Genomic DNA, 71,845 nt, shown 5'->3' on the forward strand with positions numbered 1-71,845 from the left:
GGATGAATTACAGGAAAACTTAACGGGTCCTCAGAGTTATTTTCCTACTTCATACAGTTGTGTCGAAGTATTTATCTTTTGTTTTTTTCTTTTCACATGCTTATCTAAACGCAACCTGTCAGCGTGAGATGCAGTCAACAAAGTACCAAGAGGGTAAACTTGAGCGAATCCGACCATTCAAAATAAAACCACGTTAATGGAACTAATGGTGCACAGAAGAAGCTGGATGTACCAAAATAACCCTATTAGTTGGGTACAGTTGGCTACACCAAGGAATGCGGCAATCCTCCGTTTAATTTGCAAAGCCCTTGGCCGGAGGAGGAGGGGATGGAAAAGTTTGGGTGAAGGATTTAAATGACTAGTCCAACAGTGAGTCATTGAAACTTTCCAGTTAATAATATCCTCTGCCGGGGCAGAGCCTGGGCCCGAGCGCTTTACGAGCCACATCACAGTTTAAGTTGTAATGTCTCACGGTTTTACAGCCTCTTCCACCAAATGAATACATAAAATGAAACGCGCTCTGCGTCAGCTTTGAAATGCAGGAAAAAATCTGGCTGGGGGAGGGGAGAAGGAAGGGGGAAAGAAAGAGAACAGGTAGGGATTCAGAGAGGCACAGAAGGCGGTGAAAAAGAAGGAATTTCCAGGAGCTGAGAGCTTTCCCCCGCGTCCTGTGCCTCACAGGACGCGTGGACCGCCGTGCAGGCTGAGACACTCGCCAAGCCGCGCCAGGACTCGCCTCGGTGACCCCTGCCCCCACGCCGTGACAGGTGGGGTTGCTGAGCCGCCACCAGATCGCAGCTTCCTCGCGCTGCCTGCCGGGAGCCCGAGCCGCTTCCGGTTGCTCCGGACCCCAGAACTTCGACTCCCGTCAGCCTCCGGGAAAACCGCAGAGGGGTCGCGCGGACGCTGCCGGAACTCGTAGTCCCGTCTTCGCTGCGCTTCATAGCCGGAAGCGGGAACGCACAGGGCCGGGAACTACCAAGGCGAAGGTACGGGTGGCGGCGAGGGGTCAACCCGTGCCGGGCGTGGGGTTGGCGCTGAGGCTGTCGGAGGTGGTTGGGGTTGGGTGGGAGGAGATCCGCTCGCTTACACGAGGAGGATTGAGCCGCCGCCGCCGCCGTCGTCGCGAGTGCGGAGACGGGACTGGAGCCGCTGCCGCGACGCCGCCGGAGTTTGTGTTGCTAGCCCTCGGCCCTTCTGCCTCGCCGATTCCCGGGGTCAGCGCGGCCTGCTCGTTCCCGGCCGGTCGCCCCCGCCTCCATTTCCCGCCCTCTCTTCACCACACACACGGCCCCCCCGATCATGGATCCGGGCAGTGGTGGCGGCGGCGTCGGCGGCGGCGGGAGCAGCAGCGGCAGCAGCAGCTGCGACTCGGCGCCCGACTGCTGGGACCAGGCGGACATGGAAGCCCCCGGGCCGGGCTCATGCAGTGGCCCTGGCGGCCCTTTGGCGGCGGCGGCGGGCGAGGCCCAGCGTGAACCCCTCAGTGCGGCCTTCAGCCGGCAACTCAACGTCAACGCCAAACCCTTCGTGCCCAATGTCCACGCCGCCGAGTTCGTGCCGTCCTTCCTGCGGGGCCTGGCCCAGCCGCCGCCACCCTCAGCCGGCGCCTCGGCCAACAACCACGGAACCGGCAGCGGCGCGGGAGGCTCTTCGGGTAAAGGGTCGGGACTCGGGGCAGCCCCGAGACGCGGGAGGAAGCCGGGCTGCGAGGGCGGGAGCAGCGGCCTGGGGGCCTGGGCCCACATGGACTGGGGTGGGCTGGGGTGAGGCGGTGCGCCTCGCAGTGCCGGGGGACTTGGGGCCCGGCAGCACGTGGGGCGCTGACAGCGGTGTCGGGCGCCGGCAGTCTTGGGTGGGGCGGCCCGGGGCCGGGGAGTCGGCCTCATGGGTGGCCGCGGCGGAGGGCCGGGCGGGGCGGGAGAAGCGCGCTGGGGACACGGTCGGGCTTGGGGCCGGGCCCCGGGCCCCAGTTCCCCACTTAAGCCGGGAACCGTATGGAACGGAGAGGGGGCGGCGGCAGGGCAGTAACACGAGGCCTAGAAGTGCGGACAGATGGAATCCCGAGTCTGTAGGTGGGCGTTGAAAGGTCCGAGGAGTTGGGGAGGACGAATCGAGTTTTCTCTTCACCCTGAGGCCTAGGAGAGAGCGTCTCTTGCTGCAACTTCTATTATTGAAACTGTAATTACGTGTTAAATATCTGTGGCACCGACCGGTCTAAAGGAATCCCAAGATGCATTGCAGTCTTGTGATCCGACAGAAACTGTTGGCTATCAATACAAAGATCTTTTTCACCCTTCGCATTTTGTAAGCTTGTAAAGTTCACAAAATGTCACAAAGGTAGAGCACCTCATGTGACATGGGTAGGAAATCACATTAATTTGTGTGCTCCCTTTCTTAAGTGGGACTTGGACTTTCCTCCGTCAGTGACAGGCTTGGAATTTTCAGTGTGTCAAAATCGTTTACCTCACTCAGGTTGTTGGGTATAAGTCACTTTTTTTATGTTATGTGTCAGTTAACTAGTCTATTCAGACACGAGCATTTGTTATAACTTAATAGTAGCCATGTGCGGTTCTGACCTTAGGTAGTAGACAAACTTTCAGTGGTTTCAAGTTAAGTTCGGTCTTTAAAAATCTGCCTGTATTTAGGGGCTGCTTCAGTAATAGCATGCTTTCAGGTACTGATTTTGTAGGAATATCAAATGAGTGCACTTAAGTATTCTCCTTACGTAAAAGTTGCTTATTGTCCTGGCCGGTGTTGCTATCTGGTTAGAACATCTGTCCGCCCAGGATCGTGGGTTTGGTTCCCGGCCAAGGTTTCTCTCGCACCATCCCTCCCTCCCTTCCACTCTCTGAAAAGCAAAGGAAAAAATGTCCTCAGGTGAGGATTAAATAAATAAATAAATACATACATAAATAAAAGTTGCTTATTTTAGGAACTGTCAGTATTAGCTTAAAGAGAAAAAGGGAAGGGCTGAATGTCCTTGCATTCTAGTGAGGGTATGGAACTGGATCGTAGTTATTCCCAGCAATTTGTGAGAGCAGATGGTTGATTTCTCTTTAAAGTTCTATATTATAGTACTTCTTAGATAAGTGGACACCATAAAAGTTTAGTTTCTTCAGAAATTTTTGCTACAATTTTCTCTCTAGAGGCAAAGAGAGACTTTGGAGAAATACTTTTGCAAGTATGTACATATATGTGAGCACAGTTTGGATTTGGTTGTTTTATTGATGGGTATTTCTTTTGCTTGTGTGGTTGTTTGATGTTTTCCCTTTGAACAATGAAGCTTACTTAGCTTTTATTTCTTTGCTTATATCAAGCCATTTTGGCTACTTAAACTAATCTACTTAACAGCTCCTAAAAGTGCTTATTTCCAGTGCTTTATCATACAGATCCCTTTTATCCAGACATTTTCTTTTTTGGTCCTCCCTCCTTACTCTGGAGCCATCAGCACCACTATAGCTAGACCTATTTCCAGCCTAGCTATACCTATTAGCCATTCAGGGACAGCCATCAGTCATCAGGGACAGCTATCCTTAGAGCAGTGGTCTGGAATAGTGGTCAGTTGTTGAATGACTAGGCGGACTAGGCATTAACTTTTTTTTTTTTAAGCTAATAAATTTTTATTTAAGGAATTTTACATGTTCTGTCTGAGTCCTTCCATTGCCTTAGTTTATCCTGAGTTTGAGTCTTAATCGTCTTCATCCCTTTTTTGCTCAATCCAGTTGTCATTTCAGTCAGTCCACAATCCTTGTATTTGAGCTTCTTTGATCTACACTTGAATATGGACATCAAAAACTCTCCACCTATAATCGTTGGGAACTGATTTCTTCAAGCAATTTACTTTTGGGCAATGGTTAGGGTCTGAGTAGATGGATCTGCTTGGTTTAATTTCAGATACCCTCTAAACACGAATAAGTTCAAAACATCTTCACTCCTAAGCTATCACTCCCTAGAATAGTACAGATCTTCGTGATATACAAAATACCTAAAGAATAAGACATAAATCCAGATATTGTGTCCTCAAGATAAAATACTAATAAGAAAAAGAAGTCATCTTTGTTATAGTGTTATCAACATCAAAATTAAAATACTAAAGCAGTATGGTTGATATTTCCCTTATATTCTATGCTTTTTAAATGATTAATCCTACAGTCCTGGAACCAGCATTTTAGGTATCATGTTCCTTCTTTTTATTTTTTTTAAATATATTTCTTTATTGATTTCAGAGAGGAAGGGAGAATGAGAGAGAGAAACATCAGTGATGAGAGAGAATCACTGATCAGCTGCCTCCTGCACGCCCCATGACTGGGGATCGAGCCCGCAACCCAGGCATGTGCCCTTGACCGGAATCGAACCTGGGATTCTTCAGTCTGCAGACTAATGCTCTATTCACTGATCCAAGGCGGCTAGGGCTCATGTCCCTTCTTATATGTATCAAAACTCATACTGAACAATGAGTTCTGGGTTAGGCATTAACTCTTACCCAGGAGAACTTTCCTCTTCCTGATAGTTGCTAATTTGTAGTTTTACTCTTAATTCTTTTTCTCTGTGACCTACTGGGAGTTAGAGATGTAAAAATGTGTAGGGAAGTGGTTGTAAGGAAAGTCCCTACATTATGGTCAACTTTTTCTTTTTTATCAGAGACTTATTTTGATGTTACAGACTTTACCAGCTGCTTCTACAAAATGTGAGTTATGTTTTTAAAAATTATCCTTTGTAGGATATCTATTTGAAAAAGAATGGATTTTCTAAATTGAGGTCCTGAGTTCTGTGGGACTGTTGGATTGCATGTTCCAAGCCCACTTAAGTCCATAAAATACCATCAGAGCAGAAAACTATGCTTGGAAGCAATAGGGGGAAAAATGGAAACAGCACTTAGATTGAGTTTACAAAGGAGGAATCATAAAGTTTGCAATTTTTTTTTATAGTGAGGACATAGACAGTAGGGCTAACATGTTTCTTTTGTTGTTAAGCCATAGCTGAAATTTGCTGTGTGTGTGTGTATTTAAACTAGATACCAGAGAGCACTTGAAGGAATCTAGAGATAGAGCACTAGGATGAATGACTTTTAAAATTTTTGTCTAGGATGAATATGTCATTTATCCTGAAAACAGGCTAATTTCTTTTTTAAAAAATTTTATAGGGGCACCTTGAGCAATCAGTAGAGGAAGATGCTTTTGTACAGTGTCATCCACCTTCCCCTAGAAGGCTGCTGGTTATACCTGTTTCCAGCCATCCCAGCTTAGGTTTCAGTGTTGACCTAGGATCTCTTTGAAAATTTAATATAGGGTTCCAAAGACATGACTAAGTAGAACCCATTTAGGTGTAATTCATTTTAGTTCAATACTCTGTACAGAGCCAAGTAAATTGGCTAAGTAATTGCTCTTCAAAGTAGAGGTGCTAAAATGAATGAAAATATGAAGACAAGGGTTATATATACCAGAACAAACATTTTCTATGGTAGAATGTACTTTAAGTTCCAGTTTGCACCTAGTTCAGTTTTTTTTTTTCTTCAGTAAATGAAAAATAGGTTTAGCAGTGCTAATCAGGGTTAGTTACTTGGTGTCTTAGTCCATTTGGGCTGCTATAACAAAATACTACAGCTGATAAAAAACAGACATTTATTTCTCACAGTCCTGGAGGCTGGAAGTCAGTGATCAGGGTGCCAGCCTGGTTGGGCAAGGGCCCTCTTCTAGACTGTTGACTTCTTATGTCCTCTTATGGCAGCAGGGGCAAGAGAGCTCTTTGTAAAGACACTAATCCCATTCATGAGGGCTCCACTCTCATGATGTAGGGCCCTCCAAAGGCCCCACCCAATACTATCACTTCAGGTGTTAGGATTTCAACTTAAGAATTTGGGGGGTAGAGGTGGGGCACAAATATTCAGACTATAGCACTTGGATTTAAGAGCAGCCCTGGCTTCTAAAGTAATGTGTAATGAATGCTCTTTCCACTGTTCCACCCTCAACATTTCTCAAAACTCTGCCATTAAAAAAATAAGTATAGAATAAAACCAGCAGTCCTCAGAGGAAGATCTGTCTCCAAAATGTAGCACATTATATTGTGGAACTTGAATTTTAAAAAGAAATATTTGTTTTGTAGTGCTTGGTTTTTACTGAATGCCTGTATGGGGGGGAAGGGATTTTTTTTTTTTAATGATTGAGATATTAATATAACATGAAATTCACCTTTTAAAAATGTACTGTTCAGTTGTTTTTAGTATATTCACCAAGTTATGCAACGAAGTGTCATCCACCTTCACTAGAAGGCTTGTTACTTGGTGGATGCTTGTTAATCATTCAATAGTCTCAAAGAATGTCTTTGGAGCCCCAGAGTAGAGAAGATACAGAATCAAACTGCTAATGCTTGTTTCCTCCAGAAGAACTCTTAAACTTTATTATTATTAAACACTAGAGGCCTGGTGCATGAAATTCGTGCATGGGGTGGGGGTCCCCTCAGACCTGCCTGCATCCTCCAATCCAGGACCCCTCAGAAGATGTCCGACTGCTTCTCACAACCCGAGACCGCTGGCTCCTAACCACTCACCTGCCTGCCTGCCTGCCTGATTGCCCCACACCCAGGACCCGGGCTTCCCTCCCTCTGGCTGGCGGCAGGCACCCGGGACCCGGGCTGGCTGCAGCTGCAGGGGACCGTGGATAGGTGGCTTTGCCGGGGCTGTAGCCGCAGGTGCCTGGGACCGTGGGGCAGGCGGCTTGTCCCTCTTGCAGGCCGCAGGTGCAGCCACTGGCGCCCGGGACCGTGAGACAGGCGGCTTGTCCCTCTCCCAGGCCTCAGCCTGGCTAGTCCCCATTCCTCTCTTGCGAGCTCATTTGTGCCTGGCTGGTCCCCAGTTCTCTCTCCCCAGTGTTGAGTGTCTTTACATCATGAGGGCGTGATGACCATTTGCATATTAGCTCTTTATTATATAGGATTACCTGTTGACTGATAGATAAGTTTAGATAAATAAGGTTCTTGGCTTTAGATTTGTTTTCTTTTTCCCCTAAGACTGAAATGCCTACAATAACAATTCTAATATACTGGATTTTTCAGGCTTCTTTGGGACAGTAAATGGAATAGAGTGGACAGAGGAGATCAGGGGAAACTATTGCTCCTAGAGTGTCGTGTGTGTGTGTGTGTGTGTGTATTTATTAATCTTGACCTGAGGATATTTTTTCTTTTGATTTTTTTTTTTTAAGAGAGAGTGGAAAGGAGAGAGAGAGACAGACAGACATTAATTGGTTGCCTCCTGCATGGGCAGGGATCTAACCTGTAGCTCAGGTACCTGCACTTGACCGGGAATTGAATCCTCAAACCATTAGTGGCTAGGGCCGAGGCTGTAACCACTGCATAGCACAGGCAGCGCTATCTCTCCTCCCCCGCTCCCCCCAATCTTGACTTACTGATTATTAGATTATTGAATTTGGGCCCTTGTTTCATGATTTTACATGCTTGAATGACTTGAGCAGGAGGATTTAGGGAACAAGTGCTGTGCCATATTGAGCAGTTGTTTAAACTGTTAGAAATTTTGATTGAGAATAAACTGTCTTTGGAACAAGTTTTATTTAGTGCAGTGAGTACACAGCTTTTTGCATTCTTTTGTCCTTTATTTTTCACCTTTTCTGAATTGTATTGCATGAAAGGGCAGCAATTAAAGTTTATCAGGGCAAGTTAGGGAGATATTATAGAGGACAGATTTTAAGCGTGGTTTTGCTTGCTTTTGTTTGCTCGGGAGGAAATGTCTTAGTGTTGAAATAGTATTGTTTTTCTGGTTGAAGAGAAAGAAAAAATGAGACTGGATAACCTTATGGGCGCGGGGTGAGTTAGCAGTATTAGAATGGAAATTTTTGAGATGTGAATCTGGTTTTGCTCAGATGTATGTATAACAATTAATGAACTGCCTGCAGAATGCAGGATGCTGTTCTAGGCACTTGAAATGACAGCACCAAGATGAATAAATTGTTCTCAAGGAGTCTAGAAAGAGATCAGATTTACTCTAATGGAAGACACAACATGGTAAGAGGGCCATACAGAGGGTTCAGAGGGCTTTCAAAGCTGCAAATAATAATTGTTCACAGATTGCCTTATGTTGTAAATAATTTCAGTCTTGTCACCCTAATGATAAAACTAAGGATCTATTTTCTAAGTGTCGTGAATATCTTAAGTTTTTTAAGTTTGCTAGGAATTTGCTACAGTTGAGTATCAGATATCTTTTACACTCCTTGTCTCATTAAATAGCAGTGGGTTTGGTTACTGCAATTCTGACTAGTGTATCTGTGAGGCATGCTAATTTAGAATTTCTACTCATAATTCTTAGAAATCTTTGGGAAGCAAGAATTTGTTCACCAGCTGAAGGTTCTTGATTGTTCTAAGGTCTCAGATTTCTTTTTTAGCTGTCAATTGGTGATTCATACCAAAGCTTCTTAAAAGTTTTATACTTGTTTTCAATAGATTTTAAAGAAGCATGGCTGGGCTATCAATGTATTTGGGTTTTTTAATTTGTTTTTTTTTAATAAATGGTTTTGCTCTAAGGAAATTTACAGTGGAACCTGGGTTCTTGAACTTAATTTGTTCCAGAAAGCTGTTTAAAAACTGAAGCATTGCTTCCCAGTAGAAATAATGTAAATTGAATTACTCCATTTCAGACCCCAATTCCCTGTGTTTTTGTGGTGGTTGTTTTTTTATATATATGTTATTGATTTCAGAGAGGAAAGGAGAGAGAAGGAGAGAGAATAAAACATCAGTCATGAGAATCACTGATTGGTTGCCTCCTGCATGCCTCCCACTGGGGATCAAGCCTGCAACTGGGCCTGTGCCCTGGCCAGGAATCAAACCTTGACCTCCTGGTTCATAGGACTGAGCCACACCAGCCAGGCAATATTAACCATTTTAAAGTGAACAATTTAGTCATAGTGTTGTATAATTACCACTCTACCTAGCTCCAAAGTATTTTTATCACCCTAAAAGGAAACTCCTACCCATTAAATAGTTAATCTCCACTTTCCCTTTTCTCCCAGCTTCCGGCAACCACCAATCTCCTTTCTGTCTTTATGGATTTACATATTCTGAATATTTATATAAATGTAATCGTACAACATGTGACCTTTTTTGTCTGGCTGGTTTATTTCTCTATGACCAGATTTTAACTAACTATTTAGAAATCCAGATTATCATCTGTATTAAACTACTGACTGTCTTCTGTTAAAATTTTTGCACTTCTTGTTTTAAAATTTGTGATAATATACCTAGTTCATTAGTAATAGCCAGTTCATTAGTCTTCCTTTATCATAAACAGTAGTATTAGTTTCTCTTTTCAATTTGGGGTATGATAGTTTTATTCAAAACTGATACACTCAGCCCAGCCGGCATAGCTCAGTGGTTGAGCGTTCACCTATGAACCACAAGGTCACAGTTGGGTCCCAGTCAGATTCCCAGGTTGCAGGCTCTATCCATAGAGTGGTATGTGCAGGAGGCAGCTGATCAATTTTTCTCATCATTGATGTTTCTATCTCTCGCTCCCTCTCCATTCCTCTCTGAAATCAATAAAAATATATTAAACAACAAAAAAACCTGCCACACTCAGATAACTTTTCCACTTAATTAGAATGGTTCCTGTTTTGAATATTTGATAAGGGTGTGTTTCTGAACATAGAGATACCACTGGAAATATGAAACCATAATTTCATTCCTCAGGAGATTTACTAACTTCTCTTTCACTAGCAGATACGAACCATGCAGGATCTGATAGGTTAATCTCTAATTAGAGTGGTCATCTGTTTGCTAACCATGAACAATGACTTTGGGCTTAGTAGAATTCTACACCCCTGCTCATTTAGTAGTCAGTAAAATCTGGATGTCATATGCATTATGAATAAGACCAGAGTAGAATTAACAAGAGAAGGTTGCTCGTGCATTTGTGAATACTGGGTACAACTATATTGAGAAGTTTACATTTAAAAAACATTTTGCTATATCTGTTATTTTTCTGGCTCATTGTTCCAAAACATCAGTTGGCAAATGTTGCTAAGGTTTATAAATGTGATCCATCATCTGAATACATGGAAAGCTTTTTTCCAACAGAACGAAACTGGTCAACTTCTTACTTTTGAGCCCTTTAATACCGTCATTACCTGTAATTAAACATTTCTTTTCTTTTTTCAATCCTCACCCGAGGATATTTTTCCATTGAGTTTTAGAAAGAAGGAAAGACAGAGAGGAATATTGATGTGGAAGAAACACATCGACTAGTTGCCTCCTGCATGCACCCCAACCAGGGGCCCTAGGCTGGGAGGAGCCTCCAACTGAGGCACATGCCCTTGACCAGAATCCCTTAGGTCTGCAGGCCGAAAGCTCTATCCACTGAGCCAGACTGGCTAGGGCAGTGGTCGGCAAACTCATTAGTCAACAGAGCCAAATATCAACAGTACAACGATTGAAATTTCTTTTGAGAGCCAAATTTTTTAAACTTAAACTATATAGGAAGGTACATTGTTATTAACTTAATTAGGGTACTCCTAAGGCTTAGGAAGAGCCACACTCAAGGGGCCAAAGAGCCGCATGTGGTTCGAGAGCTGCAGTTTGCTGACCACGGGGCTAGGGTTTATTTTCTTTTCCATTACAGTTCACATTCAGTATTATTTTGTATTAGTTTCAGTATATTAAGCATTTTCATTGCTTGTGATACTTGACTCTCTGCCTCTGTGAGCTTTACAAACTTAAACATTATAAATGTAGGATGTTTTGGAAAATAAAACGGAACAGATTTTTGTATTATGCTACATTATGCAGCCATGTGGAGGTGGTCTCATGACTGATGTCACTGTTCTAAGAAGTACTTTACAGCTTTATGTATGTAAAGTATAAATACTGTATTTTTGTAAATCTAAGAGTTGGTTCTAGAACTAGGTGGTCAGTGTATGTACTTTTCATTTTGAAAAGCTCACTTACAGTTTGGGGGCTATCTTATTAGGTGAGGAGGGGGAGCCCACTATAACAGTTGTCTCAATCTTTTTCCTGTTTTAAAATACTTGTACATCATAACTTAGTTTACTTTAAAAAAAATATATTTTATTGATTTTTTTACAGAGAGGAAGGGAGAGGGCTAGAGAGTTAGAAACATTGATGAGAGAGAAACATCCATCAGCTGAAACACTCCCCACTGGGGATGTGCCCGCAACCAAGGTACATGCCCTTGACTGGAATCGAACCTGGGACCCTTGAGTCCGCAGGCTGACGCTCCATCCACTGAGCTAAACCGGTTAGGGCTTAGTTTACTTTTATTGACTGGTTTTCAACAGAGGTTGTTTGAGGAAAGGCACTTGTATAACTTGTAAAAGCCCAGTTGAGTCTGTTATGTCTGTATGTTAGATGGTGGTGATTATAGTATTTCATAGGGTTTTTGAGGGAATTTAAATGAGAGAGCAAACAGCACAAAAAAGTTCAATAAAACCCTGGCTGGTTTTGCTCAGTGGTTAGAGCAGGGGTGGGCAAACTTTTTGACTCGAGGGCCACAGTGGGTTATTCAACTGGACCGGAGGGCCGGAACAAAAGCATGGATGGAGTGTTTGTGTGAACTAATATAAATTCAAAGTAAACATCATTACAGAAAAGGGTACGGTCTTTTTTTTTTTAGTTTTATTCATTTCAAACGGGCCGCATCCGGCCCGCGTGCCGTAGTTTGCCCATGGCTGGGTTAGAGTGTCAGCCTGTGAATCAAAGGGTCGAAGGTTCGATTCCTGGTCAAAGGCACATACCTGGGTTGCAGGTTCGATCCCTACCCTGGTTGGTGTGCATGAGGAAGAAAACCAATCGATGTTTCTATCTGACATCAATGTTTGTCTCTATCACTATCTCTTTCTCCCGTCTACTCTCTCTAAAAATCAATGGAAAAAAATATCCTTGGGTGAGGATTAACAAAACAAAACAAAAAACCCAAAATATTAGTTAATATAAATTAATATTTGACAAAGGAGGCAAGAGCATACAATGGAGTAAAGATAGTCTCTTCAATAAATGGTGTTGGGAAAATTGGACAGGTACATGCAAAAAAATGAAACTAGACTACCAACTTACACCATACCCAAGAATAAACTCAAAAATACTTAAATGTAAGTTGTGAAACCATAAAAATCCTAGAGGAAACCATAGACAGCAAAATTTCAGACTTCTCTTGGAACAGTATTTTTGCTGATATATCTCCTAGGGTAAAGGAAACAAAGGAGAAAATAAATAAATAGGACTATATCAAAATAAGCTGCTGCACAGCAAAAGAAACCATCAACAAAATGAAAATGAGCCCACTCCATGGGAAAACATATTTGCCAATGATACATCTGATAAGAGGTTAATATCCAAAGTATATAAGGAACTCATTCCACTTAAAAAAAGGAAGACAATCCAATTAAAAAATGGGCAAAGGATCTAAATACACACTTCTCCAAAGTGCACAAAGAGAAGACCAATAGACATGAAAAAATGCTCAAAGTCACTAATCATCCAAGAGATGCAAATTAAAATAACAATGAGGTATCACCTCATACCTGCCAGAATGGCTGTCATCAAAAAATCAATAAATGACAAGTGTTGGCAAGGATGTGGAGAAAAGGGAACCCTAGTATACTGGTGGGAATGCAGACTGGTTTAGCCATTATGGAAAACAGTATGAAGTATCCTTAAAAAAATTAAATATGGAACTGCCATTTGACCCAGTGATCCCATATCTAGGAATATACCCTAAGAAACCCAAAACACCAATCAGAAAGAATGTATGTACCCCTATGTTCATACCAGCACAATTTACAATAGCCAGGATCTGGACATAGCCCAAGTGCCTATCAGTAGATGAATGGATAAAAAAAGCTATGGTACATTTATACCATCGAATACTATGCAGCAGTAAAAAAGAAGTATCTCACCCTTTGAGACAGCATGGAAGGACCTAGAGAGTATCATGCTAAGTGAGAGCAGTCAGAGAAAGACAAGTATCACATGATCTCACTCATATGTGGAATCTAATGAACAAAGTAAACTGGATCCAGAGACATGGAGACATGGAACAGACTGGAATCTCATAGAGAAGGCAGGGAAGGGTGGGTGGGTGGGGAGATATTAATTAACCCATGGACACAGACAAATAGTGTGGTGAAAGCCTGGGGTCGGGGACAGAAGCGGACTGGAAGGGGTTAATGGGGAGAAAAGTGGACAACAAATGTAATACTTGCAACAATAAAGATAAATAAGTAAATTTAAAAAAAAACCACATTAGTTGGAGTTAGTGGTACCCCCACATCCAGCATTGTATCGATTTCTGAGAGCTTGGTATCCCTGTGTGGCCATAATAGATACTCAGTATATGCTGACAAAATTTAGTTGATACTCAGTACACGTTAGGGTATGAAGACTGTCATTTGTTGAATATCTGATAGGTGCCAGAAGTTATTTCTCACTAAACAAAGGTTTGGTTTTGTTTTTTCATTTAATCCGTTCAATAATCCTGTCAGGTGGATGGCATGTAATTTCCATAATTACAATGAAATAATTGCATCTTACAACTTGTTAGTGACAAGCCATGATTTAAAGTCAGGAGTCAGCTCAGTTCTAGCCTCTTTTACTACTACATGCTACCTCTTCCATCTCTAGGGTGGCATATGAACTTTATTCACTTAGCATTGCCTGGCTTCATCTCAAAATTGAATATTTTTTCCTTACCCACAAACTTTGCTTTGAAATAGGAAAATGAAAAAAAGTTAATCTCTATTAAGTCTGAAGTATAATTCCTGTTCCCTTCTAAATCTAGTTGAAATGATTTCTGCTCCCACCCCCCCATTTCTGTAACATAGGTTGGGGGGGTCATCTTAAACCTTTCACTCTTTCTTCCTAATCCTGTTAGATGTTCCATCCATTATCTGTGCACTTAACCCCACCTCTAGTTTTATTGCTCAGTTAACATAATGGCATGCTTTCTTGTAGTAGTGATGCTGGTCTTTCTGCCTGTAGTGTCTTTCCCTCTCTATTTCTTCTATATACTACCACAGAATGATCTTCCTAAGTGATACTCGATATGTCATTTCTATCAGAAAGCCTTGATTGCCCTTTACCTTTCAGGGGCAAGAAATTGCTTTCTTCAACACTTGTTATTAAAGGTTCGGTCCAATACCTTTTCTTGACTCTTATAGGTGTTAATACTTTCAGGCAGTTGTTTTATTTTATTATTTTTTTATTATAATTTATTGTGATATTGGCTAATAAAATTATATAGGTTTCAGGTGTACAAGTCTATAATACATCATCTGTATATTGTATTGTGTTCACCACCCCAAGTCAAGATTCTTTCCATCACCATTTAACCTCCCTTTTACCTTCTACCTAGCCCCTCTCCCCCGGCAGTGACTTTAAAATGAGTTTTTGCTGGTTATGAATTATTTTTTTTAAGTAAATATATTTTTATTGATTTCAGAGAGGGAGGGAGAAAGATAGAAACATCAGTGATGAGAGAGAATCATCGATCAGCTGCCTCCTGTACCTCCCCACACTGGGGATTGAGCCTGCAACCCGGGCAAGTGCCCTGACTGGAAATTGAACCGTGACCTCCTGGTTCATAAGTCTATGCTCAACCACTGAGCCACACCTGCCAGACTAATTATTCTTTACTGGAGGCCCGATGCACGAAATTTGGGCAAGAATAGGCCTTCCCTCCCCGGCTGCTGGCACCGGCTTCCCTCTGGCACTGGGAACCCAGGCTTCCCTCGCAGCCCTGGCTTTGTCTGGAAGGACGTCCGCATATTACGCTTTTATTATTATACTAGAGGCCCAGTGCAGAAAAATTTGTGCACTCGGGGGAAGGGGGTTCCCTTAGCCCGGCCTGTGCCCTCTCGCAGTCTGGGACCCCTCGGGAGATAACGACCTGCTGGCTTAGGCCTGCTCCCGGGTGGCAGAGGACAGGCCTAATCCCTAGGTGCAGCCCCTGGTCGGGCTCAGAGCAGGGCCGATTGGGGAGTTGGGGCGCCGCCCCCTGTCATGCACAGAGCAGGGCCGATCAGGGGGTTGGGGTGCCACACCCTGTCACACACAGAGCCGCAGGGCGATCAGGGGTTGGGGAGCTCCCCCCTATCAGGCACAGAGCAGGGCTGATCAGGGGGTTGGGGAGCCTTCCCCTGTCACGAACAGAGCAGGGTGGATAGAGAGGTTGTGGCCCCGCCCCCTGTCACACACAGAACTGCAGGGCGATCAGGGGGTTTGGGCGCTGCCCCCTGTCACGCTGATCCTGGAGCCGGGAGGCATATTACCCTTTTACTATATAGGGTAGAGGCCTGGTGCACAGGTGGGTGCCGGCTGGTTTGCCCTGAAGGGTGTCCTGGATCAGGGTGGGGGTCCCCACTGGGGTGCCTGGCTAGTCTGGGTGAGGGGCTGAGGGCTATTTTCAGGCTGGGGGTGATTGAAGCTCCCAACTGCTCCTTTTTTTCTTTTATTCTGGACTAGCTTTAGCTTTGAGGCTTGGCTCCAGCTCTTAGGCCTCCGTTGCTGAAAGCAGGTTTCTGGCCTTTGCTTACAATGTTGCGATCCTGCTGGCTGAAGCCCGGGACTAAAGCAGATTTCTGGGGTTTCTATATTTGTTACATAGTTGCTTAGGGTTGCAGCTCAGAGGCCTGCAGCGGCAGGCGGGGAACATTGGAGTCCTCCGTCACTGAAGCAAGCAAGCCTCATGTTCGCTTCCAGCTGCCTGGCTGCCGCCCGCCATCTTGGCTGGCAGTTAATTTGCATATCGCCCTGATTGGCCAATGGGAAGGGTAGCGGTTGTACGCCAATTACCATGTTTCTCTTTTATTAGATAGGATATTACTTTGTGTGTAGGATTTATGTGACTTCAAATTCTTTGATGTCTTTTTGTATTTTGCAGATTCTTTAAAGCAGGGGTACTTTCATATTAGAGTATCATTTAGATTTATCAGATATAAAAAATAAATTTAAGCATAGTTGGGGAACAGTATATATCTCTTCTAGTGATGTCATAGGTAGATTTGTGGTGTGGAAATGGGATTGTGCTTTACCTTAGAATTTTAACATAGGGCAAAACTGGCATCATTGTAATTGCCTTTCTGAGATGTTGTAAAGGCTTATATATTGTTGGAGGATTTTATCTGAAGTACTTTATTTTATTATTATCAAATTTATTTGAGGATCTTGATGATAATGTGATTATAGAATCTTAAAAAGGGCTAATCATAGCCTTCTTAGTCTAGAGCTACTAAGGGTATTTAGAGAAGTAATGTGTATTTGTTGAGAAAAATTTTATAAATTTGATCTGTGCTGGGCAACAGATTGCTTTTATAATATCTGTGAAGGAAAAGTTTATGAAGCAAAATAAGAGAATAAGCATGCTTTTATGAATATATTTTAGTTACTTATTTTTTTAAAGTAGGTTAAACAGAGACTTCTAATTGGAATACCTGAGTTAGTCATTGATCTGAATTATTGAGATTTTGTTGTGTTTTGAACTTTTGTTTTTAAAAATGTAAGTAAAATGGATATATAGGTCTTAATTTTAAATAGAACTTATTTCTATTGAACAGCACCTGTGGAACCTTCTCAAGAGGAACAGTCGTTGTGTGAAGGTAATTTTCTATGATGTGACACTTACACTATTTGATTTGAGAAAACAAATTGTGTAATGGTGTGTAAAGCTAGATATTGCTTTGTAAATATATATTATATCTCAATTTCTTGTCTAGGTTCAAATTCAGCTGTTAGCATGGAACTTTCAGAACCTGTTGGTAAGAAAATTTCTGACCATATTAATACAGTAATAAGAAACTCTTTCACTCTCAAGATTTAAGGTGCAAATGTAAGTGTTATGATTATTATAATGCCTTCATTTAAAACTGACATTGAGTCTTTGCTATGAAGATTTAGAAAGCAGAACTAATTAGACATTAATACTGCTGTGACAAATTTAGTGTTGCAAATACAAAAGAATTGAATGGAGGAATGTTAAAGTCAGTTTAAATAGTTGTATCTGTTCCATTTAGTTGGTGAAAATTTTTCTTCCCTTTTGTAACTTATTACTCTTAAGGGTTTCATATTCCCAAGGTGATTAATAAACTTGAAGCCAAAGTTATTACTTGCAGAGGAAAAAGAAAAGATCTTCTAAATTCTTTCACACTTTCCTATGTTCTGATTTTAAAATTTCTCTTTTTCTACTGTCAGGACATCTTAACACTGGAATAACAGGGCTGTTAAGAATGTTAAGATCTCCTGCTTACATGTTGTTTGTCCTAATGAAAAGGAAGCTTTGGTAAAATAGCAACTCTCATAGTATCTGAGTCAAGCTGTGATGCCAGCAGTGTGGCCAGCTTGAAAGCTATTATCCACTTCTGTTGTGAAAGATTTTCTTGCTTATATATCACTAGACATTAGGAAATGGAGCTAAATATGCCAAGTTCCATTTATTGAAAGCACCTATGTTTTAAAGTACCTGTATATGTTACAGATCTTTTTTAGAATACTAAATTAAAATGCCTTCTTTCAGTAGAAAATGGAGAGACAGAAATGTCCCCAGAAGAATCATGGGAGCACAAAGAAGAAATAAGTGAAGCAGAGCCAGGGGGTGGTTCCTTAGGAGATGGAAAACCCCCAGAAGAAAATGCCCAAGAAATGATGGAGGAAGAAGAGGAAATACCAAAACCTAAATCTGTGGTTGCACCACCAGGTGCTCCTAAAAAAGAACATGTAAATGTAGTATTCATTGGGCATGTAGGTAAGTTACTCATAGCTATGATTGGGTACATAAAACAGAACATCTTTTTAATAACTTGGAGATGTTTCATGAAAATGAACTGATTTGCTAGATTATTTAGCTGGCAGAAAGTTGTCAACAAATACTTTGTTCTCAAAGGGTGGGCAGATGAACAATTCTGTAATGGCATGGAAGCTGGGAGAAAAGCTTCAGTATATTTTTATATAATGTGTAAATTAGCCTTTGATGATAGCTGAGCATATTATGATATCTTAATATCCTAGGGAACTTAATTTATTAATTTTATTGTATTAACTTTACTGTGTAGTTTAATGTTGTGGTATATGAGAATTAGTAATAGGTTGCTGATTTAGCAACCCCTTACCCCCCACCCATTTGATTTACTTAGATATTTAATCATCTAACCTATCCCCAAAATTCTGAGGAGAAAAATAATACAATTATGTGTCCTTTTTTCCCCCCCCTTTTATCTCTGCTTTCCCCTGAATATGATAATACACCCTTCTACTTTTTTAGTAGCAAGAACTCCTTTGAAATTTGTATAGGAACACTAATCTCTACCAAAAGTGAAAGGCAGACTACTTAAATGTAGTTTCAGCTCTTGGCTCTTTTTGCTGTTCTCTAAGGCTCCCTTAGGGTTTTTTGTTTTTTCCTAAAGTAGGTTGTTGTTGTTTTTTAAAAAAACACCATATTTTTATTGATTTCAAAGGTGAAGGGAGAAAGAGAGGCAGAAACATCAATGATGAGAATCATTGATCGGCTGCCTCCTGTACACCCCATACTGGGGATTGAGCCCACAACCTGGGCATATGTTCTGACGAGGAATCAAACTGTGACCTCCTGGTTCATAGGTACCAGTAGATGCTCAACCACTAAGCCATGCTGGCAGGGCTACCCTTACGTAATTTCTATTCATTTGCTGCCTGGCTCTTAGCTGAAGGTCAGGGAATACTCTGTTTAAAAATTCTTTCTTTTGTTCTTTATCAGTAAAGTAGTTCTAAATCATTATCAAGCTGTTAGGGGGACTTAGTAGCTCCTTTTTCCAAGGGAGAAGGTAACTAACCAATAGATTCCTACAGTTTCTGTTGCTTTTGCACGATTTAATTATATAGTATATGCTAAACCATATCTTCATAGTTCTGTTATATGTATATACTGGTTGGCTTTTTAAAATTTTTTTTATACCTATGCTTAGCATATTGTTGATGTTATTACTTTTAGATGCTGGCAAGTCAACCATTGGAGGACAAATAATGTAAGTATATTTTTTCTTATATAATAGAATTAACTCAATTGAATGAATTTTGGGAATTGTCAACTTTCATAAAATCATACAAAGGAGATTACCCCAAGTTAAGGAAAATCTATATATATAAAGAGCCAGGGACCGTCACATCTGAAATAACCGAATGGACGACCAAACGACTGAGCAGCAAGCTGTGTGGGGTGACCAGCCTGGCCTAGGGGGGCAATGAGGGGTGACCAGGCTGGCAGGGGTCGCAGTTGGTGGCAACCAGGTTGGCAGGGGGGTGCCGTGAAGGGTGACCAAGCCGGCTGGGGGAAAGTTGGGCGACCAGGCTGCTGGTGGGGGGCAGGGGGGACAGTTAGGGGCAACCATGCCAGCAGAGGGGGGCAGATGGGGGTGACCAGCCTGGCAGAGGTGGGCAGTGAGGGGAGACCAGCCTGGCAGAGGGGGCATTTGGGGGCGACCAGGCCGGTTGGGGGTCAGTTGTGGGTGACCAGGCCAGCAGGGGAGCAGTTGGGGGCAACCAGGCTGGCAGGGGGGCAATCAGGCAGTCAGGCAGATGAGCAGTTAGGAGCCAGAGGTTCTGGATTATGAAAGGGATATCCAACTGCCGGTTTAGGCCCTATCCCCAGGATTGGGCCTAAACCGGCAGTCAGACATCCCCCGAGGGGTCCCAGATTGGAGAGGGTGCAGGCTGGCCTGAGGGGGGGGACCCCCCACACACACACAAATTTTGTGCACTGGGCCTCTAGTTAATAATAAAATGACATTACCTGTAGAGAAGACTGATAGTAAGGAGTAATTTTTGCAATGTGATCATTAGTATTTTCTGATGGATTATAGGCCATCACTAAAATTCTTTCATGATCACTGTCAGACTCTGATGTTACATGAATTAAATATACTTCTGAAAATTACCTTTTACATTTTTTATAAAAACTAATAAAGAACCAACCCTCACTTATAGGAAATTTTACTCTTTGAATATAATTTTCTTGGAAATAATAGAAACCAGCTCTTGAACCTGGTGCATAAAGAGAACTGGCGTTTCCTCATCATCAACTCCTTAAATTTATGTGGATTTAATCAAATATAAGGTAGTCTGGCTAACATGCTAAGATAATTTTTTATTATATTATGTAAGTTATTAAGGTATGAAGACACCACGGTTGGCCTTCAGGAACATATTCTAGTATTGAAAAATCTTTTAAATTCACAGGTCCTAAATATTTAATCCCTCTTAGATTAGATCCATTTTTTAAAACTGTCATCAGAGGATCTGATGTCATCATCTATGTCATCATCTTGTCTTATTAAGTAATCTTAATTGATAATCTTTCCAATTCTCACTTTTGAAGATTCCCCAACAGACTCTAAAACAAGGATCCTCTTCTAAGGCTCTACGGATAATAGTGTTGGGCCCATTTGATGATTTTTTAGAAGAATGTATATTTTTTGGTTATGGGGTGTAATTTTCATTGGTATTTCACTGGGATTCCATACTTAAATGGTTAGAAACATGCACTACAGATGACTGCACAGAGAACCCCATAGAGATGAAAGCTAGAACTGGAATTCCTAAGGAAGTATTTTAAAACTAGAGGCCCGGTGCACGAAATTCATGCACAGGTGAGGGGGGGCCCTAGGTCTGACCGGCGATCAGGGCCTATCGGGGCTGGGCTGGCTGGGGCCTGTTGGCTGGGAAAAGGGACCGGGGGAGGGACCGGGGGAGGTTGGCTGGCCATGGGAGGTTGGCTGTGGGAGTGCACTGACCACCAGGGGGCAGCTCCTGCATTGAGTGTCTGCCCCTGGTGGTCAGTGCGCATCATAGTGACTGATCAACAGGTCGTTCTGGTCATCCGGTTGTAATAGTGGCTTAGTCTTTTATATACATAGATAATCTCACTTTGATAAATAATATATTTAAAGTATTAAAGTATATTAGTAAGACTTAATTGCCTGGGCAACACTGTTGGAATCATTTTATATAGCATTTACATTTGCTTTTTAAAAGAAACTTTTATTGCTTTGGCCAGTGTGGCTCGGTTGGGTGTCATCCCGTGCAGCAAAAGAGATTGCTGGTTTGATTTCTGGTCAGGTCACATGCCTGGGTTGTGGGCTGGATTCCTGGTAGTGTGCATGCAAGAGGCAACCGATGTTGAGCTCTCACCTAGATGTTTCTTTCTCTTCTCCCTTCCTCTCTCTCTCAAAGTCAATAAACTATTCTAAAATAAATAATAAATAAATATAATAAACTTTTATTCTGAATTAATTTTAGACTTTACAGAAAGGTTGTAAAAAAAAAGTACATACTTTCCATATATTTTTCACTTAGCCTACCCTAATGGAAACATCTTACATAACTGTAGTATAATCATTAAAACTAAAAAGCTAACATTGCTCTAATACTATTAATTAGATTACAGATGTGTTTGAATTTCACCAGTTTTTGCAGTAATATTTTTCTGTTTTAGAATTCCATTTTGTGTTTGTTTTGTCTCCTTTAACTTGTAATATTTCCTCAGTCTTGTCTTTCACCACCTTCATCATTTGAAGATTGCTATTCAGTTATTTTATAGGATACTAGAGGCCCGGTGCAGGAAATTCATGCACTCGCGGGAGGGGGGCATCCCTCAGCCTGGCCTGCGCCCTCTCGCAGTCTGGGAGCCCTCAGGGGATGTCCAACGTGGGTCTAAGCCATCAGTTGGACATCCTTAGTGCTGCCGCGGAGGCTGGAGAGGCTCCTGCCACAGCCACTGCGCTCGCCAACTGTGAGCCTGGCTCAGGGCTTCTGGCTGAGCAGCGCTCCCCCTGTGGGAGCGCACTGACCACCAGGGGGCAGCTCCTGCGTTGAGCGTCTGCCCCCTGGTGGTCAGTGCATGCCATAGCAACCGATCATTCTGCCGTTCAGTTGATTTGCATGTTAGCCATTTATTATATAGGACTAGGGGCCTGATGCTTGAAATTCTTGCAAGAGAAGGCCTTCCTTCCCCCAGCTGCTGGCACCAGCTTCCCTCCCGCACCTGGGACCCAAACCTCCCTTGCAGTCACGGCTTCGTCAGGAAGGTCGTCTGGTCTAATTAGCATATTATTCTTTTACTATTATAGATTCTTCAATTGGGGTTAACTGATGTTTTTTACAATCACACTGAGGTTAGGCATTTTGGGCAAGAATATCATCAAAGACATGTTGTACTCTTAGGGCATCCAATTGGGGTAAAAGATATCAATATTCAGTATGTTTTATTTATTACTGGTGATATTTGCTAAAAATTACTTGGTTAAGGTGTTACCAGGATTCTCCACCATAAAGTTATGATTTTTCCCCTTTATTTTGTGGGAGATCATTTGAGACTATGCAAATAACTTTTCTACTGAAAGTTTCCTGATTCAAGCATCCACCAGAGGTACCTTTACTTCATTATATTTAGAATTGAAATTCTTTTTGAAGTGATTTAAAGTTTTCCTAATTTCATTGAGTAATTTGTGTTTCTTTAAATGTTTTCAGGTATTTGACTGGAATGGTTGACAAAAGGACACTTGAGAAATATGAAAGAGAAGCTAAAGAGAAAAACAGAGAAACCTGGTATACTAAACTTTTATGATACTATAAATTACTTTTAAGGAAATGCTGCCCACTTAATGCTTTTATAGTCTACTGAAATGGTGTCATAACAAAGGCAGTTTCTTTCCCCTCGTACTACATAGTCTAGATCATTTCCCGATGACTTCAAAACTTGCACAGAGAAAGTTTGGAAACATCCAAACATCCAATAATAAAAGGCTTATTGAATATATTCTAATTGGGCCATTTAATTGGGCCATTATCTAACCACTATAAAATTGCATTTAAAGAATTTATAGTAACCAGGAATAGAATATGTTACAGTGGAATTTGTGAAGAAAGCAGGAAACATCATAGTACTTAGGACACGATCATTAACTATGTAAATAAACAATGGAAAGAAAAATAATTGAAGGAATTATTGACAATGATTCCATTGAGTGGTGAGAGAAAAGGTCAACTTTTTTCAGTTTTCTAACCTTAACTTATGTTTTAAAAGTTAACAAGCTTATATGAATGGGGCATTGGTGTGCTTTATGTTGTTATATTGCTCTGTAAAGGGAAAATCTTAATGAGTATATACTATGAAATACAGATGATTAGGTAATCTAAATTAATGCCTTCTATTATGGATGATTTGAACTTAAATAAGTAATTTTTACATGGCAAATAATATTGAAATAATTTTAGCAAGTAACTATTGCTCCCAAGTGGCAGGTTAATGGCCTTCATGTTAAAAAGACATCCTTAGACAGCCATTATTCATATTATATTTTGTGACAGATGATTATAAAAATGAAATATAGAGGAACTTATTAACTCATGGTGATATTAGCATTGGTACTTAAAGTAGTCTTTCTGTGTATGTTTCAGCTGTTTCATAAATAATGTTTGCTTCTAGAATAAATGGTTGACTGGATATATGTAAACTTTCCAAGTGTTTGAACCACATTAACATAAGTTTTACTCTCTTAATTTTCATTTCTGTCTAGTTCTGTTACTGGTTTAAATGTATGATGGACATAAAGCTAGATGTCATCAATTACACCTTTAATGGTAGAAGAATATCTTAGAAATTTTCATGTTCTTATCAGTATTATTCTTATTTTAAAATTATTTCAGGTACTTGTCTTGGGCCTTAGACACAAATCAGGAAGAACGAGACAAGGGTAAAACAGTAGAAGTGGGTCGTGCCTATTTTGAAACAGAAAAGAAGCATTTCACAATTCTAGATGCCCCTGGCCACAAGAGTTTTGTCCCAAATATGATTGGTGGTGCTTCTCAAGCTGATTTGGCTGTACTGGTAAGAAAGACATTTCTAATTCACCTTAATATTTGTTAGCAACCCCACTTAAATTTTTTAAAAAAATATATTTTTATTGATTTCAGAGAGGAAGAGAGAGGGAGGGGAAGAGAGATAGAAACATCAGTGATGAGAGAGAATCATTGATTGGCTGCCTCTTGCTCGCTCCACACTGGGGATCAAGCCCACAACCCAGGCATGTGCCCTGACCGGGAATTGAACCTTGGACCCTTCAGTCCACAGGCCGACGCTCTATCCACTGAACCACGCCAGTCGGGCCCCACTTAAATTTTTAAATATTTGAGTTTATCTGTAAAAGCTGGAATTTAGGTTATGGTGAACTATAATATACACAGTCCCAATTTTCACTTTTGTCTTACTGATCTGTGCAAGAAGTCTTTATAATTTAGTTTACCTATGAAAATATGTTTCAACTTTCCTCTGCCATTGCTATTATATATTATGTGTCAGAACTCAGTGTCCACTAAATGCCAAGCCTACAAATTAGGTAGTGAGTATGAATATGAAATGATCTACTTTTTTGAGGCCTTCCATCATTTTGCAATTTTTTTAAATCACTGTTTCAGCACTAAATCATATACATGTTTAATTTGTAACATACACAGAAGCATACTAGAATTTGGAAAATTGTGGATCGGAAGAAACATACTTAAATCTTAAATCACTTAGACATTGTGATATTTGAAAGCATGTATATTATGACTAATTTTCTTCTATATTCTTGCAGAAAGCTTCTGATAAAACCGAAAGGGAAGACATTTTATTGCTAGAAGGGTATACCTGAATGTGTAAGAATAAACTATTTGATTTCTTGGAATAGGTAATCTCTGCCAGGAAAGGAGAGTTTGAAACTGGATTTGAAAAAGGAGGACAGACAAGAGAACATGCAATGTTGGCAAAGACAGCAGGTGTAAAACACTTAATTGTGCTCATTAATAAGATGGATGATCCCACAGTGAATTGGAGCAATGAGAGGTAAGCTTACATATCTTACTGGTTTTTTATAGACATATTAGTAAAATAAAGGATGTTTTTGTTATTTTATGTTTTTCCCTTGTGGTTTTTCTAAACTTCATTTTTAAAAATTAAACTAGAGTTCAGTTGCTTTATATTGTAATTGGATTACTTATGTTATAGATACGAAGAATGTAAAGAGAAACTAGTGCCATTTTTGAAAAAAGTTGGCTTCAATCCCAAAAAGGATATTCACTTTATGCCCTGCTCAGGACTGACTGGAGCAAATCTTAAAGAGCAATCAGATTTCTGTCCTTGGTACATGTAAGTAATTCTTTTTTTCCTTTAAAAGAATTTATGTCTTAATAAGTAATTTAAGAAAATAATGAATGTAACTTTGGCTTTAAAAATACCAGGAACTTGGCCCATTTTTAACTGGGTTGTCTTTTTGTGATTGAGTTGTAAGACTTCTTTGTGCATTGGGTACCCCAAGTCTCTTAACAAATACATGATGTGCAAATGTTTTCTCCCATTCTGTGGGAGATCTTTTCACCTTCTTGATGGCGTCCTTTGAAGCATAACAGGTTTTAATTTTTATTAAATCTAGGTTATTTTTTCTTTTGCCAATTGTACATTTGGTATCATACATAGGAAAACTGCCTAATCCAGTTAGGAAGAGTTAGAACCCTATTATTGACATTTAGGTGTGCATTTCACTTTAGGCTACCTTTTTTATAAGGAGAACTCTTGATTATTATGTAGCTTTGTAAATTTTCAAATTGGGAAGGGTGAGTCTTTGAATTTTGTTATTTCCCCAAGATTGTTTGGTTATCTGGGTTCCTTGAATTTCCATATAAAATTGGGATCAGCTTGACAGTTTCTGCAAAAAAGGCAGCTGGGATTTCAACAGGATTGAATTGAATCTGTAGATCAGTTTGGAGAGCATTGCCGTCTTGACAGTATTTTATGTGTCCTATAAAGTATAGCTTTAAAGGGGAAATTATTTTATAGAATTTTCATTTCAGAGCTGGAAAAGTCCATAAAAATTAAGTAAAAGAGTGCAGTCATTTATTATAACATGTGGGCTATTTGCTATAAAATATTATTCTAAATCTCAAGTGATAATGGGGAGGTTTTTCATATTATATTCAGCTATTTTATTTTTAATTTTCTGAGGAATAAATGAAATGAATTAAATAATGATTTGGATTAATGAGATGAGTACATGGGTAGAATGAAAACATGATTATAACCATTTTTTTGTATAAAGATACAGTCATGTAACTTAATATTTTGATATTTATGTTGACCCTCTTTAATGGATATTGTTATATTCGCAGTGGATTACCATTTATTCCATATCTGGATAATTTGCCAAACTTCAATAGATCAGTTGATGGACCAATCAGGCTGCCAATTGTGGATAAATACAAGGTACCCAAAATGTTCAAGAAATTGGGTTTTATGGGAGGTGAAATAGTTGTTTTAAATTATGAAAAAACTTTAATAACAACATAGACATCTCTTTTAATGGCTGCATATTATTTTGTGGTATAGACCATAATTTATTCAACCAACTTAAATTATTTCATCTGTTTCCCAATGAGCCAATAATCTTTTAGAGAGAAACTCATACAAGTGAAATTGCTAGACTCAAAAGGATTTGCACATTAAAGTTTATGCATATTGGCAAATAACCTTTCAGAATACTGTGCTAATTTATATTGCCAGCAGCAGTATATGAGTGCTAGTTTTACCACAACCTCACCTAACTGGATGTTCTACTTTAAAAAAAAAAAGCATCATTATTTTTACTGCAATATCAGTGTAATGTTTTGCCCCTCCTCAAATACTTTATTCTTAAATCCTCACCTGAGGACTTGCTTTCATTGATTTTTAGAGAGAGGAAAAGGGAAGGGGAAGAAGGATGGAGGGGGAGGGAGGGAGGGGGAGAGAGAGGGAAAGAGGGAGGGAGGAGAGAGAGAAAGAAATATCATTGTGAGAGTGAAATATTTATCGGTTGCCTCCTGCAGGTGCCCTGATGGGGGGTCGAACCTGAAACCTGGGTATGTGCCCTGGCCAGGAATTGAGCTTTTGACTTTTGTGTACAGGACTATGCTCCAACCCACTGAGCCACTTTGGCTAGGGCTCCATACTAGATTTCTTGAACAAGTATTGCTTTTCTAATTTTATAGATAAACAGGCTCAGAGATTGCAAGAACCTGAATTTGAACAAATAATTCAGATCTTCAAACAAAATTCTGTGCCCTCTCCTGTACCATGCTTTCTTTTTAGATCTTAGGCATATTTATTTATTGAATTATAGTTGTTCACATGCTTATGAGCTAGGTATTATAGATTATTTGTTATCTATCCTGTATTTAAGATTAATTCTAAGTATTATACCACTTGTTCTAATGATTTTTATTTTTATTTTATGAGTAAGCCCTGCAAGATTTCACATGGGGTTGTTGAACTGTTGTAGAGTGGTAATAAATATTTGAAACTTTTTTTTAATTTTAAATTTCAACAGGATATGGGCACTGTGGTCCTGGGAAAGCTGGAATCAGGATCTATTAGTAAAGGCCAGCAGCTTGTGATGATGCCAAACAAGGTAAGAATTAATAATGTCCTTTCCCATTTAGCTTTTCTCTTGAAAATTTTAGCAAGAAGCCAGGACTTTTCAAAAGGTTAGGGATTTCCATGAAAATAAACTTAACTTTTAAAATCCAGGATTACATTTATTAATGTCAGGTATAAAACTTAAGAAAAAAATATGTGGCGTTATTCACTGACAAATGGGGAGAGGCCAGTGTTAGCACAGTGGTAGAGCTAAAAGCTGTACCAAGAGAACTTCAGCTCTTTTATTTTACAAGATGGAAGAGATCTGGAGTGATTAAGTGACTTGCTTCCATTAATACACTGGATTAGTAAGTGAGCCAAGGGTGGAAACTCAGGTTTAGTCACAATACAGTTAGCTTTCTTTCTCTTTTTGTATGTGGTTACATTGGATACTATAACATAATATGTTTAAGCTATGTTCCTAATTTTAAGAGTAAAGTGTTTGTCTTTATCATAAACTAGAGGCCCAGTGCATGAAATTCGTGCATGGGTAGGGTGCCTAGCGGCTGCCGGCTGCCAGCTGGGGCCTTCCTTTGTTTCGCACCACCCCCTGGTGGTCAGCGTACATCATAGCAAGCAAGCGATCGAACTCCCGAGGGGACACTTTGCATATTAAGCTTTTATATATATAGGTAGTTGTCTTGACTCTTTCCTACTTACTGTGATTTCTTCATCATTGGAGAGGGTTTTATTAAAACATGCAATATTTCTATGAATTATTCCTCTCTGTTATTTGTGACTGCTCACTTAGTGATATTTATAGATGACATGTTACTAAGAAAGTTACCTGTTTTCCAGGGAGGGCTTCTCTTAAAACTCTAAAAATGTTGTTTAATGTAGGGAAACAGATCTGAATCATCAGAGATTTTGTTAGATTTAAATGAGAATTTTTTTTACCATGCTCAATTCCAGGCACAGTGAATTAGAAAAGATGTCTGTTGTCAATGTAGTGTTTAAGTATAATTGACACTTTACAAATTATACTCTGGGCGTTTCTTGATGCCTTAGGCATTGGGGATTAGAGTATTCCACCATAGTATTTTTATTCTAAAGTGTTTCTGCATTAAAGCCTACTTTTTCTGCAACTTGAAAGTCAGTGACTACTGAATGAAAATAATAGTTGATTTGAATTTGTGTAGAGTAGTCATTAGAAATACAGTTGATCATGGGAGATGGGAGTGGGATTGGTGTTTGCCAGGGGTTGGGGACGGGAGAATGGGGAGTGACTGCTTAATGGGTACAGTGTTTCCTTTTGGAGTGATGAAAAGTTTTGGAACTAGATAGTGATTATGATTGTAGGGCATTGTGTGACTGTATTAGATGCCACTGAATTGTACAGTGTAAAATGATTTAAAAAGACAAATGTTATGTGGTATTTCACCACCACAGAAAGAAAAGTACAATTCACTATAGGCATGGGCCTTAATATAGTAGTTATAGACCAGGGGTGGGGAATGTCCGGCCTGCGAGCTTTAGTCTGGCCCTGCCAAGGCATTAGGGGCAAGTTAATTAAATGTTTGACCAAATACAGCAGGCTAATTTTTAAGTTGATAATTTTATATGGCCCGAAAGTGATGTTATAAATATTCAAATGGCCTTTGGCAGTAAAAAGGTTCCCCACCCCTGTTATAGACAGAGTGGCTTTTCTCTGTGGAAGCTGTCACTTTATACTAATTACTTACTGGGCAGGTGTAGCATATCTTATAGTTGGTTAAGTAAGCCTTTAAAACTCAGTTCACTTTTGTCCTCAATCTCTGTGGAACAGTTAAATATTTAAAAGATACAGATGTCATACTGCTTTACATTTGAAAATTAATGGGTAGGCAACCTATGGATTGGGAGAAAATAATTGCATATCCTAAATCTGGTAAGAGGTTAATATGCAGAATATATAAAGAACTCCTACAACTCAACACAAAAAATAAGCCACCTGACTAAAAACACAAGCAAAGAGCTTAAATTTACATTTCTCCAAAGATGTACAAATAGCCAATGAGTACATGAAAAATGATCAATATCATTAATCATTAGGTAAATGCAAATCAAAATCACAATCAGAAAATATTTCACACCCATCTGTATGGCCACTATAAAAAACAAACCAGAAAATAGCCGTGGCCAGGTAGCTCAGTTGGATGGAGGGTCACCCTGTACACCAAAAGGATGTAGATTCAATCCCTAGTCAGGTTGGGTATGGGAGGCAACTGATGTCTCTTTCCCTTTCCTTTCCTCTCTCTCAAAATAAAACATATCCTTGGGTGGGAATTTTAAAAATCCTTTTTTTAAAACCCAGAAAATAACAAATGTTGGCAATGGGAAGATTGGAACCCTTGTTCACTGTTGGTGGGTGGGACTGTAAAATTGTTCAGCTGCCATGGGAAACATAATGGTGTTTCCCCCAAAAAAATTAAAAATAGAATAAAACCATATATATAATCTAGTAGTTTCACTTCTAGGTATGTAACCCCCCCCCCCCCAAATTAAAAACAGAGCCTCAAAGAGATATTTGTACACCCATGTTCATAACAGCATTGCTCGCAGTTGCCAAAAGGTGGAAGCAACCCAGGTGTCTGGCAGATTAACAGATAATCAAAATGTACATATGTATAAGTGGATTATTATTCAACCACAGAAAAGAAAATTCTGACATATGCTATACAATATGGATGAACCTTGAGGACGTTATGCTAACTGAAATAAACCAGTCACAATGATTCCAGTTCTATGAGGTACCTAGAGTAGTCCTCAGATTTCATAGAAGCAAAGTAGATGGTGGTTTCCAGGGCTTGTGGGGAGGGAATAATGGGGAGTTGTTTAATGGTGTAGTTTCAATTTTGTAAGATGAAAAATTTTCAGAACTCAAGATTGGTTGTATACAGTATGTACTTAATACTATTGGACTGACAAAATGTTCAAGGGGATACATTTTATGTTCTGTATTTTACCACAGTATTTAAAAAGTATTTAAAAATTAATGAGTAAAATTAAAAATTGATCATTTTTTCATTTGCTATTTACAAAATTGTTCTAATGTACAGATTGATATTTAGACCTTTTTTAGATTGCTGGTTTGTTAACTTCTGGTTCTTAAGGAGTCTATGGAAGCCTATGCTTCTAATGCCTGCATTACTTCTACTTCCTATGCTGGGCTGTAGCAGTAAAGTGAAGCAAAAGAAGTGTTGTTGGAGGATAAAAAACTATCTGTGTGATGGAATTTCTGAATATTGCTTTGATATTTAAAAATTGGCTTTGAGTTTGTATGCAAAAAAGTTTGAGTTAACTGAATCTGCAAGTTTAGTGCAATGTGGCTTTTCCCCCACTTCAGTGCAGTAATCTGAGGGCTCATTTCTGATAATTTGAGATACCAAAAGGATATTGTATAAACTCCAGCTCATATGTTATTAGGAATGTGGACTCAAACATTTAAAATCATACCCTATCTAATAAAAGACAAAGATGCTAATTGACCGTACCTTCGCTACTCCCATCAGCCCATCAGAGTGATATGCAAATTAACCGCCAACAAAGATGTGGCTAATTTGCATACTGCAGGCAGGGCGGGCCAGCGCGAGCTGCCAGCCAGGACCCCCGTTTGCCACCTAAGCCCCACCACCAGCCGGGACCCCATGTGCGGCCCTGGGCAGTGGGACACCCCCCCACCCCCTTCCCCATGTGCGGCCCTGGGCAGTGCAATGGCCTGAGGAAGCCCTATTCTTGTAGGAATCTTGCTGCAACAGGCCGCTAGTACTGTATAATAGGTAAACACATTGCAGGCTTGTCTCCAAAACTTGTTGAACTGATAAGACAGGGTATCACACCTCAGTCAAGACAAGGGGCATCTATGAAGACAGTTGTAGATACCCTTTACTTATAAATGTTAACCACTTATCCCTATCAGATTGCTTAAATATAGCCTAAACTCACTCCTTGCACAGCTACTACATGTTGAATCTCTAGAAAATATGGAAATGTTTAGTTATCTTTAATACCTTTCATAAACTAAGAGAAGTTGTTGGTTTCAATCTTAATTTTTGAGTAATTACGGTGAACAGTAATGATTCCTTGGGGGGAGTATAAAGGAAAGGCTTCCCAGAGGGGATAGAGTAGCGGTTCTCAACCTGTGGGTCGAACGACCCTTTGACAGGGGTCGCCTAAGACCATCAGAAAACACGTATATAATTACACTGGGGGCCCAGTGCACAAATTTGTGCACCTTGAAAGGAACTGTGGGCTGTGAGGCTGTGGTGGGCACAGGGGTGGGTCTTGGCCCATCCTTCATGCCCCTGCTGGCCCCTCCTGCGTGGCCCCTGGTCCCCTCTCTGCTGGCAGCCCCACTCCCGTTGCTGCCAATCCCATGCACTGACAGTGCCGACCCTGCTTGCACCCACTCATGGCGCAGAGCAATTGGGGCCAGCATCAGCAGTGGGTGAGAGCGAGGCTGGCGCCATCAGCGGGCGTGAGCAGTGACTGCTGCTCTGATCGCCCCTCAGGAGCAGGGGGAGGTGGAGAAGCCCTGAGGGGTGATCGGGCCAGCGCCGCCATTTGCACCCACTGAGAGCGCTGAGCAATTGGGGCTGGCGCCAGGTGCCAGCAGTGGGTGTGAGTGGTGGCTCCAGTGCCGGCAGTGGGTGAAGTGCAGGGCAGGACTGTTGTGCACGGGAGCAAAGAATATTTAGTAACCACCAGAGGCTCGCCCTGATGACAGTGATTGGCACCCCGCCTTGGACTGGCACTCTCACTCACCTTCTTTACCATCTGGCTATGAACGACGCCCACTATGTCCTGCGCTTGCTCCCTGGTGGTCAGTACACATCATAGCGACCCGTTGTTCATTTGTTCTGCCATTCAGTCTATTTGCTTATTAGCCTTTTATTATATAGGATATTGTTTTTGTGATTAATCACTATGCTTTAATTATGTTCAATTTGTAACAATGAAATTGGGGGTCACCACAACATGAGGAACTGTATTAAAGGGTCGCAGCATTAAGAAGGTTGAGAACCACTGGGATAGAGTGTGCCTGCTCTGTTTTTAAACTTTGACTGAGATTACCAAGTGGATTAAGTTAATCTTACACTAGCTCTATTGTGTTTAGCCATACAAGGCCATGAGGGATTGTTATGTTGAGTTATTAGGACAAAAAAATAGTGAACAATAGTTTGTACATGGTAGAACTGCTAAGATCTACCCCTTTATCCTGCTGTTACTACAAAGAGCTTAGCTAACAAATATGGCTCTATTTCACTTAGGATGAATTTCAGTAGAACAGGTATCATTAAGATATAAGCGACCTTTTGGGAAAGAATATCATGCAGAAGAGGGGTAAAGGTACTAGAGCTTAGCAAGTGACTGTAGCATTCTGGTATGGAATATATTGATCGGCATTTTTCACTGTTCATTTACTATCATGAGATAATTCATTTTGTCTTGAAGGCTATTTTATTTGGTTTTCTGGTATATATTTTTGAAAATATTTTTGTTCCCATTCTGATTTTATAGAGAGGAAGGGAGGAGGGAGAGAGAGGGAGAGAGAGAAACACTGATGTGAGAGAAAAATACTGATTGGTTGCTTCCCGCCCACACCCAACCAACCTGCTACCTGGCACATGCTCTGACTGGGAATCAAACCAGTGACCTTTTGGTGCATGGGTTGATGCTCAACCAATTGAGCCACACCAACTCGGGCAGTTTTCTGGTTGATGTTTTAAAAATCTGAATTATCTCAAAGGGCACAAATGGAAATACTTGTGGGTATTACTTTTAACATTTCCCCATCTATATATCTTTTTAAAATTTGTGCAGCTATCACCATTAATTCCAGAATACTTTATCACCCCAAAGGAAAACCTATAATCATTAGTATGCTTATTTTAAATCCTCTCCCCTTTCTCACCCTCCAAATCCTCTCCCATCTTGCAGCCATCAAAATGTTATCTAAAAAGTATACTCTTGCCGAAACCGGTTTGGCTCAGTGGATGGGGCGTCAGCCTGCGGACTGAAAGGTTGCAGGTTCGATTCCGGTCAAGGGCATGTACCTTGGTTGCGGGCACATCCCCAGTGGGAGATGTGCAGGAGGCAGCTGATCGATGTTTCTCTCTCATCGATGTTTCTAACTATCTCTCTCCCTTCCTCTCTGTAGAAAATCAATAAAATATATTTTTTAAAAAAATTTAAAAATAAATAAATAAATAAAAGGTATACTCTTGCCCTCGCCATATTTGCTAAGTGGTTAGAGCGTTGGCCTGCCCACGAAAGGGTTGTGGGTTTGGTTCCCAGTCAAGGGCATGTACCTGGGTTGCTGGTTTGCTCTCTGGCCCTGGTCGGCGGCCCGTGTGGGAGGCAACCAATTGAGGTGTCTCTCTCACATTGGTGTTTCTCTTTCTCTCCTTATCCTCTCCGTTCCACTCTCTGAAAAGCAATGGAAAAAAATATCCTCATGTGAGGATTAAAAAAAAAAATTACTCTTCAGGTATTTGGGGATTGATAGGTAATGGAATACATGTAAGTTAAATCCTAAATTCCACAATAAAAATTATATCCATAAAATTAAAATCCATGTTTGATATATTTTTATTGTTGAGTATTACAGATGTCCTCTTACACTCTTTTTCCCTGCCCAAACCCACCCCACCCAGACCTTCACCATCCTACTATCTGTGTCCATGGGTAATGCATATCCTATCTAATAATAGAGAAACATGGTAATTAGCCATAACTTTGCTACCCTTCCCATTGGCTAATCAGCGGGATATGCAAATTAACTGCCAGCCAAGATGGCGGTCGGCAGCCAGGAAGCTGAAATGAACATGAGGCTTGCTTGATCCAGTGATGGAGGAATCCAACGTTCCCTGCCTGCTGCTGCTGGGCTCTGAGCTCCGGATGCAACTATGTTGCAATTATAGAACCTAAACAAACCCCAGAAACCTGCTTTCAGCCAGCACGGCCTCAGAGCTTAGAGCGGCCAGTGATGGCAACAGATTTTCAATTATAGAATCTAAACAAACCCAGGTACCGGCTTTCAGCCAGCAACGGCCTCAGAGCTAAAGCCGGCTCTCAGCTCCAGTGACAGCCATAGAAGGTAAATAAATCCCAGAATAAAAAAAAAGAAAAGAAAAGAAAAAAGGAGAGACTGGGAGCTTCAGCCACCCACCAGCCTGAAAACAGCCCTCAGCCCCTCACCCAGACTGGCCAGGCACCCCAGTGGGGACCCCCACCCTGAAGGGGGTGGGACCAGCTGTAAACAGCCATCAGCCTGTCATCCAGGCTGGCCAGGCACCCCAGTGGGTACCTGCATGTAAGTTCTTTGGTTCATCTCTTCCCACTGCCCCCCTTCCCTCTGAGATTCATCAGTCTGTTCCATGTTTCCATGCCTCTGGTTCTATTTTACTCATCAGTTTATTCTGTTCATTAGATTCCTTGTTTATTTTGATTTTTAAGATTCAATTATTGATACATATTTATTGCCATTTTATTGCTCATATTTTTTTATCTTCTTTTTTCCCTTCTTCCTCTTAAAGAATACCATTCAACATTTCATGTAATAATGGTTTGGTGGTGAACTCCTTTCGCTTTTTCTTGTCTGTGAAGCTCTTTATCTGACTTTTCAATTCTAAACAATACCTTTGCTGGGATGTTCTTTGGTATGGGCCTCATTGGGTTTATCTTGTTTGGGACTCTACTTCCTGATCTATTTCTTTCATCAGATAGGGGAAGTTTTCTGTCATTATTTCTTCAAATAGGTTTTCAATTTCTTGCTCCTCCTCTTCTCTTTCCGGCACCCCCTTGATGCATATATTGGTATGCTTGAAGTTGTCCCAGAGGCTTTTTTCACTATCTTCTTACTTTTGGATATTTTTTTCTTATTGTTTTTCTGATTGGGTGTGTTTTGCTTCCTCATATTCCAAGTCACTGATTTTATTCTTGGCATCCTCTACTCCAGGGGTCCTCAAACTACGGCCTGCGGGCCACATGCAAATACAAATATTGTATTTGTTCCCATTTTGTTTTTTTACTTCAAAGTAAGATATGTGCAGTGTGCATAGGACTTTGTTCATAGTTTTTTTTTAAACTATAGTCCGGCCCTCCAACGGTCTGAGGGACAGTGAACTGGCCCCTGTTTAAAAAGTTTGAGGACCCCTGCTCTACTCTGTTGATTCACTATAAATTTTTCATTTCAGTTAGTATATCCATCATTTCTGACTGGTCCCTTTTCATGTCTTTGACAGTCTCACTAAGTTCCTTGATATTCTCACTAAGTTCCTTGAAGCTCTCATTAATTTACTTGAGCATCTTTATAATCATTGTTTTGAACTCTCTATCTAGTAGTTTGCTTCCATTTCTTTTAGTTCTTTCTCTGGAATTTTCTTCTGTTCTTTTGTTTGTGACATGTTTCTTTGTCTCTGCATTTTGGCTGCTTCCCTGTGTTTGTTTCTATGTATTACGTAGAGCTGCTATGTCTCCTGGAATTGATAGAGTGGCCTTGTGTAGTAGATGTTCTGTAGACCCCAGTGACTCAGCCTCCCCAGTCACCTGAGCAAGGCATGCTAGGTATGCTCCTGTGTGAGCTGTGTGCACCGTCCTGTGTAGTTGAGCCTTGATGGATGTTAGTGTCTTTGGGAGTTATTGACCCCCTGGCCAATTGGATATGAGACCCAGCTGTGACTACAGAGGGAAGTGCAGGAGACACCCCTATGGAACAGTACTTGCTTCAGTGGGGCTTTGGTGCTCACTGAGTTTGCCCCTTGAATGTGTCGCTGGTGGATGTGGTAAAGTTGTTACCTGGAGTGATCTGAAGATGTCCACCAGGTGCACAGGCTAAGGGGCCACCCTGGAGGTGCAAATGGATAACAGATAATTTTAATTGGCAGTTGTCCTTCGGCGTATGATTTTTATAAAAGTTCATGTCATACAAATGTAATAAGTATTTTGGATAATCAGCAAGCACGGAAAAATGCAACAACTCAATAAACAGGTTGTTTTATGATCTGCAATGCAATGAGTGAAAGTGTCAGAAAACCTCCAATCTCGGTTTCTTTTTAAGCACAACGTGGAAGTTCTTGGAATCCTTTCTGATGATGTAGAAACTGATTCTGTAGCCCCAGGTGAAAACCTCAAAATCAGACTGAAAGGAATTGAAGAAGAGGAGATTCTTCCAGGATTTATACTTTGTGATCCTAATAATCTTTGTCATTCTGGACGCACATTTGATGCCCAGGTAAACCAGTTATTATACTTATCTCAGTGATGTTTACTGTTCAGATGAAATTTGAATTTAAATGTCCTTTGTTCGGGTTATTGATGACATGTCATCGTGCGTAGAAGGGGAATTGAAATAGAATAAATCGTGTGTGTGTCACAACAGCCATAAGGTAGGTATCTTACAATATAAGGTCTTCTTACTGGTTAGATAGTATTCTTTGTAAATTCCTTTTTTTCTAATCTGTTTATATCATTACTCAGTGTCTTTCACTTTAAATAGAGCAAGTTGCCTTGGAAGTCATGGTTTGTCTGCTCCTTTAGCGCAAATAACTCTCCAAACAGAAAAACATGCCCAATTTTTTCTTATTAGTAACCTGACTCTCCCCAGGACAGTGACAGAATAAATTATTGGTGTAGCTCACAGAATTTTTCAATTCTTTTACAAAGTATAATAACTAATCAAATTAAATTCTGATGCCAGATGCAAGGTTGTTTACTTTTACTGGACCTTAGATATTGAGACATGGATAAAACTATGATGTTCACATCTAGTGGTGGAGGGAACCCAGTAGCATGTGAGCAGTAATGATTCCTTGGGGGAGGTATAAGGGAAAGGTTTCCACTAGGGGAAAGAGTCTGCCTGCTGTTTTGAAAGTTTGGGTACTTGCCAAGAAGATCAGTAGGTTAAGGATATCAGAGTTCATTATTCGAGGTCAAGTGACCTGACCTATCACTTCTAGCACAAAAATAACTTTTAAGATAGTAAGTTATATATTCTTGTGATACTATATACACTTTAGCGCATTCAATTTTTTTGCCCTGGGTATAAAGATGTGAATTTTCTTTTTGTTTGACAGATAGTGATTATAGAGCACAAATCCATCATCTGCCCAGGTTATAATGCGGTGCTGCATATTCATACCTGTATTGAGGAAGTTGAAATAACAGTGAGTATTAAGATAATTGGGGGGTTTTGTTTGTTTGTCTTAAGGCCATTTCATCTTAATAATTTCTTACCAATAGTAGAGATATACTCTTATTTGCATGCCTATTCTTAAAGATTCTTTTATTTGGCATTATTCTGATGTCTTTTCATCCTTTTATCTTGGATAGGCCTTAATTTGCTTGGTAGACAAAAAATCAGGAGAAAAAAGTAAGACTCGACCCCGTTTTGTGAAACAAGATCAAGTATGCATTGCTCGCTTAAGGACAGCAGGAACCATCTGCCTTGAGACCTTTAAAGACTTCCCTCAGATGGGTCGATTTACTTTGAGAGATGAGGGTAAGCCTTTAAATTGATGTGTAGTAGTATGTCTAAAATAGACTCTTCACCAGAGTACAGTTCATAGAGAACCTGGGTGCATGTTTTATGAGTTAAATGAGTTGGACAACAGGTAAAATTAGCTATGCATTTTAGCAGTAATGCTCTAGAACAGCGGTTCTCAACCTGGGGGTCGAACGACCCTTTCACAGGGGCCGCCTAAGACCATCGGAAAATACATATATAATTACATATTGTTTTTGTGATTAATCACTATGCTTTAATTATGTTCAATTTGTAACAATGAAATTGGGGGTCACCACAACATGAGGAACTGTATTAAAGGGTCGGGGCATTAGGAAGGTTGAGAACCACTATTCTAGAAGAATTTTGATATTTTGCCAGTAGTGAGTTTTGAGAGCCATTTATTTACTATAAGCAAGACATTTCTGTGATGTAATCCTTTATAATATATGTGATTAAAACCCATCTTGCCCTGTTAAGATTTTGCAAGGTGAGCTTGAGGTACATATCTTGTCTTTGTGGTCAGAGGAAATCATTTAAAAATCAAATATAATACATTTACTGCACTGATACGAGGGTGGGAATAAAAGGGATATATAGATTGATTGCCTTTTAACACTTGTTTTTTTAGAGGGTTAATATTCATGCTCTTTTTTGAGTTAATCTGAAGAGCTGTAATTTTTGTCTTGTGGCCATGAAATTCTTTGGTATCATGAAAACAAAATGATTTTTACTAAACATTTCTCTATAGATTGTTAACTTAGATAACTATTTTAAGATTGGAAAATTTATATAAAACTTTGGTTCCATTGAAATATAGAATACAATTGTATGTTCAAATTCCATTCAGCAAAAAATTGACTGTATTGCAAGTCAAGAACTGTGCTTAGCACTGGAAATATAATGATAAATGTGGTTGCTGCACCTTAGTTCTAGTTCAGGGAAATCTTTATAAAGACACTATAGAGTTCTTCAAATTTTTTATTTTAAAAATCTGCTTGATGTTAGTGAAATTCACTGATTACTGGTTGTCCTATTAATATTACAAAGTTAGCCCAACTGGCCTGTGGCTCAGCGGTTGAGTGCCACCTATGAGCCAGGAGGTCACGGTTCGATTCCCAGACAGAGCACATGACCGGGTTGTGGGCTAGATCCCCAGTGTGGGCAGTGAAGGAGGCAGCCAATCAATGATTCTCTCTCATCATTGATGTTTCTATCTCTTTCTCCCTCTCCCTCTTAAAACAATAAAAATATCTTTTAAAAAAAATATATATATCAAAATTACAGAGGAAGTAAAAATAAAATTACAGAGGAAATTAATGTAGGATGAATTTTTAACCCCCAATAATTATTTTTTCCTAAATATAGTGGAAACTCGTTTATCGAATTTAATTCATTCCAAAAGGCTGCTCAAGAAGTGATTTGTTCAAAAACTGAATCATTTTTCCCCATTAGAAATTATGTAAATTGAATTAATTCATTCCAAACACCCAAATGATTGTTTCAACTTTTCTTATATACAGTACATGCTTAATGTACTGTTTAATTTATAAATAAATACTTCTTTTCTTAAATTTATCAAACCACCCCCTACTAGCCTTAAAGGAATTTTTTTCTGTATCATTGCCTCCAAAATGCTATCACCTTACTGCTTTTCCTTTATCCAAATTTGATTGCTGTTTGTGAGCACTTTCAGACCCTTAGCAACATTAGCACTCTTTTTTAAAAAAAAAAATTTTTATTGATTTCAGAGAGGGAGAGGGAGAGATAGAAATATTAATGATGAAAATCATTGATCGATGCCTCCTGCATGGCCCCCACTGGGGATTAAGCCTGCAATCCTGGCATATGCCCTTGACCACAGTCAAACCCGGGCTAGGGCAGTGGTCGGCAAACCGCGGCTTGTGAGCCACATGCGGCTCTTTGGCCCCTTGAGTGTGGCTCTTCCACAAAATACCATGTGCAGGCGCGCACGTACAGTGCGATTGAAACTTACTGGCCCATGCGCAGAAGTCGGTTTTCAGCCTGGGCGAGTCTATTTTGAAGAAGTGGCGTTAGAAGTGGGGGGTGTCGGTCCTTCGGTGACGGGAGACGCAGCGCGGGGGAGGTTCACCGAGGTCGACCCCTCCCAACTCTCCCATCCACACTGGTGTATCTGAAACAAGTATACAAGACAAGTGTGGATGGGAGAGTTGGAAGGGGTCGACCTCGGCGAACGTACCTCAATTAGATTGAGGACGTTTTTAGCAAAGGCCAGCTTAGGAGTACCCTAATTAAGTTGATAACAATGTACCTGCCTATATAGTTTAAGTTTAAAAAATTTGGCTCTCAAAAGAAATTTCAGTCATTGTACTGTTGATATTTGGCTCTGTTGACTAATGAGTTTGCCAACCACTGGGCTAGGGCAACATTAGCATTCTGTCCTTTGCTTGTTGTCTGAGACCCCTTTTGTCATGCTGAAGTATCAGCATGAAAGGATTGTCAGGTGGAAAACCCAGACTTTTTTTTTTCTGTGAACATCTTGGTCAAGAACCAAATTGTTCAAGATGGGAGACCTTCGAGAAATGAGGTTTCACTGTAGTAGGTTGATTTTTAGTTTTTTCCCCCCATAAGACGGAGAGCCCCTTTTAACATCTTTGAGATAATTCATACTATGAAATAGACCTGTTGTAAGTGTGCAATGCAATGAATTTTAATATCTTTACAGAGTTGTGCAGTCATCGCATTCTAATTTTAGAATGTTTATTATAGCTAAAAAGAAGCCCTTTTACCTATTTACAGTTATCTCCTACTCCTACCCCCAGACCTAGGCAATCACAGCATTTTTTTCTATTTGCCTTATTGGATAAGCCATATAAATAGAACATAAAATTTGTGGTCTTTAGTGTCTAGTTTATTCCACTCAGTATGGTGTGTGTTTTTCAAAAAATCTTCACTGGAGGGTGGCTTTTAAAAAAATTATTTTTAGGGAGAGGAAGGAGAAAAAGGGAAACATCAATTTGAGAGAGACATCGATCAGTTGCCTCCTGTATTATGTCCAATAGCACCTGCAACCTAGATATGTGCTGCCCTGACCAGGAGTCAAAACCACAACCTTTTGGTGTACGGGTTGACACTCCAACCAATTGAGCCACCAGGCAGGGCCACTCAGTGTGTTTTTTGAGATTCAACCATGTTATATATCATGTATTGTATATGTCATTCCTTTTTGTTGCCAAATAGTATTCAAGTGTATTAATATTCCACATTTTACTTTTTCTAAGAGATTTTTTTTAATCCTCACTGGAAGATACTTTTCCATTGATTTATAGAGAGAGGGAAAGACAGAGAGAAATATTGATGTGAGAGAAACATATTGATTGGTTGCCTCCTGCATGTGCCCTGACCAGGGCCCCCGGGCCAGGGAGGAGCCTGCAATCAAGGTACATGCCCTTGACCAGAATCAAACTTGGGACCCTTAGGTGTGCAGGCTGACACTCTATCCACTGAACCAAACCAGGTAGGGCAAGAGATTTCTTATATAGGAAATCATGTCTTTTCTTCAGCCTCTCTCCCTCTCCCCCTCAAAAGATCCACTTATTAAGATTTCTTAATCAGAAATCATGTCTTTGTTGTCAGCAAGACGCTTTTTGTCATGCTGAGGTATCAGCATGAAAGGGTTGTCAGATCCAAAACTGAAGTTAATACTTCACATTGTAAAAATTAAGATTTAAATTAATAACCTTTAAATACCTTAGATGGCTTTGCTGTTAACTACTGAAAAAGTTTTTTTGTTTTTGTTTCATTTTCAGGTAAGACCATTGCAATTGGAAAAGTTCTGAAACTGGTTCCAGAGAAAGACTAAGCATTTTCTTGATGACCCTGCACAATACTGTGAGGAAAATTGACTGCAAAAGCCTACTTCACACCGCCTTCTCATATTTTCTGCCCATTGACAAACCTCTCCCCATATTTTGCAAGACAAAATTCACAGCAAAAGTCCACATTATGTCAGCTTTCTCATATTGAGAGCTCTGCTATGCCACTGTTGAATTTTTCCCAATATTTTTTTCTTCCCCTCTCAAACTGCTTCCTTGGACAGATTTGGCAATAGCTTTGTAAGTGATGTGGACATAATTGCCTACAATAATGAAAACCTATAGAAATTTTTTAATTTTTCATTTTCCCCTTAGGCATACATAGTCTTTTTCCCCCCAGGCAGATCATTCTGAGTGTGCGAGTGTGTGTGCACATGTTACAAAGACAACTACCATGTTAATAAAATATTCAATTTGAAACCCTTTTCGGTATTTGAATTGCTTTTGAATAATGTTTTTTATCTGGATATAACATTGTTGCATTAGCTTTTTAACGTTACCAAGTAATTGAATGCATTTTATTACTTGGACTTTTCTAAACTCTTTCCCTATCCACTACTTTAAATGAGGCATTTACAAACAGTATTCAAGTTTGTATTAAAGGAAAGAATTAGTTTGACCTCTTTTTGATGGTAATGCATACATATAATTAAATACCTTTCTGTAACTGTGACACTGCTTTATTAGATCTATCAGTTATTTTTGGTCAATTTATATTTTAACATTATTTCTTAAACACAGTAAATTGTTTTAAAATAAAAGCATACTGTTTTTTTTATAAGAAGGCATAATTGTACCCCTACAATAAATTCCATTACCATGTTAAATTAGTGGAATTTACAATAAAGAAAGCATGGTGAGACCTGGCAAAACTGCCTTCTTTAGAATTTATAAGAGCTGCATGCATCTAGTAAGAAGATTATCAATTGGAAGTGCCAGATCTACAAATTACTCATTTTACTATTTGTATCACTGATTTTAAACGTTTGGGTGTTCCTTGCTGGTTAACGATAAATCTCATCCAGCAATTAAATGAACACATTCTTAGGAACCATCAGAATTTGCACAGATTACAGTTAACAGTGATAAGTAGAATCAAGCACAGTATAAGTTTTTTTTCAACTATTTGAAATTGTTTTCTTAAATATAAAGCTGAAATTTGTTAAACTATGATTTGGATGAACCACAATGTAGCATTGTGGTGGTTTTTAGATTGAAGGATGGCTTTCTGCTACAACTCATGACTTTGACATTTTTAATGAGAATAAATGGGAAATGGAAAAGAATTTCTCAGTTTATTGGAAGCCCCCCTTGATTTTGAGTGTTGCCATTTATTGAAGACTTGGCCTCTTTTAGATTATAATTTATCTCTAAATAAGATACATTGTAATTATTTATTTAATGCATTAGTTTAATTCCCTGTAGTCTTCCTTAGAAAAGAAAAGCCTAGTCAAACTAATTCCAATCACAAAACCTGAAACTTAATTTAACTCTTATTTTCTTAACTATAGAAATCCCATTCATCTCATGAATGGGCTATATTTTATGAACAGAGCAACATTATTCTCTTGCAGCATCCTGTAACTATACTCATGGCTATTAAATTGCATGAATTTTAATTCTATTATGTCTGCACATCTCTGGGCTTTTATTTTTCTGGGAAATATGGGAATTTTAATCAGTACATAATAACTTTTTGTACTTCCAAGTTAATAACAGAATAGTAGTAATTGCTTGGATTTTAATGAATCTTTAAAAACTCAAGAGTTGTTAAAATTACTTCTAAAGATAGAGTTCCATTTTTAAATTGAACACATTTTAAAAACCAGTTATGCTTGCTATTAAGACATTTACATTTTTAGAATATTATGTGCATGTTGCCAACACTCTTAAGTAAAACATGGCTATTAACTGTGAAGGGCCTACATCTAAAATGTAATTATGGAAGAAAAACTTCATGAATTCTTGCACATTTGTGCAAATAATTATTTAACAATAACCTCATTGTTAAATTAACCAACATCATATGCTTTGTGAGCTTTGACATTTTTTAGAGAAGTATTCTTAAAGTTGCTGCATTTTAAATTAATTACAATGGATAGTTATTTGGATGGGGAAATAAATGACTGAAATAAACTGGCAGTGTGTGGTGATGTTGGACCTTTAAAAAGCAATACAGATTCCTATGCTGTCATTTTGTCTTCTGCAAGTGCAGGTTTGTTTATATGGTTGACAATGCAAAAATAGAGGACAATTGGCAGCAGATTTGGGATATTACAGACCTAAACATTTCATCTTTAACATAAATGTGGTAGAACAATTGTCTTTGCATCTTTTTACATTACTGATGTTGTTTATACAACTTTCATGCTAGATTATTTAATTATAGTTTTTTAAAATTAGTTAACTGAATTTAAGAGAAGAAAGATACCATTGAAATAAATGTCTAAGTAATTGCTATTCTAAACCCTTATTTCTTACTGTGGGGGGCTGGTATAGTATCTATTTCTTGCTTTTAATTTGCAAAAAAGGACTTGCCCAGTGAAAATCTATGTAAAATCAAAAGAGTTGAACTGAGTATGTACTGCCATGAACTTAATGTAAACAAATAGTAAAGTTGTTGAATTAAGCCCATGTACATTTGTTTGTTTGAATTGAAAGTCTTGATATATGTGATAATTGAATGTAAAAACTTTGTAAATTGTAAAAAAGTCCAGGTTGTTCACTGTAACGAGGCAATTAATACTTCTCTGCTAGTTATATAGAGTACAAGAACTGCTTTACAATATGGGATGTACTTTGAGCGAGATGCCATCCTATCAGCTGAGTGCTACAGATATTTTGGGTCATAGTTTCAACCAGATGCAGTTTTGTAATCCAAGAAAAAGGTGAACCTATGGTCAAAAACTGCTTCCATGATGAACTTTTGAAAAAAGTCAGCTAAACTCCCTGGCAATCTTCAGGAACACTATTTATGACTAATTACTCCGTGATCTTTGATGGCTATTCCACATGACAGCACTATAGCACCTTTCATCATTGGCATGGACTTCCTCACTGACTGCTGCTTCATGGATGGTAGCTTCATTGCTTTGGGTAGGGATTTAAGGTAGTCAAGGGACAAATATACAGTTTTTATTACAGCTCTTAACATCAGGCAACTATCAACCTTTAAAATCTTTGTGAAAATTCTGGTTCCAGCACTATAGCTCAGATTGTAGGTTAAGTGTTATATTCAGTGTTGGCCTACCTTATCAGAATAAACTGTGCTATCAATCCTCTCTCAGACATATGTAAGGTAGATAGCAATCAATAGGATTTAGGGGACGATTTTCTGTCTCCAAATAATACAGCTTTTATTTCCTCCAGCAAATTTCTCAGTGATTCTAGCAGATAGCATCTAATACATTCATGATCTTGTTTCTTTCTTTAGAGATCGTGCCATGGCAGCAACTTGTTAAATAAATGTAATTACATAGCACAACTCAAAAGACTAGATTAAAATTTAGCAGCCAGTTGTTGATATTAGATTTGATAGTAAATGGAATAGAAGTGTTCTTATATTCCTATAGTAGTTCAGTGGACCCCATTTGAACCAATTTACTGTTGGAATTCAGACAGGGTAGATTTGGTTCAACTTGTAATGGTTTTGGCTCTAGGATATTCTTGATTTTCAATATCCTAGAACATATTAAGTCTTCCCTTCAATAAATACACTTTCACATACCTCTAATCCTATGCTTCCTTGAAACAGTAATATGCTAGCAAGTTGTTTACTAAGGAATGTTATAAGGGCCCTGGAGGAAATGGTGATTAAAACCTTTATGTTCTCCAACATAAGGGAAAAGCAGAGGCACCATGTCTGATTAGGCAGAAAATTACACAGAATTTCTTAAGCAACTCTTGGGATGGCAATTGCCTTTTCTGCCTTGTCACACATGCCACTGTGCCATTTAAAAATTAACGTGGAAACCTCAGGTTTGTCCCCTCTGCCAGGCACATTAGCTTAGTGCTTCAGATGTCAGCCCAAGTCCCTGCTACCTCCTTTCCTGCTGCCCTGGAAGAGTATTTTGCTGGAGCTGGAACTCCTGCATTCATTCCTCAGGTGATCATCCACATGAATTAGGTGAAACAGGTCTGAGCTTTGAAGGTCTGCATTTTAAGAACTCGCAAGTGGGCTCGCAGAAATCAACACATCTTAGTTAGCTAGTTTCTTCTGTTTGTTCTAAAGGAAATGTGGATCTCTTTCAGGCCAAGGTTTAGAATCTAGTTTTCACTAGACAGCAGGTTAGTACCTAGTTCTCATTTAAAAAAGAGGGGGGGGGGGGCGCTAATTAGGTTTGCTGGTTTTTTAAGAAACTAAATTCCAAAGCATGGCAGAATGCTATAGGTAGGAATTAGGGGAATCCAAGGTAAAGAAACCTTTTTCTTATGATTTGTAGCTACCTACTGTGCCTGAATTGGTGCCTGTGTGAGGATTAAGCCCTTAGTCTGCTCTTGCAATTACTAAAATGACAAGTTTAAAAGTACTTGCTTTTGTAATAATAAAAATTGTCACCTACTCTTTTGAAGAATTTGTCTGTTTGTTTATAATTACCTGCATTATATCAATTTTCTGTACAATCCTTTTTTTTTTTGTATCAAGTATTGGAACCATTTACCAGCATGGACCTAATTAGATGGATCTAATAAGCTCTGTCACATAAGGAATTTACAAACGTGGTCTGCTTGCATTTAGTATGCAAGGCCTTTGTACAGTGCATGATTCTTAACAAAACAGCAACCTGATAGGAAGTTACAGATGCTTAACAATAAATCAAATAACTATATAACAGTATGTGGCTTATGAACAGAATTGAGGGAACATCAATGATTCTGCCAAAACTGCAAACTTCTATTGTTCAGAATTTTAAATAATGATCAAGAGACCATATAATACTTGTCCTTCTTTACAGTTTAAAGGCAAAAAGAAATTACTGATAAACAGGCATTATACATTTCCGTATATACTCATCTTTTATTATGGAGTTAGGATGAGTTCTTGTTTAACATTAGGTGAAGGCAATCACTTCAGGGTTTTGTTCCTCAATATCTAGTATGGGTGTTTGACATTAAATGAATCTTAGCTTAAAACTTATGAGCAAGTTTGCCATGAAAGCAGGGGTTCATGTGAAAGTTCTAAATAAATGGTTTGACATTTCCCACACTTTTCAATGGCCAGCTCTCCAACTCAGTCCATCAAACATTGGGTTTGTTGTTGAAAAAACAACTTTCTTAAGTGTGTTTGGGCATCCAACCATACATAGGCAATGTACTGCAGTGAGCAGAAAACTGATGGTAGAGAATTTTACACTTCTTGACCCATGAGACCCCTTTCAGAGACGTTCTCTGAAAAACAGCATCAATACCTTGGATACTGTAGATTTTTAGTGAAGAACTATATACCTCCCAACCTAGAACAAATGTTGGCCATTAGAAGTGTATGCTCTAATTACCTTATTTTCTTCCCAAGAGTCTTAGTCCGTACATATCAATTTTTTAAAAATAATTCATGCCCTGGTTGGTGTGGCTTGGTTGGAGCATCATCCTGAGTACACTGAAGTCAGATTCTATTCTCAATCAGGGCACATACCCAGGTTGTAGGTTTGATCCCAGGTGGGGGCACATTCAGAAGGCAACCAATCAATGTTTCTCCTTCCCCTCCCTCTAAAATCAATAACAAAAAATCCTTGGATGAGGATTTTTAAAAAAGTATTTCGCCCTAGCCAGTTTGGCTCAGTGGACAGAGCGTCAGCCCACAGACTGAAGGGTCCCAGGTTTAATTCCAGTTAAGGGCATGTACTTCAGTTGCAGGCTTGATTCCCAGCCCTGGTCGGGGTGTGTGTGGGAGGCAACCAATCGATGTGTCTCTCTCACATCGATGTTTCTTTCTCTGTGTTTCTCTCCCTCCCTTCCACTCTCCGGAAAAAAAATCAATGGAAAAATATCCTCAAAAGGGGATTAATAACAAAAAGGAGTAATTCACATATTTGGTTCAAGATACTTACATAGGGTATCCCCCCAAAATGTATATATACACTTTGAATAACTATTCACTCCAACAGGTTAAATATGAAGAAAGAAACATCAATTGAGCTATCAGCTGTTAAGTGTGTGTACATTTTTTTGGGACTCCCTGTATTTAGTTTTCCTTTATCACCATTGGCTCTAAAATAACTACCTGTAGTTATATTCCTTCACAAGCACTGTTTATGACTTTGGACGTTACAAAGATCACTCCAACTGAAGGACAGAGAATGGACTACAAGATGCAAAACTGGAGGTAGGACAACCCAGGAGGTTGTTAGGGAAAAAAATGATGCTCTACACTACTACATAGAAGGGATAAGTTCAAGAGATATTTAATAGGAATAAACAAGATTTTATTATTGACTATATTTGGGGGATGAGAAAAGATTAATTCCTATATTCTGGGCAACTAGGCTGTTGGGGGTGCCAATGACAGAGAAAACAGAAGGAGCACTTTGAGGGAAAGATAATGAGCTCATAGTGGGGCATGCTGAGTATAAAGCTCTAATAGGACTTCGAGCTCATAGTGGGGCATGCTGAGTATGAAGCTCTAATAGGACTTCTACATCAACGGTTGACGAGTTTTAAGATGGGAGGTCTGCAAATTTCTATTATCTGTTGAGGGATAACAAATCACCCCAAACTCAATGGCTTAAAAAAACATTATCTTGCCCTGGCTGGTTTGGCTCAGTGGATGGAGTGTCGGCCTGCGCACTGGAGGGTCCCAGGCTCAATTCTGGTCAAGGGCATGTATCTTGGTTGCGGGCACATCCCCAGTGGGGAGTGTGCGGGGGGCAGCTGATCGATGTTTCTAGCTCTCTGTCCCTCTCCCTTCCTCTCTGTAAAAAATCAATAAAATATACTTAAAAAACAAAACAAAACATTATCTTGTTACTAAACAAGGACTGGCCACCCATTGCATACAGAAGCCAATATTATGACACTGGCTTTTGAGAAACGGTTTTATTGTGAAATCACCAGCAAGGAGACAGAAAACAAGGCTCAAATCTCTTCTAATCCAGGTGAGTTTTAAGAGGTTAGGAGAAAGAAGACTGGTATATAAAAGCACTGGCAGGGCAAGTTTTGACTGAAGAGCTTTGGACCTTGGCCATTTATTGAAAGATATGGTAAGGGGCTTCAGCACCAGATCTTCCTGGGACAACCAATCCTTTGCTTCTGAAAGAGTTCCAGAGTTCAAGTTTTGGTCATGTCCCAGTCGTTTTGTTCTGGGAGGTGGGGGGAAGGGCAGTTTTGGTTCTGGGTGCAACTAGAGGTCAAATTGTCTCCTCTGAACATGCTTCAGCTGCATGACTTGTGGTTTTGGTTTGTCTCTGAAAAGCAACTCAATATCTTGTTAGAAATAGGACAGAGCCTGTCTGAACTGATTTTGCAGTTACAATCACACTTTTTATGGGTCAGGAATTTGGAAGCAACATAGCTAAATGGTTCTGGCTCAGGGTTTCTCAAGACTTTGCAGTTATCTCAAGGTCTGATTGAGGAAGAATCCACTTCCAAGCTCACTCACGTGGTTGCTGGCAGGTTGCTTGAGGAGCCTCAAGACATGGTAGCTGACTTCACTCAGAGCAAGTAATATGAAGGAAAGAAAGAGCAGGAGAGATGGAGGGAAAAAGAACACTCCGGGCAGAAACTATAGTCTTTATAACTTAATCTCAGAAGTGACATCCTGTAACTTCTGCTACATTCTATTTGATAGCACCAAGTCCAGCCCACACTCAGTATCAAAGAATTTGTGAGCATGACATTTTTTAAACCACCACAATACCACATCCAAATTATTAACCTTCCTAAAGCACAGTTCATCACCACCTCCTCTTCTTTTCTTAGCACCAGTTCCAAAACCTTGTACGATTTCTCCAGAGTATAAACCCTCAGCTAGACAACAAAAATTCCTTAACCTACTCTTCTAGCCTCATCTCCCATTCCTCCCCTCTGCACATTCCTGATCCCGATACTACTTGCAAACACCACCGTGCACCTTCTCCTGACTTCATACCATTCCCCTGGCCTACCAGCCTCGTTCTCAAACTTGAATGCAGGCGACACATCTGACAGCCCTAAGGCTCTTAACACATACTAGAAAAACTGATAAATGAAGCCGAATGTAACAATTCATAATCTTGTGCTCAAACTAGTTTCACCTTATACTAGATTCTAGAATAGGTAAGTGCGAGTAAGTAACAGAGATTTAAGAAAATTTCTTCTAAAATGGATCGAAGACAAAGTCATCATTAGAGATCAGCCGAATACCCATTCCTCCACCTTTGGCAATGTGGAAGGAGCATTTTTTGGGGGGAAAACAACTGATATGGAAAGTCTCCTCTCATTCCTTCTCTCTCAAACATTTCCACAGCTAGTTCCAAAAAGACTACAACCATCCATCCTGAAGGTCCATTGAAAAGCTCCTAAAAAGAAAAAGAAAAAAACAAAAACGAAGAAAAACTCCCAAATAAACTATTGTTTATCTACATGCTGGAAGGACATTCCGAGTTAAAACAGATGAGGCAGAGCATTCTGTACTGACTTGGCCAACCTCCAAGATACATTAATAGAAAAAAACCGCCCGGGCCCGTGTTTCCCAGTGGTTAGAGCGTGGCCACGCGCACCCAAGGGTCGGGGGTTCTTCCAGGTCAAGGGCACTCACTACCTGGGTTGCTGGTTCGCTCTGGGGGCGCGCGCAGGAGACAGCCAGGCAATGTCTCTCTCTCACACATCAACGTAAAAAGAGAGAAAAAGTCAACGTACAGAACAATAAGTAGACTTGGCTACACTTGTTAAAAAAAAAAAAAAAAAAAAAAAAAAAAAAGACCAAACCCAGCCACACACAGAGAGAAAAAATGACACCAGCCATCCAGAGAGAGAAAAATTACAACTATTTCGTAAACATGCCTTGGGTACCCTTGGCAGGTTCCCAGGGGCAGTGGTCACTTCTGGGGAAGCGGGGCGGGGGCAGACTCCGCCGCATTCCGGCCTGCACGCTCGGTGTGGACGCTCTTACCTCCCACCTCTGAGGCTCTGGCTCCTCGTTCGGGGCCCCCCACCGTTTAACGACGCGCGCGGTGTTTCCCGCGCCTGATTCCACGTAATTCTCACCAGCGGTGGGGAGGTTCCCGCCACCTTCGTGTTGGAGGAGACTGGCTGGACAGCGTCAGTGGTTCCCCCCAAGTCACCGGACAGGTGGGTGGTGGGGCCAGAACGCCCCGCTCTCCTCACGCCCCTCCGGGCCTGCCCAAAGGCGGGGTCCACGGAGAGCGGGTGACCTCACTGGGTGCATGGACAGGGCTCCTCTCCCGCCTCCAGGAGCTTGCTCGATGTCTTTTGTGAACGAGAGAGACCAAAATGTCGCCAGGCTGCTCCCCGAGCCTCACGGAAACACGGAGAGTTGTCACCTCAGAGACTCCGAGTACAGGCGGAGCCACACTCAGTTTGCTTGCGCCCGCCAAACCTCTACGACGCGACGCCCGGAAGTGACGCGAGGACCCGCCCCACGCTCCCTGACTTCCGGCTACAGGCCTGAGCTCGCGCGTGCGCCTGGGGAGCCAGGCGTGGTGTTCCGCACGCAAGTCTGCACGCGGCGGAAAGAAATGGAGGACTCCGCTTCAACACCACCCGCAGCCTCAACCGCCACTGCAGCCTCAACCGCCACTGCAGCCTCAACCGCAACTCCAGCCTCAACCGCAACTCCAGCCTCGACCTCAGCAACCCCGGACGCACTAGGGCAGCTGGATGAAGAGCAGGTGAGAGGCCTCTGGGAGGGGGATTCGGAAGCGAGGTGGCCTTGGCCTTGTGGTGCGCTGGGTGCTGGAGGCGGGCCCGCGCTTCCTCCGATTCCCCCGAAGATTCGAGGGTCACTGGTCGCGGTACTCTCGGCCTGCCAGCTCTTCCATGCGCACGGGTAGGCGCTCGCTTACCCCGACCCTGCGGCCTGGCTCCCTTGAATTGGAATGCAGGTATTTAGTTTGGGATTCTTGAGCGAGGTGTACCTGGCTCTACTTCCCTACCGTTTGACTGTGGCCAAGTCGTTTAATTTTGTAAGCCTCGGTTACCTCGTATTTAGAATGGGCTCCGCTGCCCTCCGCTCTCCAGTATTAGAGGAGGCAGTGCGCGTGCGGCGCTGTAGCCAAGGGCCTGGCATACAGTCGGCGCTCACTGAATGCTAGTTGCAGTGTGATGCGCGTTTACTGGCAACACTGCCTTCATCATCGCGGGCAGGGGAAGAAGCGTGTGCCATCTGGCACTTTTCTGCAGACGAACGGATACTCAGGTGATTTCTGATAGGGTTTTGCATTCCTGTGACTACAAATTGTAGGATCCTAATAGCTATGATGTTGGAGGTTGCCTGTTAAACTAGAAATAGAGCAGAAAAATAAAAGGTAAAAGCTGTAGGAAGAGGGCAAATACTAAATTGGATTGAGATTTAATTTATTTGTCTATCTTCACTTTGCAGACCAGAAAGGCAGTGAAAACTCTGTTGGCGCATTCCAGGTCCAGGAAAAACGCGAATGGATTGCTTTTGAATGAGAATGAAAATTTCTTTTTAATGGTGGTATTATGGAAAATTCCAAGTAAAGAACTGAGGGCCAGATTGTAAGTTCTGGTTTTCTGCCTTTGCTGTTTTAATCAGTCAATTCTGTGTAGTGTTAACAGTTGTGATTTAGTTTCTAGTGTAAACATTGCAAACTCAAAATAAAAATCTGAGTTGATACAAATAATTGTGCTTTACAAAAAAAACACAGAGGAATACAGACAAACTTAAATTTTTTAGAAATTTCACCAGTCTGGTGGACAATTAACCTAAGCCAGTGATGGCGAACCTATGACACGTGTGTCAGAGGTGACACACGAACTCATTTTTTTTGGTTGATTTTTCTTTGTTAAATGGCATTTAAATATATAAAATAAATATCAAAAATATAAGTCTTTGTTTTACTATGGTTGCAAATATCAAAAAATTTCTATATGTGACACGGCACCAGAGTTAAGTTAGGGTTTTTCAAAATGCTGACACGCTGAGCTCAAAAGGTTCGCCGTCACTGATAGCAGTTCTATTGAATACGAAATCTATTTTTTGAGAGAACAAAAGTTAGAATAAATTAAACAGCTTTTGTACTTTAATAGAATCTGTCATCTTTTCATGTCAAACTACTTCCAAGCTAAAACCCCTGATGTCCCAGACTCGCCTCTTTTAAAATGTTTTTATTGATTTAAAGAGATAGAAACATCAGTGGGAGAGAATATCAACATCGATCAACAACCCCTTGCTGGGGATTGAGCCTGCAACCCTGCCATGTGCCCTGCCTGGGAATCAAACCAGTGACCTCCTGGTGCATGGGTCGACGCTCAGCCACTGAGCAACACCAGCCAGGCTGAACTGGCTTCTTTATACAGACACTATTTAAAACTTGGCAGTGAACTCCTTATAGAAAAGAAACCAATGGCAATTACACATTCTCATTGCTAGGACTTTTAGGTCAGAGATGCACCTCTGCAATTGCCAGACTTAATAAATAAAAACACAAGTAATTTTTTAGTATAAGTACCTTGGGACCTATTTAAAAAAAAATTAAAATGTAACTGGGTGTGCTATTTTCTATCTGACAACACTGCCTTTCTGTGGAGTCCCTCATTTCCTGAGTATCAAAAAGCCAGCTGTGCTCAAGAAAGCAGTGTATAGGGTAGTTAGTTTCTTTTCTGGGAGGGGGAGGAGGGACCAAGAATGATTACAAATTGGGAAGAACCTTTTGATCCTCAAACCCTTCAATAAGTAATGTTTACAAACCTGCCTCAGCCAGCTTCCCTTAGTTATTGCTTTATGTATTCCTCCTGCATTCTGTTTTCCATACATTTGCTCAGGCATTTTTCCCTTTGGGAAAGCCCCCTTACTTTCTCTAGAATATTTTCCCCAGCTGCTCACACCTTTTTGGTGATTTTTGCCACTACCAGCTTCACAGTTCTTCCCACATCGTTTGCCAGATCATGCTACTACTGTGTATTACTATCTCTTCTTAAACAAAGGAAATGTTTCCTTAAAACATACAGGCCTAGGAAGTGCATTAAATTTTTTTTTTTTTTTTTTTTTTCTTTTTAACACAGCCTAGTGATCATGGCATGTCTCTTGGTCCCTCTTGGTTTGCTCCATATTTTCTTTTCAGCTCTTAAGAGCTCTGTTTTTTATGGAGCCCAGAGGTTTCTCCATGGTAATTTCTAAATCAGATCTGCCCTGCTGGAAATCGATTCTGGCACATTATAGGATGTGTACACATATAGTAACATATGAAATAATAGTTATATATGCACTATTCTGGGTGTCTTTGTATTTGAACTCTTATTCTATCCCAAATATTAATTGATATTTTGACCTATGGGTATTTGTGGTGATTTCCATCTTAAATCTCTGTGCTATTGAAAGTCAGACATATTTTTAAAATGTTCTCAATATAGAGAACATATACACACTTTAACAGCTGATAGCTCAATTTTGAAGATTAAATGTATTTTAATAAATACTGCCTTTATAATTATTCACATTTGGGGGAAGCACCCTGTAGTGTTTACTTAAATAGTGTGAGTGAAGTTTACTGAAATGACAGTAAATTGTGTATTCCATGGCGTATAAACACTTTCTCTGTATAATAATGCTTTATTCCTTGGTTTCTTCTGTATTTTGCAGGCCCTTGCCTCATGGTATTCGGTCAGATTTAGCAGATGTCTGTTTGTTTACTAAGGACGAACCCAATGTAACTCCTGAAAAGACGGAACGTTTTTATAAGAAGCTTCTAAACAAGCATGGAATAAAAACCATTTCTCAGGTAGGGAGCAGTTAATATTTTCAAGATAATGAAAAGATTTGATTCAAATGAAGTGAAAAATAATACATGGCTGTATCACCTAGTATTTCTCTCCTAGGAATTTAATTTTAACTTTTTTCTTTTTAACTTAATTCCCCTTGGCTTTAGGTAGGACATACTCCATCTTTCATCTGATGGCTCAGCTGTCCAGGTTTGTTGATCCACAAGCTCACTGTACACCAGTACCTTTCTTGAAGATTTTACAAACAGTTGTTCCATTAGGTCGTTTACTCTGAACTTCTGGAGATCCTGTGTTTGCCTCTGACTTGGCATTTCTCACCCTGTCTTACAGTTGTTGGTGGCATTTCTTTAGCTGAGGTCGTCCCATCTTATCGGTCTCCGTGTTCGTGGCATTTAGCATAGTGCCTGGCACATTTTAGGCACTCACGTGTTCACTAAACTGGCTCAAGGACATTTTAAAATCTGAATACAAACTGTTCCCTGAGTATTTCTTGTAGTTGTTCATATTCTTTTTGTGTTCTGTGTTCTCAGATTATCCCCCTCCGAACTTTGAAAAAGGAGTATAAAGCCTATGAGGCCAAGCTCCGCCTCCTGGGGAGTTTCGACTTGTTCCTTTCTGATGCGAGAATCCGGCGGCTCTTACCCTCACACCTCGGGAGACATTTCTATAAGAGGAAGAAGTAAGTTTCTGAGCAATGACGGGACTTGAGCATCGCAGAACTTACAGGTGTATATGCATTGTATTCTAAATGTCTGTGTCGTTACATTACAGAGTTCCAATACCTGTCAATCTGAAAGCCAAGAATCTTTCCCAAGAAATCAACTCCTCAATAGGTGGAACCGTCTTAAACATCTCTAAAAGTGGTTCTTGCAGGTAGGTAAATGTATACATATGTTTAATCTTACACTTAATAATGATTTTTATAAACAGTTTTTATAAGATAGCGCTAATGAAACCAGATCCTTCTATTAAAACTAAAATCCATTCCTTAGACGTATTCTGTTCTCTAGAACAATGCTATCCCATAGAACTTTCTACAGAGATGGAAATGGTCTGTATCCCTGCTGTCTCCTACAGGAGTCATTAGCCATATGTGGTTGAGCACTTGCACTGTGGGAACTATAGCTGACGAACCAAATTTCTAATTTTATTTGATTTTAATTAATTTAAATAGACATGTGTGGCTAAAGCTTACCATATTGGATAGGGCACCTCTAGGTTAAGGATAGCAGGGAGAATGAGATTAAATGCTTAGAGAACATCCATATAGTTCTGGGCTTTCATGTTGACCAGCATCATATTATCCTTTAATGTGAAGACCTACCTCAGTCTTGGTTTAAACATATTCAAAATTATTTTATAAAATACTTAGTGTGCTGATTTGTGCCGGGAGCCGGTCCATGCTTGCTGTTTCAAGGGACCTGGCATATATGGCATACTGTTCTTAATATGTTTGCTCACCTTCTTGGCACTATGTGTTTTAACCAAGGTCTCTGAGAAAGGTTGTTTCCCCAGGTAGGGATTTTCCCCTGAAGTTAGGGAGGGAATAAAACCTCTTAACTAAGTGCCAGGCGGGTAATTAATCACTTTAACTACGAACAATCATGCTTAAGCTACATAATCTTTACTCCCTGGAATGGAGATAAGAAACGCCCTAACCTTTGTAATAGAGATTGATAGGATTGGAATCAACTGGTATAAATACAGATGTAAAAAGACAGAACCAAGAAGAAGAACCTACACAGAACTTACAACACAGAACTCAGAACACAGAACTTAGAAGACAGAACCAGGAGGCACAGAACCTAGACACAGAACCTAGAGACAGAACATGGCAAAAGATCCTGGACAGAAACTGGCCTCAGAATCTAGAGACAGAACCTAGCGAGAGAACATGGCAAAAGATCCTGGACAGGACCTGCCTACAGAACCTGACTGGAGATCCTAAGCAGAACTTGGCTGGAGATCCAGACCAGAACTTGGCTGGAGATCCTGGCTAGGCTGCTGATCAACTTAACACTGCCTCCGTGTCCTTCCTTCTTCGCCGACTCCGTCTATGCCTTTGGGAACCCCTGGACCTGCTGGGGTTGGACCCCGGCAGATTTGGTCACTTGTGGTGTGGGGCTGGGCTGCTGCCAGTAGTGTAGAGCTGTAGAGTATGGTCCTTTCTCCCGAAGATGCCCAGGAGCCCATGTGTATGTAGTGGTCACACGTACTATAAAATAGGACCACCACGGTTTCTTGACCACACGCCAGGGAAGGTAGTCCTTGGCAGAGTGGTTCCAGGTATGGCAGAACAGAATTTGGGCAAAACACATGGGCTCTGCTGTTACCTTCTGCCTTCAGGTGGGAAGTCCCTTATTTGAGTGTCATTAGGTAACTGAGAAGAGCTGTTCATCAGGCCTGGCCCCTACTTTTTGGTTATAGGCTGACATAAGAGTAGTGGCTCATGGGAAGCAGTTAGCTAGAAGGTCTGAGGCCTGGTTCATGGGATAGGTGAGTAGCTGTGAAAAGGGGACAGCACCATGTATCCAATAAAGGAGTAGGAATCTTCTGCCTCTAAGGTTTTTCCAAGGCAAGTCCAGAGCTTAAGAAACATGGTGGAGAGCTAATAAAAACAATACAAAAACATAATCATTCTTTTATCTCCATTCTTATGCTTCCCTAACACAGTTGTTTTCTATCTTTCTTCCCACCCTCCCCTTATGTCCACCCCTCTTCCTCTTTCTCCCTTCTCTCCCCCTCCCTTCTGCTATTTTTCCATCTGCAAAGCCAAGAGTGTGCTTGCAGGTAGGCGGCAGCAGACATAGAAGGTGATCAAAGCCCCTTCTTTGGCTGGAGGGAGGTGGGGGCACTCGCCCCTGTCTCACCCTGCTTCTGAGACGCCGTGCCGTCCTTTTGGCTCCCATGGTGGGGAGGATGGGCACTGGCAGGGAAAGTGGTGAGGATCCGGCACTTCTGGGCTTCCCACTTGGCTTATGTCTGCACTCTGTTTCAAATGAAGGGATGGTCTTGCTCTTGGCCAGAAGACTGTTACTGTAGGAGGGAGGAGAGCTCTTTGTTTTAGAGGTGGCAGCTGGGTCAGGGCCATGGAACTCTAAAGACAGCAAAGCAAGCAACTCTTCCAGGAACCATTCCTTTCAAAACAGTCATTACTAGAGGTAATTGTCCTCAGAAAAGCTGTGGGCTGATTCCTGGACCTGTTTTCCTTTTTAGGTCTGTATAGTTCTGTTTCTCACATACCTGCCTATGCCTTATTTTGAAGAATTATTTTTAAAAATTGTTTTTGTCTGAAACTCTTAAATTGCAGCACTATCCGCATCGGTCACACTGGAATGCAGGTTCAGCACATCACCGAAAACATTCTTGCTGTTACGAAAAAGCTTTCACAGAAATTGCCAGAGGTATAGTCTTGCAGATGCATCAATTGGTCGTTCATTTAAAAGACACAAAGCATGTGTAGATTACATTACTCTTTTTTTGTTTGTTTCAGAAGTGGGAGAGTGTGAAACTCTTGTATGTGAAAACTGAGAGGTCAGTTGCCCTTCCTATCTTTTCTTCATTTGTCAGCAGTTGGGATGAAGCTAAAGGAGTGAATCTTTCTAGTCTGAAGAAACAAGTAAGTAGAATTTTAAGTACTGGGTAGACTTAGTCAAGGATGTAAATGCTGCCCAGAAGAGAGAACCAGGTTGCCATTTCTGCCTGGCTTTGTCTTGCAGTAGTTTTCAGTGACTGGTTTTGTGTTCATTGTTCCCTCTTTTACCTATGAGATTAGTTAATAAAGTATAGTAGGACATACATTTATGATAAGGTAGGTGTTTTAATTTTTCATCAAAGGTCTAATTAGGCTCTAAAAGGACCTATTCATTGGCAAGAGGAGCTAAGAGAGGGGAAATCCAAAATTTAGTTTAAGTTCATTGGTGTTTATGGGCAAAAGTTAAGATTCTATTAGGCTAACACATACCTATTGTTTTTGGTTGGTAGGTACTATTGCAAAAGAAACCAGAATGAGCCCTAGCCAGTTGCTCAGTAGTTAGAGTATCGGCCCTCAGACCAAAGGGTAGTGGGTTCGATTCCCGGTCAAGGGCACCTACCTCGGTTGCCCACTAGAATCAATCAATGTATCTCTTTCACATCTGTGTTTCTCTCTCTCTCCACCCTCTCTCCCCTCCCGTTTTCTAAAAAAAAAACAAAAACAAAACACACACACACACAATGGAAAAAATATCCTCAGGTGAGCAAAAAAGAAGCCAAAACGAGAGAAAATTGAAACTTTTGCCCTTTGTTGGGTCTATCTCCTCATTTGTTTATTTTTTCTCCAGCCATGTTAATCCTGTTCAGTGAATTTTTTTATTTGGTTCTTTTTATTTTTTTACTTCCAGAAGTTTCATTTTTTGTTCTTCAAATTGGCTTTGCTTTTTTTGGTTTGCTGTTATCTAGAAACTAGAGGCTCGATGCACAAAATTTGTGCAAGAGCAGGCCTTTCTTCTCCCGGCTGCCAGCACTGGCTTCCCTCTGGCACCCGGGACCCGGGCTTCCCTCGCAGCCCCTGCTTCGTCCGGAAGACGGTCGTCCTGATGTCTGGTCTTATTAGTATATTACTGAAGGTTGTGGCATTTGGAAAATTATTTGTAGAAATGACTTGAGGTGTAGGAAGAAGATCTTATCTCCGGAGAACTGACATTTACATCTGCCAGGCACCTTGGGGCACTCTCAGTTTAGGCTTGCACATCTCTGAATGACAAACAAATGGTGGTGCTAAAGTTGTAGGACTCTTTCCTGCTCATCTTTGCCCTGAGGGTGGAACTCATGGGCTCTCAGCTTATCGTCGTGAAGAGGGGTTCCTCCTAGAACCCCTGCCCAGTGTGGATGCTGGGATTTGATATCCCTTTATACACCAACTCCACCCCCTATTTCCCACATGGTGGGTAAAACAGAAGTCAGTGATCGGAGATACTCTCTGGGCCAAATGGATTCTGGACTTACTTCATTGTGCCCTCGTTGTTAATTTCTGACAATATAATCAGCTTATCGGTGCTTTTTTGAAAAAATTTTAAAAAACATTTTACCTTGCCTTTTTGTTTTAATTGGGAGGGTGATCCAAAATAATATAGACTGCTAGTAGAGGAAGCAGGAAGGCTAGATTTTTTTTTGCCATTTGTCAGCAGAGTCATTTGTGGGCTTTGTAAAAATGTTGGAATTGCTGGTGAAAATGGAATTTGGATGCTATTTTAGATGTTATTTAACAGTACTCTGTGGTAATGATTAAGTACCTCTAGCTATGTAAACTTTTTACTCTTTTAACTTTCCACCATAACTTGAAGTAGGAAAAGAATGGTCAGGGATTTTTGTTGTTGTTGTTAGCTTTATTGAGATGTAATTTATATCACATACTATGCAATCTGTATAATTCTTAACACATTGTTTGCGGGTAGTTTTTATCGCGCGCTAACAGGTGGCACGGGCCATTTTTGCAGTTGAATAGATTGATTACCGTTATACCTGGAAGTACATACATAATTCACCAGTGTATGTGTTAGAGACCCAAATTTTGTTCTTTGGAATTCGTATATCTGCATGTTAGCATCCCTTTAGAGCAATAAAAAAGTATAAAAATAAACTTATTTATACGTTACCCGCATTCTACCGCTAGTCTATAAAAAACGTATTAATATGTGTCCTGCGCTCTACTACCAGTCAACGTAAAACGTATAAATATGTTTCCCGCATACAGTGTGTTAACTCACCTATCAATGAGATCGACTTTCACAAAACTTGTGACTGCATAACTCAGATACCCAGATTTTGAGTATCTTATCTATAATTTACCACATAAGATGCATCTGTGGCCATGACTCGGAAACAAAGTGGCGATGGGGTTCAAGTACTGGTAATGGGGTTTGTTTGCTCAGAGCTTGTACAGGTCAAGGCCCTTTCAGGGAGCTTATGAATAATCAGAACTGCAAGTGTCATTTATTTTCCAACTAAAGTATCTCTCACTAAAATTTTGGTTTTTCGGTAGGAAGCAAAGAAAATATTAAAACTAAAAGAAAAAACGAGACGAAAGGAGAAAAAAAACAAAAAGCCTATGAAACGAGGTAGAAAGTCTACACCAGCCCTACCTACAGAGGAGACGGCCTCTAAAACTTGTGGTTCTCCAGTGAAGGACCCTGGACCCCAGAAGAAAGAGACCCCTAAGCCTGAGAAGAAAGAGACCTGCAGAATAAAAACCGAAAATAAAGTTCAAGTTGAATCTGAAGAAGAAATCCCATTGCTGGTCCCAATAGGAGAAGCTCCTGCCAAAGAAAATGTAGAGGTATGTTTGCTAATGTTTAAGATTCACAGTGGATTGGTTTAGTGGCCACTGTGTGTCCTACAGGCACTGCTGAGTGGTGAATGTAAGATGGGAGGCACTGTTTTTAGGAAACCTGTTCTACCAAAGACTTTGAACTAAAAGAGAAATACTAGGGTAAACCCTAAGAACCCAGGAGATGGTTACCATGAATTACCTGACCTTTTGTTTAAATATTGGAGCCACAGTATAGTAAACACAGCCCTTTGTGTACATTGGAATCAAGGGAGACTTGACCATATTAATCTAAGAAACTTTGCCTGTGGTTTTAAAAAGCAGGCCACAGTGGACATTTGGGGCAGTGGTTCAGTTTCTGAGGGTGAGTCCGGGATCACTTACCAGGGGAACCGTGGGTCCTGGACCCTGCCTCTAAAATCCTCCAAACACCCCACCCCCAATGGTTCTTAACAGAAATCTGACTTCCTGAGTTTCAGAGGAGGTGATTTAAAGGAACTGGGTTTTTTATTTTTGGTCCTTTGGTAATGCTTTTACTCTACTCATTATATCTGTCCAAACATTGGGAGAAAACCTTGAAAACAAGGAGAGAAATAGGTCCCTAAGAGTCTAGAAGATTACCAGCCACCCCCCATGTGTGTAGAGAGGACTTTTGGTCCCTCTGTGTGTATCCTGGGCCTATTACAGCACATTACCTGTTTTGTATTTCATTCTAACAGTGACCCTTAAACTCTTCGATAGTAAGTACCCTCAGAGCACTACTGGATTTTTTAAATATCCTTAAAGTTAACATAAATGATCATGCTATTAACTGTGTGCAGTATAATTGTTTTTAGAAAAAGTAAGCTGTTTGCTTATAATGGGGCTGGCAGGTAATATGTTGGAATTAAAGAGTGGAAAGCCTAGCTGACAGGGTGTTGTCTGTCAAGAGCTATAGAAGTGTTTATGCCCTTTGAATCCATCTAGGAAATACGTTCGGCAATAATATATGGAATTTTTATCATTGCTCACAATAGAAGCAAAAAATGAAAAAGTATTATGTACCCTTGCAGTAGTTTTTGTAAAATTACTTGAAATAATGTTTGATAAGAGTTTACAATTCTTTTTTTTTTATATATATATATATATATTTTATTGATTTTTTACAGAGAGGAAGGGAGAGAGATAGAGAGCCAGAAACATCAATGAGAGAGAAACATTGATTAGCTGCCTCCTGCACACCTACTGGGGATGTGCCTGCAACTAAGGTACATGCCCTTGACCAGAATCGAACCCGGGACCCTTGAGTCCACAGGCCGACGCTCCATCCACTGAGCCAAACCGGTTCTGGCAAGAGTTTACAATTCTTAGGAAATACTAATAAAATAATTGGGAAAAGGGCATAATACTTGGAGTTTTTACTTTTTTTCACAAAAGAGGTTTATTAAAGGGGAAATCAAGGGTTTTTGGACATATAGTAGACACCCAACCTATACTAGTAGAAGAGGAGGGTCAGAGATTTTCCAGAGGTGAATGAAGGCAGTGGATCCTTTAAAATGGATGGGGAACATCTGGCCTGAAGGCCTTTTAAGTCCCATGATAACATTTGGTCTGGCCCTGCCAAGGCATTAGGGTTGAGTTAATTAAATATTTGACCAAATATAGCAGACTAATTTTTTTTCTCCAAAGTGACTTTTATTTTTTAAAATTTTATTGGGGTTGACATTAGTCAACATGAACATATAGGTTTCATGTGTGGATTACTAATTTATAAAATCTGTATATAGGACCATGTGCCCACCACCCAAAGTCAAATCTCCTGTAACCTTATATTAGGACCCCTTTTTCCCCCACCGCTTCCCTCTGGCAACCACCACACTGCTGTTTGTGTTCGTAAGTTTCAGTTTCATATTCCACATATGAGTTAAATCATATAGTTCTTAGCTTTTTCTGTTTGACTTATTTCACTTTGCATAATGTTCTCAAGATCCATCCATGTTGTAAATGATGCTATTTCATCGTTTCTTATGGCTGTGTAGTATACTCCATTGTGTATATATACCACATCTTTATCCAGTCCTCTATTGTAGGGCACTTTGGCGGTTTCCAGTTCTTGGCCACCGTGAATAATGCTGCAGTGAACATAGGGGTACATCTATCTTTGGGTATAAAATTCTAGCTTTTCGGGTATATACCCAGGAGTGGGATTGTTGGGTCGCATGGAGCTCTGTTTTTAATTTCTTGAGGAATCACCAGACTGCTTTCCATAGTACTTGTACCAGTCTACATTCCCACCAGCACTGAATGAGGGTTCCCTTTTTTCCACAATCTCTCCAACACTTGTTGTTGCTTGTCTTCTTGATAATGGCCTCACAGACTAATTTTTTTTTAATATATTTTATTGATTTTTTACAGAGGAAGGGAGAGGGACAGAGAGTCAGAAACATCGATGAGAGAGAAACATCGATCAGCTGCCTCCTGCACACTCCCCACTGGGGATGTGCCCGCAACCAAGGTACATGCCCCTGACCGGAATCGAACCTGGGACCCCTGAGTCCGCAGGCTGATGCTCCATCCACTAAGCCAAACCAGTCAGGGCTCGCAGACTAATTTTTAAGTTGATAATTTTGTATGGCCCTTGGCAGAAAAAAGGGTCTGTACCTCTGCTTTACAAGGATGAGAAAGAAGGGATTTGGAGTGTGTTGAGTGAAGGCTTTGGGGAGAGAGCAAGAGCAGGGCATATCCTAGGAACTGCAATAAATGGCTACAGTGTCAGTGGTGGAGAGACGGGAAGGACAAGGGGAAAGTAAGAGAAGAGATTGTGAATAAGAAGAGTTGGAAATGCCAAAGATCTGGCTGGGGAAGTAAGGGTAGACCAGATCTATCAGCTAAATTTTCAGTGTTTTTCAGAAGTCTTTAAGCCACTTAAAGATTGGAAGCTTTTGGAACTGATACAGAGAGAATCATGTCTCAGAAATAACACTCCAGCTTCACTGGAGACCATGGATTAATCCAGGAGAAAAGTGGTCGTGGAGTGTCAGACTAGATAAGTGGTAGTGTCAGACCCGGACAGTGGAGACAACAAGAAATGGATGAAACTGGGATGAATTTAAGAAGCAGATTCAGCCTGGCCCATGTTGCTCAGTGGTTGAGTGTCGACCTATGAACCAGGAGGTCACAGTTCCAGTCAGGGCACATGCCTGGCTATCTGGCTCGATCCCGAGTAGGGGGTGTGCAGGAGGCAGCCAATAGATGATTCTCATCATTGATGTTTCTATCTCTCCATTTCCCTTGCTCTCTGAAATCGATAAAAATATATTTAAAAACAAATAAGCCCTAACCCATTTGGCTCAGTGGATAGAGCATCAGCCTGCAGACTGAAGGGTCCCAGGTTCGATTCCAATCAAGGGCATGTACCTTGGTTGCAGGCACATCCCCTATTGGTTGTAGGCACATCCCCAATAGGGGGTGTGTAGGAGGCAGCTGATCGATGTTTCTAACTCTCTATCCCTCTCCCTTCCTTTCTGTAAAAAAAAAAGTCAATAAAATATATTTAAAAACAAAAAAAGAAGCATATTCCACAGAATGTGGTGAAGACTGGGTTGTGAGGTCGAGAAGAGGAAGTGAAGCAGGGGAGGAATGGAGACAGGAAAATATTGGCAGGTAAGATTAATGATCAGAGGAGGAAGCCAGGTTTATAGAGAGAAAAGAGGGGTGTTGATCAAGACCAAGTATCTTCTGAGCTGTTGTCTTTATGGGCCCAGAGAAACCTAACTTTCTTCTTTATTTAGATGCAAAAACATGCCACAGGAGAGAACTCTCCAGTAAAGAGTCCTGGTTCCAACCCACCTCGTGGGAAGAAGAGAAAGGCCTTTCCAGCTTTGGAAATGCCGAAAGCACCAGAGCCCAAGACCCCAGGTAAAGGCCCAGGGAAGAAGCCAAGAGTCAAAGAAGAAGTGGAGAAGCAAAGAAACTCTCCTTTGGGGAAAAAAGACCCAAGACAGACGCCCAAAAAGCCAGAGGCCAAGTTCTTCACTACAGCTAATAAATCTGCAAGAAAAGCTTCCCACACCCCCAAACAGTGGCCCCAAAAACCCAAAGTGCCCCAGCCGACCTAAAGTCAGTGACTTGGCCAGGAGGAAACATGAAAGCTGCCTGGAAAGCTTTTGAAAAATACCTGGGGCCTGACCCCTGCCACAACCTTCTCCAAGAGTGAGACCTGGACTTAAAACCTCACCGGTGATTCTGATGTATGTTTGTGGGTGTAAGAACCAGTAGTTTGAATCCATTTTTTAAATTGTTCTTTCATGTATTAGCTAATATAATAGAAATTACAGTGCTTTTATTAAGTGTAACATTTGCTCCTGAGTAAACTATTCCGGATCTTGTTAGTTTTACTTGAATGCCTGTGATATGACCTTTTCCTTATCTGACTCCAGAACAGCAGTTTGTGCAAGTATTTCCAAAACTTGTCTTCAAGTCAGTGGTGGGCTCCCTGCATGCAAATCAACTGTGGAATTTATGGAACATCTCAGGTTTCTTGGCCCATCATGCGGAGCTGGTATATCTCAATGGGTCTTAGGTGGTGGTTGGCCAAGGTTATAAACCACTGAGTTAGCATATGTTTGGTGAGAAAAATTAACATGGCATCATTTATAAAGGCACCAAATTGAATCCTGCCTTCTAGAGGCAAGAAAATACTTAACCTCCTTCAGCCTTCCAATCTTCCTCCAAATAATCCTCACCCTATATAGAGTTACTTAGATTTGGCACCTCTCTGATAGGAAACCTGGAAGTGGAGACTGTTAAATTTGGGTGATTGTTAAATATATGCTGACTTCTCAGGTGCACAGCTTTTCAGTGGGTATGAGTTGTGGTACACATCACTAGTAGGAAGTGATGGGGTCACTGTAGTAAGGGAAGGTCAACGTGAGACATGGCATCCGAAGATCACCTGGTTCAGAAACAAGGAATAAAACTTGAGATGGTTCTTGGAAAGTCAAGTTGAGATAGTTGTTGCTTTTTGGCCCCACAAATTTAACAGTCCACTTTTTAAATCATGAAAATGCCTCTAACATACAAAAAAATTTGTAGTTTCACTGTCCTTACAGGCTTTTAAAAATGAATAGAAGTGTGTGTGGTAGGGGTTTAGCTTAATTAAAACATTTTCCATGAAGACTAGCTTCTGTGGGAAGGTGTTCAGGTAGACTCGCTTCACTTACTCAAAGGTGAAGATTTAAGTGCTGTTTTGCATAGGGCAAAGAAACAATCAGATAATGTGGTTTATGTGAAAATTTTCTGGGGTTTTAAGGTTTCCTAATTCTATCCTCTAGCCAAGTAAAAGACTTTATAGCACCAAGTGATCTTACATATAGGCAATTCTTAAAAGTAGGTGTTCTGTTTGTGTGTGTGTGTGTTTAAGAATTTTTATGAATTTCCTTGAACCAAACTAATGACATGCTGGGAGACGATCTAAAATGCTCCCTTCTGTTTTTTGTTTTTAAGACTTAAAATTTTTAGAGCAGTTTTAGGCTCATAGCAAAATTAAGGTAGAGAGATTTCCCATTTCCCCCTCCTGCGCACATGCACAGCTACCCCCACATCAACATCCTCCAACCAGAGGGGTACATTTACAACTGATGAGCCTACCTTGACACATCACTATTAGCTAAAGTCCATAGTTGACATTAGGGTTCACGCTTAGTGTTATACATTCTATGGGCATGGACAAAGTGTAGTAACATGTACCCACCATTATAGTATACAGAATATTTTCACTGCCCTAAAAAGTCACCTGTGCTGCACCTATTCATCCCTCTCACCCCCTCCCCAGAGCCCCTGGCAACCACTGATATTGTTACTGTCTATAGTCTTTGCCTTTTCCAGAATGTCATATAGTTGGAATCATACAGCATGTAGCCCTTTCAGACTGGTTTCTTTCACTTACTTAGTCATATGCACTTAAGATTCCTCTATGTCTTCTCATGGCTTGATAGCACATTTCTTTTTTGTGCTAAAAACATATTGTCTGTCGTTTTGGGCAGTTATTAATAAAGTTGCTAGAAATATCTGTGTGCAGGTTTATGTGCTTTGGATAAACACCAAGGGTATGATTACTAAATCATGAGTATGTTGGTTTTGTAAGAAACTGCCAAACTGTCTTCCACAGTGGCCTTACCATTTTGCATTCCCACCAGCAATGAAAGAGAGTTCCTGTTGCTGCACATCCTCACCAGCATTTGGTGTTGGCCATTCATATAGGTGTGTTTTAGTTTGCATTTCCCTGATGATACTGATAAGGAATATGCTTATTTGCCACCTGTATATCTTCTATGCAGAAGTATTCCTTTTGTAATTATTTTGTAATGAACACATGCCAGCCCTCCTTCACTTTACTCCTTTAAATGTCTATCATTAAGAATGGAGAGAAAATGTTAAGAAATCCTGGGGGTAGGGATAGGGTGGCACTTTTGGAAAATACACAGCCCTGGTCCCACTGCAGACCTAAGCTGGTGGGACCGAGGAATCTGTTTTTAACAAGCAGCCAGTGAGTTCTTTGCTTAGGAAGGGTGGGAAACACTAAATTGTGGTCGCTCAAAGTTGCCTCCACTTAGTAACAACTTTACCAAATCATCCACAGGTGAAAGCCAACTAAAAGACAAGTAGGTAAACCAGTTCTTCTATTTCCTCTTTATTATTAAAATGTTTGTAGACCTCCAAGAGAACTATATACTTTTGGCCCCAGGCTTTCTACATTAAGAATTTCTTCCAAATCGATAGAATCAAAGCATTCACATTATTGGATTAATTCTATTTTAAAAAACGAATCTGCTGTGTGAAAACTGCTGCCAATGAAAATTTCAATCAAGATTATCTCCTGTAAAGGTAATGCAAAGAGGTAACTGTTTGACATTTCGTCATGAAAGGTATTTGGCTGTTTTTAAGTAGATTCATCTAATCGGGTATAGAAAACTTCATTTATAAATATAAGTTGTGGTGTGTTGGAAGTTATTAAAGTTTCTTTTTACTAGTTAAGTCAGATATATCTAAAGAGAGTCACTGACCATTGCTCTTATTTTTTAGAGAAGCAAAAGCAAATCTTTTTCACGTGCATAAAAACATGAAACTGGAAAGGCTCTGATTAGAGCTGCGTCACCGAGTTCTTTGAACTGCTTCAAAGTTACATGCAAAAGTTATGTAATCTTTTGCTGAGTTATTTTTATTGAGCTGGCAGCTCCATTAATTCCTCCATTTTTTCTTAACAATAAAGAATAAGAGACATCTTGTAAAAGCCTTTGTTACCCAATCATTAGTCACTCACTTTCTTAATATAAACACCTATTCATTTGGGGGAAAATACGGATTCCCATTTGAGCAATGTTCAAAAATTCCCAATGGATTAAAATGAATAGGATAGGTATCAAAACAGAAGATTTCATAATCTTGAGGTAGAACATTGCCTCTTAAATATTTCTTGAAATTTAACAAAACCTTCCAGCACCAGTACTTGCTGATAACAGGTCATATGCCTGAAAAATAAGAGATAATAATAAAGGGAAGGAGTGACTCCCTTGAGTCAGTTGAGGTTGTGGCTCTTCACCACATTAATTAGAAACCACATCCATCTGTAGATGGTCCTGAGATAGCAGGCAGCTCATCTTGTCTGAAAATGTCAACCAAGATAAGAGCTACCTGCTGGCTGTCTCTGCCCCTCACAAGTGGACCTTTTCAAGTCTGATGACCTTAAAAATTCCCCTTCAGTTCACTCGGGCAAGGGCAAGGGCATCAGTGGGAAACACCTGGAAGCTTTCTCCCCTCTTAGTGTCAAACTGCACCAGGTCCTCCCACTGGCAGAGGAGGGGAAACGGGACCCTGTGCTGGGGGAGTTCACAGTTCCCTTGTTAGGCTTTGTCTGGAGTGCACGTTGCTTTTAGCTTGTGTTCCATGATACCTGTGTCTAAGTTAACAGAGTTCTTACTTTGTGTTCCATTCCAGGTATATATGAATTGGTATAATAGTCTTAAGAATACCACTAGTAGTATAGATATTCCAGTAAAATGCAATGTTTTCCTGAGTTTATGTCTGTGGCTTATATCCCAATTCAGAGGTGGTCTCCCTGGAAATGATCCAGGTGCTTATAAGAGCTAGCATCGTGAAGGTTATTGAAAGAAGTACAGTGGGGCCTTGACTTACGAGTTTAATTCGTTCTGAGACCGAGCTCGTTAAGGAGCTCGTTAACTCAAATTACTCTATCAACTCAATGCAAAAAATTGGCGGAAAGACAGCTAGTATCTCAAAAAACTCGTTAGTCGGGACACTCGTAAGTCAAGGCCCCACTGTATTTAATGTAAATTAAGCCCTAGCCGGTTTGGCTCAGGATAGAGCATCAGCCTGCAGATTCGATTAAAACTCCAACTTACCTAAATATCCTGTGGGTGGTGCCAGGGTCCCGGGTTCGATTCTGGTCAAGGGCACATGCCTGGGTTTTGGGCTGGATTCCCCAGTAGGGGGCATGCAGGAGGCAGATGATCAATGATTTTCTCTCATCACATGTTTCTCTCCTTCTCCTTTCCTCTCTGAAATCAATAAAAATATATTTAAAAAATAAATCTCAACACATGTATAAAAAATAAAGTCAATTAAGAATATATACTGATTATCCCTGATTTTCTAGCAATCTTCCTTGGAAGTCAACTTCCAGGTTGTCCTAGTCATTAGCCCTTTGTATTGTACCATCAGGACACTTGATGACTCACAATGCGTCGAATGAAAAACTTCATCTAAAGGCACCGGGCGATCAAATGGTGAGAGAGATCCATAGTCAACCTTTCGATCTATCTGACCTTAATTTCCTTTGTGCCTCAGTCTTTGCAGGTGACACTCATCATGATCTCCCCTACTCAAAGAATAATTCAGAAAGGATATTCAAGTAAAATCTGCAGACGTCTCGGTTTGTTTATTGAATTAATAAGTTTGGTTTTTGGAATTGTTGTGATGGCTTCCCATTTGAGTTATATAACTTTCTCTCTTTCATTGACAGTGATTATTTCTGGTTTTACGTTTCTTATCGTTCATAACCTGATGGCCACTTATGACAGATACCGGGAGTCACAAGATGTCACCACGTTCCAACTAGAATTGCCGAGGTGTCTCATTAACAAGGATCAAATTGATGCCTCACAAAAGGAGAAACGGGAGTATGCCAAGTCAGGATGATCTGAGATTAAACCTGGATGCCTTTAGGTTTTGGGGCCTTTGGGCCTTTTTAAAGTTTCTTGAGCATTTTTAAATAGAAATAAATTTGGGTTTCACAAACTTGGTCTCCTTTAGGATGTTCTTGTTTGTCCCCTATTGCCTCTGTGAAAATTCTTCCTGCTTTCAGATTCATGTCATCTGGCCCTGGCAGGGTAGCTGAGTTGGTTAGAGCATCGTCTTGCTACACCAAGGATAGCGATTTGATCCCCAGTCAGGGCACAGATGAGTGGAACAACAAATCCATGTTTCTTTCTCTCCCCTTGCTATGTTGTCTCTAAAATAAAATTTAAAAAAAAAATTCATTTGGCTCAGTAGTTTTCTCCTGGTTGCTGCCCCTCCCACCCACCCTTCTTGCTCTCTTTCTACCATCATTGAAGATCCAGCTGCTGTCTCACTCTGCCTCTTCATGTCAACTCCTGCAGATAATCACTGATTGGCTGTCTCCTACACACCCACACTTGGTATCAAGCCCGAAAACTGGGTATGTGCCTTGACCAGAATCGAACTGTGATCTCCTGGTTCATAGGTTGACGCTCAACCACTGAGACAGGCCGGCTGGGCTACTCCTGCAGATTTTAACGTGCCCAGAGGTGACCCACAGGTGCCCCCAGCTCACAGCTCTCTTCGCCCGTGTCCTGTTCTTCTCTTCCCCATAAGTTACCGACTTCCATGGTTGTAGCCTGTCGATTGTCACCACTGCCATCTGTGAGACCCCAAAACATGCTCCAGAACCCCATTCTCTTACCACACTGCAGTTATCACTCATCACTTCCTCTCCTCTCCCTCACCTGGAAATTCTCCAATATGATGGATTTCCCTGACGCTTTGATGCCCAGGTCGCCTCATTATCTCACAGCACCTTGACTTTCTCCTTGTCCCCTTGAGGTTCTCTCTACGAAATACTCCTCACCTTCTACCACCCCCCCCCCCAAGATTCTACCTGTGTGGTCACATATAAACATGACAAACTATCTGACATGTACACGAGTCCATGAAGGTAAATGTGCTGGAATAAAACACATAAGCTGACAAGATTTCCATAAAATCACAATCACTAATATGAATGGACTCATATGATTGTGCCTCCTTTTTTTAAAAAAAATTTATTCCTGGATTTTTAGAGAAAGAGGAAAGGAGGAGAGGGAGAAGAAAAAAAAGGAGAAGCATTGATTTGTTTTTCCACTTATTTATGCATTCTTTGGTTGATTCTTGTATGTGCCCTCATCCAGGATTGAACCTGCAACCTTGGAGTAACCTGGCAATGGCTCTAACCTACTCAGCTACCTGGCCAGGGCCCATATGCTTATTAAACAACTAGAGGCCTGTTGCACGAAAAGATTTGTGGAATAGGCCTGGGTCCTGGGTGCTGGAGGAAAACCGGTGCCGCTCCGGCCGGAGCCGCCTTCACAGCCCTCGCTGCTCCAGCCAGAGCTGCCTTCAGTCTTCGCTCTGCCACTTCGCGCCTACGTATGCAAATTAACCGCCATCTTTGTTGGCGGTTAATTTGCATATCTCGCTGATTAGCCAATGGGAGGCATAGTGAAGGTATGGTCAATTTCTTTTTCTTTTTCTTTTTTTTTTTAAATATATTTTTTTATTGATTT

At 40.5% G+C, this 71,845-nt stretch overlaps 2 protein-coding genes across 7 annotated transcripts; both read left to right on the forward strand.

Annotated features, from left to right (window-relative positions):
* The first annotated feature begins 479 nt into the window (after positions 1-479).
* On the forward strand, positions 480-46,374 carry GSPT1 (G1 to S phase transition 1). 5 transcript variants are annotated; one of them, XM_036309227.1, is made up of 16 exons: positions 1,400-1,657; positions 4,645-4,690; positions 16,569-16,610; positions 16,728-16,769; positions 17,525-17,752; positions 18,974-19,007; positions 22,507-22,584; positions 23,686-23,866; positions 24,708-24,862; positions 25,025-25,165; positions 26,182-26,275; positions 27,375-27,455; positions 36,504-36,677; positions 37,519-37,608; positions 37,775-37,943; positions 41,738-41,790. In XM_036309227.1, exons 1-16 carry the CDS (start codon positions 1,538-1,540, stop codon positions 41,788-41,790), a joined length of 1,728 nt encoding a protein of 575 aa, XP_036165120.1. In that variant the 5' UTR covers positions 1,400-1,537. The 5 variants fall into 5 exon arrangements, with proteins under 5 accessions (XP_036165122.1, XP_036165118.1, XP_036165119.1 ...); XM_036309228.1 differs by having other exon boundaries at positions 17,528-17,752; XM_036309229.1 differs by lacking the exons at positions 1,400-1,657; positions 4,645-4,690 and adding an exon at positions 480-989.
* A 4,812-nt stretch (positions 46,375-51,186) lies between these two features.
* On the forward strand, positions 51,187-67,054 carry RSL1D1 (ribosomal L1 domain containing 1). 2 transcript variants are annotated; one of them, XM_036309231.1, is made up of 10 exons: positions 51,187-51,530; positions 51,567-51,627; positions 52,338-52,477; positions 54,561-54,699; positions 55,231-55,379; positions 55,472-55,573; positions 58,011-58,104; positions 58,194-58,319; positions 60,723-61,016; positions 64,778-67,054. In XM_036309231.1, exons 1-10 carry the CDS (start codon positions 51,202-51,204, stop codon positions 65,102-65,104), a joined length of 1,761 nt encoding a protein of 586 aa, XP_036165124.1. In that variant the 5' UTR covers positions 51,187-51,201; the 3' UTR covers positions 65,105-67,054. The 2 variants fall into 2 exon arrangements, with proteins under 2 accessions (XP_036165124.1, XP_036165123.1); XM_036309230.1 differs by having other exon boundaries at positions 51,187-51,627.
* The last annotated feature ends 4,791 nt before the right edge of the window (positions 67,055-71,845 follow it).

This window comes from Myotis myotis, unplaced genomic scaffold (assembly GCF_014108235.1).
Source record: "Myotis myotis isolate mMyoMyo1 unplaced genomic scaffold, mMyoMyo1.p scaffold_m19_p_5, whole genome shotgun sequence".
NCBI lineage: Eukaryota > Metazoa > Chordata > Mammalia > Chiroptera > Vespertilionidae > Myotis > Myotis myotis.

Coding starts and splice junctions, on each gene's coding strand:
- GSPT1 (XM_036309225.1), top strand. CDS start 1,303: ATGGATCCGGGCAGTGGTGGCGGCGGCGTCGGCGGCGGCGGGAGCAGC. Junction 17,753..18,973: donor AGTATTCATTGGGCATGTAG/GTAAGTTACTCA, acceptor TATTACTTTTAG/ATGCTGGCAAGTCAACCATT. Junction 36,678..37,518: donor GACGCACATTTGATGCCCAG/GTAAACCAGTTA, acceptor TTTGTTTGACAG/ATAGTGATTATAGAGCACAA.
- RSL1D1 (XM_036309230.1), top strand. CDS start 51,202: ATGTCTTTTGTGAACGAGAGAGACCAAAATGTCGCCAGGCTGCTCCCC. Junction 55,380..55,471: donor CATTTCTATAAGAGGAAGAA/GTAAGTTTCTGA, acceptor GTTACATTACAG/AGTTCCAATACCTGTCAATC. Junction 58,105..58,193: donor TTTCACAGAAATTGCCAGAG/GTATAGTCTTGC, acceptor TGTTTGTTTCAG/AAGTGGGAGAGTGTGAAACT.